Source organism: Papaver somniferum, chromosome 7 (genome assembly GCF_003573695.1).
Source record: "Papaver somniferum cultivar HN1 chromosome 7, ASM357369v1, whole genome shotgun sequence".
NCBI classification, from domain to species: domain Eukaryota; kingdom Viridiplantae; phylum Streptophyta; class Magnoliopsida; order Ranunculales; family Papaveraceae; genus Papaver; species Papaver somniferum.
Genome location: NC_039364.1, coordinates 111,225,951 through 111,298,039, shown reverse-complemented (window position 1 = coordinate 111,298,039; position 72,089 = coordinate 111,225,951). Strand labels below are relative to the sequence as shown.

General features: G+C 37.4%; 1 protein-coding gene and 2 pseudogenes across 2 annotated transcripts; 2 read left to right on the top strand and 1 right to left on the bottom strand.

The window, feature by feature from the left end:
* The first annotated feature begins 29,410 nt into the window (after window positions 1–29,410).
* LOC113298134 (probable aspartyl aminopeptidase) lies at window positions 29,411–32,576 on the top strand. Of its 2 annotated transcripts, XM_026546806.1 has the most exons (11): window positions 29,412–29,571; window positions 29,676–29,811; window positions 29,895–29,973; window positions 30,097–30,299; window positions 30,449–30,515; window positions 30,609–30,719; window positions 30,810–30,965; window positions 31,368–31,544; window positions 31,698–31,772; window positions 31,854–31,994; window positions 32,166–32,576. In XM_026546806.1, exons 1-11 carry the CDS (start codon window positions 29,484–29,486, stop codon window positions 32,385–32,387), a joined length of 1,455 nt encoding a protein of 484 aa, XP_026402591.1. In that variant the 5' UTR covers window positions 29,412–29,483; the 3' UTR covers window positions 32,388–32,576. The 2 variants fall into 2 exon arrangements, with proteins under 2 accessions (XP_026402590.1, XP_026402591.1); XM_026546805.1 differs by having other exon boundaries at window positions 29,411–29,571; window positions 31,698–31,994.
* Window positions 32,577–36,358: 3,782 nt separating this feature from the next.
* On the top strand, window positions 36,359–46,295 carry LOC113298133 (annotated as a pseudogene).
* A 2,795-nt stretch (window positions 46,296–49,090) lies between these two features.
* Window positions 49,091–50,859, bottom strand: LOC113298132 (annotated as a pseudogene).
* Between the last annotated feature and the right edge of the window lie 21,230 nt (window positions 50,860–72,089).

Here is a 72,089-nt window from a genome sequence, read left to right as displayed (position 1 = left end):
ACTAGGAAATGAGATGGATCTTAATTTATAAGTGATCAGTTAATTTGATTGACACATTTAACATACAAATCATCACCAAATGATATAAACAAATCTATACTTTTCACCATTTTTCACTTCTGGGTCTTTATTAACCACCACATTTATTCTTTCTTTCAAGGACAAAGAAACGCTAGGGTTGTTCATTTGTGTAGATTTTCATCTCTGGTTTTACTCGCTATATGGTTTTCAAGGTTTTGATCATCTCTGTAACTCTGTAACTGTAAGAAGAGATGGGTTTTCATACTTTTTTTTCATCAGCTGCGATGATATATATATGTTGTTGTAAATGTAAGCTCAATCGCGTTTCGCAACTGGATGCGCGATATGTTATGTTTTATTAGCAAATGAAACTTTATTTATGAATCTTTTTCTTTCTCTTCTTTTTTGTTTTGGATTCGTTATTTGATTCATATATATGATCTGTTTATGAATGTCTTCACTACCGTCATCTACCTAATTAAAACGCAAACATGCACCGGTATTGATCCTAGTTTACGCGCTCAAGCTAGCTAGGAGGCAGTTAAAGACTTGAATGCCAAATGATGCATCAAAGTTCAAAGTCGAAAAGTCAAATAAAGTACCTAAAAAAATATGAATTTACGAAAGAACACTGAAAAAGATGTCGAAAATGAAAACGATGAAAAGGTGAAAACGTCGAACAGTTTTCGGGTCCCATGCAGAAAAGTACTCCACCATGCAGAGATATAGTCGAATGCTGACTGTGGAGTGAGATATGCAGTGACTACTTCATTCATGGTGGTGGTGTGATTCTAAGAGCATGTGGTTTGATTTTTGAAGACATCCTCTAGTTATATGGAATCAATTTTTCCTGCCTTTAAAGAGTTTCAGGAAAACCAATGGGAAAAACAAAAAAAATCACGAGACGAGTTGTCGTTGAATAAATTTGATTGTTAGGCCAGGAAAGGAGCCACTACTGTCCACGACCACGCCAAGGGTGCGCAAGATCTGGCTCCCAAGCCTAATTTTAGCCTACATAAGCCCATTTCGTCTTCCCTGCTCAACTGCGGTATGGGGTAGGCAACACACTAATTCCTATAAACTTGGCTCCGCCCGCACTAGTGTTTTTATTTTAATCAATCAAATTTTTGAGATTTCCACTTTTGTTAAAATACATTAGATATATTTTCGTTTGATTAGTCTAAATTTTAGATTAGAGAAAGTAAAATGAGCCATCCGTTCAAAATTTTAGGAGATATCGTCAACTTTTCTATTATTACGACTTGAGAATCGTAAATGTTCTAAGATATGTAGAATATCGTTCATGGAGTATTTCAATTGCTCTGATAAAAATAAACACAATAATAAAGATAAAATTAGGAAAACTACATCATGATGATAGTTTAAGATTTTTTGTCGTGTACATATATAATTTATTAAATTTGACTATTATTCTTCACATCCTCAAAGGATATATTTGAAACTAGAATACCCTTGGAGGATGTGAGTATAACCATCTGCCACTTAATCTGAACATTCACTATTCATATTTTCATTATGGAATGTTTTCTAGTAAAACCCAGATAATTTACATGGCCAATAAAATAAGACTTACGAACTGAATCCATTAAAGCATCTCTAATAGAGCTTGAAAGATGTTTTTTCTTTCATGACACATAGGATTTTAGACTTCATTTAACATAATCCATAATTAATAAAAAAAAAAATCTACTGAAAAAGAGGCAAGCCTCATATCCATTCATAACAATCTTTCAATCCAAAATCGAGAACGATTACAGTGGTTTCAAGACTCACCATTACAGAAGTTCCAAGACCATCCAAGGGACTTTCAACAAACATATAATATACACATTCAAGCCATTCAACGTCATAGTTATACCACAAATGAAGAAAAAACCTAACCTTTCCTTGTTGATTCCTAAATAACGTAAAATGACCTTATTTGGATCCAAGTAGAGATGCTAGGATCCAAAGATCCAACCATTTCTCAAGGGTTTTCATAAAATCAAAGTAGAAAATATGACATAGGTGTAAAAGGATCCATATATCCAACCTAATATCACTGATTTTATCAAAGATAAAGTAACATGGGTAACAAACATAACCTAAATCGGTTTTCATATAACGTAATCGGTTGGAATCGGTCTTGATTTTCGTCTTCTGAAACTTTTTTTTGTTGGTGTCTTTGGTGTTAGTGTTCGTGCTGGTGTCTGTGGAGATCTTGTTGATAATGATCTTGATTTTGGTGTTGTTCTTTGTGACTTTGTTGTTGTAACTAATGTTTTTCTTCTTGTAGTTGCAGGTTTGGTTCTTGTAACAAGAAAAAAATAATAATCTCAATCGCCATCATAGAAGCAAATTTACTGATTGAAATTGAAACCAAATTTAAGTGAATCGACACTTTAATCAAAACAAGCATAAAAGGAAAAATGAAAACCTAACAAATGTTGAGAAAGAAAAATTGAAATAACTTAAAACCTAAAAGGACTTGAATAAGGTAAAGATATTGTGGAGAATAAACTACAGAAGGTAAAGAGATGTTTGGATATGCTCAGATCGGCCCCATGAAACTTTTAGTGTGTTATTTTTTCAATCGCAGAGGAGTGGAGGAGAGAGGAATTTTTAGTGAATGGATGATGGATTTTTATTAAGTTTTCCATCTTCTATAGTTAGGTCCCACAAATTTGGATGAATGAGATATTAAATACAAAGGTGTTACGGAAGTCTTAACTAGACCTTTGATTTCACCTCAATGTCAAATTCTTCATTATTTTTTTTTCTTTTTAATAATTATTTAAAATAAAATTAAACGGTTAAGATTTCATCACATAAGATATTCTGAGGGTCAATTCCTATAATATTGGAGATAGTTTATTAGTTATGAGGTCATATATTTTTTTACACCCCTAGTAGGAGATGCTATGTTATAAGGTGGTAAGAGTATGTCAGATCCATTTAGTTGACTTTCCCCAAAAGATTGCACCCCTTCACGCGAATGTGAACAATACTAGTACTGATGATCATGAGTTTTGTGCATGTGAATTCAATATTCCCTAGAATTATATAATTTAATTTAAGTCGATTACAAGTCGATTTTGAATTCAATATTTTTCCTTCTCTTTGTACAAAAACTCTTTGTTGAAACAACACCCTAGCCACTGAACCACAAGTGCTTACCTGATCTAGTGTGCATATATATATACACATATAGGTCCTCACACACAAAAATGGTCTTAACATGTGTGTTTAGATATGAAAAAAAACGTTTTTTTTAATACGAATCTTAAGGCATTCAACATGTTCACAAAGGTCCAAAATTCTTAAAAAAAAAATTTTTAGCAAGTCAATGCAAATATGTATTGGATCACTGATTTTATTTTCTAAATATACAAATATTACCCTTTTTCTTATCATATATAATGAACTTATCAGATAAAATATTTTATTTCATTTATATGTAGAGGAATAACATATGTATCTGGAGAAATCCTTATGCTTTAATAGATTAGGTTTAACTTTTTCATTTCTGTAAATTCACCGCCAATTAAGAAACACGATTCAAGTCTGTCAAAAGCTTTCAACATATCCATCTTGAGTACTAGATGACATGATCTTCCCCTTTTCCTTTTCATATCCTGGAAAATTTCTTGAAATAGAGAGACATTTTCCGATATCAATCTTCCTGGTACGTATGCTGACTGTATAGGAGATATTATGTTGATCATATGTTTTTTTTAGCCTGAGGGCAATGAATTTTGAAATGACTTTATATGATGTATTACAGAGTGCAATTAGTCTGTAGTCCTCAGGTTTATGAGGGGTTTGGGTTTTAGGGATAAGAGTAACTCTAGTTTGGTTTAAGTATTTGAACAAAAAACCTGAGTGAAAAAATGATTTTACCGTCTTATAGATGTCATCCTTAACTATTGACCACTGAGATTGATAAAATCCCAGTGGAAATACGCCAGAGCATGGGGAAGTCCACGGATCCATCAAGAACAAAGTATTTTTTATCGTTTCATTTGTTGGAATTGCCACTAGTTCAACATTGTCTTCTTCTGTGATACATGTTGGTATGTACTGCAAGAACTGAGAGCTATCACCAAGATTAGTGGTTCCACTGATTTTCCTGAAGTGTGATGAGAGAAGTAATTCGATAAAATTTCTATCTTGACACCATGATCCATCAGGGGTTGTAAAGAGTTCATCTGGTTCCTTGACTTTCTCCTATTTGCTCTTATGTGAAAGTACTTTGAATTCTTATCCATATCATTATAGAAGTTGTCTTTTGCTTTTTGTCTATTAGAACTTGCATGAATCTCATTTAACTCCTCAATTTCTTTCTCGATTCTTTGTACCTCATTGGTATCATTGCCACCCATGTCAGAAGCTTGCAGTTTTCATAATTCTTCTTGAAGGGCCGAGATTCTGTGCAGAATATTTTCATACTTTTGTTTACTCCACTTAGATAGAGAAAGTCTAGCATTAGACTGCTTGTTAGTAAGAATAAAAGATGCAGAACCAGAGACATTAAAATTCCAAGCAAAAGCAATTTCACTATAACATGATTCATTTTTCAACCTATGTTCAAAGAACTTCCAGTTCTTACCAAATGGTCTATTAAAATTATAGAGACTTAAGAGGATTGAAGAGTGGTCTGAACCATTTTGGGTCAAATGAGTTAAAGTAGAATCTGGAAAACTAATTGTCTAATCACCATTAATTAGGGCCCTATCTAGCCTAGACTTAAATCTACCAGTACCTTGCTTGTTCCTAGTCCAAGTAAATGGATTCCCTCGGAAACCCATATCTGATAGATCATAATCTCTAATAAGGTCAAGAACAACATCAGAAGTATGTGTAAATGACAAAGAATTTCTTGCAGAAGCGCTCATGGTGATGTTAAGATCTCCTAGCGCTACCCAATGAGCTGAAACAAACTTACTAAGGCTATTAATGTAAGACCATTTACTAGTATGATATGTTTTATAGGGGGTACCTTACATGCATGAAAGAAATCATTCACCTTTTGAAAGGTCATGGATGACTGTTAGAGCATTGCTCGGTCGAACTCGCATGTGTTGCTATCTCAAGCATGTTTGTCAATGTTAGTGATCAAAACTATAAGTCTTGATTTATGGTCTACTATAGCTAAGTCTCGGACTAGGATATAAAGTGTAGTTGAGCTCAAGAACTCCATGGAAATCATCATACAAGATGAAGAACTACTCAAGGAACTGGTGGAACTTCATCGACTAAAAGGTATGTGGAGACTTGAACTTATCTATCACTCAAAAGTCTATCTACTCTATCTCCTATCTTGAGACAAAAGTCGTTTTGCTATATAGACTTTGATTATACACATTTTTTATTTCGAGCCGAGTTCATCTCGCCTATCTATTTCTCGAAATATGTGTTGGTAAGCTTTTGCTTTGGCCAAGTTCATCTTTACCTGTGACGAAAGTCATGTTATGTTTCAATCACTTTGAAAATTGCTTACTTTGACGAAAAATAGTTTGTAAATGACAACCATATAATAATGTCCTTTAAGAATGTTTCAATGATTGAAATGAGAGTTTAGATTATATAACCAATGATGGATATAAGCATTGCGTGGTAACACATATATGTATAAGTCCTTTTTCCTTGAACCGAAGTTTTCGAACTTTGTTGATCAAGAGAACCGGAACAAGATATGTGAACTCAGTCCGCGAACTGGCGGAAGTTCTCGACCCGAGAAAATCTGCTGGAGTTTGAGAACTCCTTCCGGGAACTTAAGTCCACGAACTAAGTCTGCGAACTTAAGTAGGTTATATCTAAAGACGATTTTTTGTGAACTTATATTTATATTAACTAAGGAATGCAAAATACAAACTGTGGCTATAAAGTTTATGAACCCATTCGAGTGAATCAAATCGTTTTTGTTTCGATTGTGTCTTGTGTAGTTACATAAGATTTCCTTGCAATTGAACAACTCTCTAACTAGTTCATTTGAACTAGTTATGGTGGAGAAGAATATGGTTGATATGAAAGTGCTTATATGGCTAACCATTTGGTTAACTATTGTTGAACCAACAAATGTACATATTTGGGTACGGTTACACAAACCTAAAATCTAGCATTTCATTTGTGGGTGAGATCAACTAAGGGAATCAAGTGTGTAGTATCTTGCTGGGATCAGAGACGTAGGAGCATAACTGTACCTTGGATCAGTGTGAGATTGATTGGGGTTCAGCTACAGTCCAGAGCGAAGTTAGTCTGTAGTAGGCTAGTGTCTGTAACGGCTTAATACAGTGTGTGTTCAATCTGGACTAGGTCCCGGGGTTTTTTTGCATTTGCGGTTTCCTCGTTAACAAAATTCTGGTGTTTGTGTTATTTCTTGTTAGACCACTGCTCGGTCGACCTCGCATGCGTTGCTATCTCAAGCATGTTTGTCAATGTTAGTGATCAAAACTATAAGTCTTGATTTCTATTCTACTATATCTAAGTCTCGGACTAGGATATAAAGTGTAGTTGAGCTCAAGGAATTCATGGCGATTCATCATACAAGTAGAAGAACTACTCAAGGAACCGGTGGAACTTCTCGACAAAAAGGTATGAGAAGACTTGAACTCATCTGTCACTCAAAAGACTATCTATTCTATCTCCTACTTCTTGAGACAAAAAGTCGTATGCTATATATAAACTTAGATTATATATATTTGGTATTTCGAGCTGAGTTTACCTCGCCTATCTATATCTCGAAATATGTGTTGGTAAGCTTTTTGCTTTGACCAAGTTTATCTTTACATGGTATGTTTCAATCATTTTGAAAAAATTGTTTTGACGAGAAATGGTGTAACAACTATATAACGTTCTCTAAGAATGTTTCAGTGATTGGAATGAGAGTTTATATTACATAACCAATGATGGACATAAGTATTGTTGTGGAAACACATATGTGCATAAGTCCTATTCCTTGAACCAAAGATTGCGAACTTTGTTGATCAAAAGAAACCGCTAGAATGGCGTGAGCCAAGTCCGCGAACCCAGTCCGCGAACTGCCGAACTTCTCATCCCGAGAAATTCTGTTGGAGTTGACAAACTAGCTGCGTCCGCGAACCGCCGGAAGGTCTTTGCCGAGATTTTCTGCTGGAGTTTGTAAACTCTGCCCGGTTTCTTAAGTCCGCGAACCTAGTGTGCGAACTTAAGAAGGTTATATATCTGAAGATGATTTCTGAACTTAAACTTATAAAGACTAAGGAATGCAGTATGCAAACCGTGGCTATAAAGTTCATGAAACGGTTCAAGTGAATCAAATCATCTTTTCTTCAATTGTGTCTTGTGTAATTACATAAGATTTCCTTGCAATTGAACAACTCTCCAACTAGTTCATTTGAGTCATTTGAACTAGTTATGGTGAAGAAGAACATGGTTGATATGAAATGCTCATATGGATAACCTTTGGTTAACTATTGTTGAACCAACAAGTGCATACGTTTGGGTACGGTTAACAAACCTAGAAACGTGCATTTCAATTGTGTATAACAAGCTAAGTTTTCGATCTAACGGTTGAGAAATATTAGCTTGAATCTAAATCAGGTTTTCATATAACGGTGGATATTGATTGCTTTGTTACCAAGGTAACCTAGTAGCAAACCCTGATTTGAAAGACTACATAAAGGAGGCATCTATTATTGTGCAAAACTAATCCCCACACCTTACTTGTGATACTAGTTTGCGTGATAGAGTCGTTTCTCCTTTAACCTTTAGTTTTCTTCTTTTAAAACCAGGTTAACGACATAAAGACTTCATTGGGGTTGTGAAGCCAGACCGATACTACTTTTATCGTAGTTGTGTGATATGATCTTGCATCTTCTATCGTACGAGTAAAATCAGATTGATTGGCTTGAGATTGATATCTCCGATAGGCAAGATATAAAAAGTAATCACAAACATCTTCGTCTCATTGTTTGTGATTCTGCAACATCTTGTTTCGCTACCATACGATTAAGATTGTTGTGGGGTGATTGATTAATATAGTATGTTCTTCGGAAATATAAGACCAGGTTATCAATTGGTTCCAGTTCGCCTTGATTATATATCAAAAGACGGAACAAAAACTTTAGGGTTTTTCTGTGGGAGACAGATTGATCCTTTGATATACTTGTCTGTGTGAGATAGATTTGTTTATTGTCAAAGCCTGCGATTTTGGGTCGCAGCAACTCTTAGTTGTAGGTGAGATCATCTAAGGGAATCAAGTGCGCAGTATCCTGCTGGGATCATAGGCGTAGGGAGTGCAACTGTACCTTGGATCAGTGGGAGACTGATTGGGGTTCAACTACAGTCCAGTCCGAAGTTAGCTTGGAGTAGGCTAGTGTCTGTAGCAACTTAATACAGTGTGTATTCAATCTAGACTAGGTCCCGGGGATTTTCTGCATTTGCGGTTTCCTCGTTAACAAAATTTTTGGTGTCTGTGTTATTTCAATTTCCGCATTATATTGTTTTATCTTTATAATTGAAATAATACAGTTTGTGCGTTTAGATCATCAATTAGAATAATCCAACCTTTGGTTATTGATTGTCATTGATTGATCCTTGGATATTGGTCTTTGGTACCATCCAAGTTATTCCTTGTATTTGATTAGAACTCGCAGTTCCTGCTTGAGTAAATTAAATCAAGAGAGAGATATAAACTCGTTGATATACTTTTAATTGATTGAGTCTTGTTTATTCTCTTAAAGTATATTCGAGTTTGTCCATACAGATTGCTAAGCGAAATATTGGGTGGTGTTGTTAGACCCCCGCTTTTTCAATTGGTATCAAAGCAGGCAAACACGGTTAAGACCTTACAAATTTGTGTTTGTAGCGATCTGACTCTATGGACAGTAGTGCTATCTCAATAAATGCACCACCAGATCCAGGGATTTCAGAATTCTCTTCCATGACTGATTTAATAAAATCTGTAGAAGAAATTCTATCTAAACCTCCACCAGGTTTAAAATCCCTTGAAGTGTTTTCAGAGCTTGAAAAGAAGCCTGAGAGCTTATCTCTTGATATTGAGTTATACCTCCAGAAAGAGCAAGAATCTCTTGAAAAGCTAAATAAAGTTATGATGAATAATATTCATGTTGAGGTTGATATTGATTTACTAATCAGTGAGAGCAATGCTGCTCCTCTGCGTAATCCAACTAGTTGCGATAAACTAAAAGAATTACAAGAGGAGTTTAAATCTCAGTTATCTGAGTGTATCACCTCAAAGCATGAATTGATTCGTTGCTGAATTTCTGATATTTCATATCAAGATAGTAGTATTGTCTTATTTTATGAAGAATCTAGGACGTCTCTTGTTATCAAAAGAGTTTCCCTTCACAGTACTAAAAACTATCTCCAGAAACTGTTTTTTATAAGTTGGAAAACAAGAAATCAGAAACACAAATCTTTTTGGGTTCTCTTGAAGTTCTTTGATAGACTTATAAAAACAGTTCCTTGGGTGTTTCTCAACACTATAAGATTTAAGAGTTGTTGGAAAGAAACTCTTTCTTGGTTCCATGGTGAGCAAGACATTGTTCACTTCAAAACAACTTATTTGTGTTGAAAGTGCATCCTCACCAAGAAATGCCATGTTATGTATACGGTGAGGGAAGCACAACAACTGAGGCGCACAGATTATATTCGGTAAGGCTGTAGAATTCAATTGGACTTTTATAAAAAGGTATGTCTATAAACTTGAGAAAGTTTTATGTTTTTATTACTTGTTTGAGTACTTATAATGATCTATGTACCTTGCTTATCGTTCATTTCTACCTAACTTGATATGTGTTTAAGGTTCTTAAATGTTTAGGTTTGAAAACATTAGTTCGGGATGTTTGGACTTCATGGTACACATACCGAGTATACATAACATCATTTAAAACCAAAATCCAGGGGTTTAAGTTCGCAAAACCCGTCTGCATACTGCTTCAGGATACGAAAATTCGTTTGCAAACTCGTATGCATACTTGATGTCAATATTCGGTAAACTTATTTTGGCTGTAACTTCTTCGTCCGAACTCGGATTGACCTCATTATTTTTGCACTCTCTTCCTCTTTGAATTCTCTTCAAAATAGAGATGAGAAACCTTGAATTTGAATGAGTTAAGATTGGTGTTTGTCATGTCTCTTTTTTTTGAGTATTTTGCTCCGTTTCGTTGCATTTGTTCCACTTCTCTTGAACTTGGGCACTTGGATTCTTGGAGTACTACTCTTCTAAGCTAATTTGTAGCTTTTACAATAATGTTGTCGGTGAATCACAAAGAAGGAAGTTCAAGAATGGAAAGTAGTACGCAGTGCTATGGAATTCTTGAATGTTCACAATCATCCTTTGTGAACTATGGTGCATAGTCGTTATTGACTTTGTATGTTATTCTTTGTTAAGGAAATCTTTTTATACGCCTTTGGTAGCTATTATTGGTGTAAATCCATGCGAAAAAAATTGATTCTACCCTATAAGGAAAAACCATCTTGTATGTGCATTACGAGTTTGTCTTGTTGCCTAGGAAACTTCTTATGAGAATTTATTCTTATTTTTGAGAAGGATTACTAGAGTTTGGAATATCCATTATTGTGATTGCACATAGCTATGTCCAACGTTTTCATCTTCTTGTTTTTAGATTTATTGGTTTAAATTCTAAATTTATTTGGAGGATGATGTTTGCAGTATTTAATCTTTATGATTTGTCATATTGCAACTTGTTATGGGATATTGGTGTTTATGTCCGTGAACTATGGTGTCTCATATTTTGTCAAAATTAAAGTCGTTTGTGATCGATATTCATGTATTGGTTAAAGAATGAATTGACTTTTGACAACTACAAAAGTTAAGCCTATATTGTCAATTATTGATGGAAGATAGGTTAAAATCTTTTGTTTGCAAGGATTATGTCTATTAAATGTCGTTATGCGAATAGTGATCGAAGATAAAATGAATCCTTGCGTATTCCACAGTATTGATCTTCATCGATCCATATTTTATGTATTACTTCGAGGCTCCGTAATGTATCTTATGTTGAGCACTTAACAACTAAGTTGATTATTTTGTGATTAACTTTGTTGGTGTTCCGTAAGGTACTATATGTAGAGCACTTTGAACTAAATTAACATCTTGTTTGGTTATTTAGTTATGACTCCGTAAGATTCCTCTTATGTCGAGTATATGAACGGCTATGCTAATCATCTTCTTATGGTTAAATTAGTCGTATGTTCCGTAAGTTCACTTATGTCGAGCATAATCAATTAAATTGATCACTTTTTGTGTTTAATTTGGTTGTGTATTCTGATTAAATTAATCATGGGTTTACTTGTGATTAATTTGATTGAGTTTTGGATATAGAAAATCATTCCTATGGTTTTTGGTGTCCAATAAAAATCCTTATTTTCTTTCGAAATTAAGGTCGCTCTTGTTGTTCTTTCGGGAATGACATCAAATGGGGGAGAGTTCTTTTGAACTTGTGCTTAATGGTAATATCTTGCGGGGTGTGCGGCTGTGGAATTTTAGAGGGGTTATCTTGTATCTTTAAACTCCTTGAGGAATGCATTTAGCTTCGGCTTTATGAATGCATCTAAATTAGTTGGTATGTATTTTTTCTTTTAGTCATGAGATGTCTCTTTAGGAAATTTCATTATGATCCCGTTCTTGTACCTTTGCCAATCTTATTGACAAAAAGGGGGAGAATTAATATGTAGTTCACACTACAAATACATATGGTTTTCGGATCATTATGTAAGGGGGAGTGGTTTCCATGTGAGATGGAGTACTGACTAAGGGGGGGTGATACATATCACCATAGTATTATTGTTGAAGTTGTGATACAATTGGACTTTGACACTGTGTAATAATACTACGACATTGTATAAAAATGACCGAGACCGATGCTTTCTCATTGTTATAGTTATGGATCTTCAACAACGGTGATGCTAAACTTACAACCTTTGGGATCATTGGAGTACTTGGAAGTGACGAAGATTTCGAGGAATGTTGAAGAATTAGACATGTGGAATAGGAGCTACTAAAGTTTCTTTATCTTTTTTGTATTCCATATGTATTGGTAGTTTTGTCACTAAAATCGACAAAGGGGGAGATTGTTAGAGCACTGCTCGGTCTACCTCGCATGCGTTGCTATCTCAAGCATGTTTGTAAATGTTAGTGATCAAAACAATAAGTCTGGTTTCTAGTCTACTATAGCCAAGTCTCAGACTAGGATAGAAAGTGTAATTGAGATCAAAGACTTCATGGCGATTCATCATACAAGTAGAAGAACCGCTCAAGGAACCGGTGGAACTTCTCGAAAAAAAGGTATGTGAAGACTTGAACTCATATGTCATTCAAAAGACTATCTATTCTATCTCATACTTCTTGAGACAAAAAGTCGTATGTTATATATAGACTTAGATTATACACATTTGGTATTTCGAGCTGAGTTTACCTCGCCTATCTATATCTCGAAATATGTGTTGGTAAGCTTTTCGCTTCAACCAAGTTTATCTTTACCTAGTATGTTTCAATCATTTTGAAAACTGTTTTGACGAGAAATGGTGTAACAACTATATAACGTTCTCTAAGAATGTTTCAATGATTGGAATGAGAGTTTAGATTACATAACCAATGATGGACATACGTATTGTTGTGGAAACACATATGTGCATAAGTCCTATTCCTTGAACCAAAGTTTGCGAACTTTTTTGATCAAGATAAACCGCTAGAATGGCGTGAGCCAAGTCCGCGAATTGCCGAACTTCTCATCCCGAGAAATTATGCTGGAGTTGACAAACTAGCCGCGTCCGCGAACCCAGTCCGCGAACCGGCGGAAGGTCTTTACCGAGATTTTCTGCTGGAGTTTGTGAACTCTGCCCGGTTGCTTAAGTCCGCGAACCTAGTGTGCGAACTTAAGAAGGTTATATATCTGAAGTTGATTTCTGAACTTAAACTTATAAAGACTAAGGAATGCAGTATCCAAACCGTGGCTATAAAGTTCATGAGCCGATTCAAGTGAATCAAATCATCTTTGCTTCAATTGTTTCTTGTGTAATTACCTAAGATTTCCTTGCAATTGAACAAATCTCTAACTAGTTCATTTGAGTCATTTGAACTAGTTATGGTGAAGAAGAACATGGTTGATATGAAATGCTCATATGGCTAACCTTTGGTTAACTATTGTTGAACCAACAAGTGCATACGTTTGGGTACGGTTAACAAACCTAGAAACGTGCATTTCAATTGTGCATAACAAGCTAAGTTTTCGATCTAACGGCTGAAAAATATTAGCTTGGATCTAAATCAGGTTTTCATCTAACAATGGATATTGGTTGCTTTGTTACCGAGGTAACTTAATAGCAAACCCTGATTTGAAAGACTATATAAAGGAGACATCTAGTATTGTGCAAAACTAATCCCCACACCTTACTTGTGATACTAGTTTGCGTGCTAGAGTCGTTTCTCCTTTAACCTTTGGTTTTCTTCTTCTAAAACCAGGTTGACTACTTAAAGACTTCATTGGGATTGTGAAGCCAGACCGATACTACTTTTATCATAGTTTTTGTGATCTGATCTTGCATCTTCTATCGTACGAGTACAATCAGATTGATTAGCTTGATGTTGATATCTCCGATAGGAAAGATATAAAAAGTAATCACAAACATCTTCGTCTCATTGTTTGTGATTCCAAAACATCTTTTTTCGCTAACATGCGATTAAGATTGTTGTGAGGTGATTGATTAGTCTAGGATGTTCTTCGGGAATATAGGACCGGATTATCAATTGTTTCTTGTTCGCCTTGATTATATATCAAAAGACGGAACAAAAAATTTAGGGTTTTCTGTGGGAGACAGATTGATCCTTTGATACACTTGTCTGTGTGAGACAGATTTGTTTATTGTCAAAGCCTGCGATTTTGGGTCGTAGAAACTCTTAGTTGTGGGTGAGATCAACTAAGAGAATCAAGTGCGCAGTATCCTACTGGGATCAGAGGCGTAGGGATTGCAACTGTACCTTGGATCAGTGGGAGACTGATTGGGGTTTAACTACAGTCCAGTCCGAAGTTAGCTTGGAGTAGGCTAGTGTCTTTAGCGGCTTAATACAGTGTGTATTCAATCTGGACTAGGTCCCGGGGGTTTTATGCATTTGTGGTTTCCTCGTTAAAAAAATTTCTGGTGTCTGTGTTATTTCAATTTCCGCATTATATTGTTTTATCTTTACAATTGGAATAATACAGGTTGTGCGTTTAGATCATCAATTAGAATAATACAACCTTTGGTTGTTGATTGTCATTGATTGATCCTTGGATATTGGTCTTTGGTACCATCCAAGTTATTCCTTGTATTTGATTAGAACTCGCAGTTCCTGCTTGAGTAAATCAAATCAAGAGAGAGATATAAACTCGTTGATATACTTTTAATTGATTGAGTCTTGTTGATTCTCTTAAAAGTATATTCGAGTTTGTCCATAAAGATTGCTAAGCGAAATATTGGGTGGTGTTGTTAGACCGCCGCTTTTTCATTTCTATTCTGCATTATATTTTGTTATATTATTGAAATATCACAGGTTGTGCGTTAGAATCAATCAATTGGAAATCCGACCTTTGGTTGTTGATTGATACTTGAACATTGGTCTTTGGTACCGTTCAAGTGATTTCTCTTATATTCAATTAGACTCGCAGATTACTATTTGCTTGAGTAAGAACTGGATCGAGTATGAGAGATGTAACTATTTGATATACTTTATTAAGATTGAGTCTAGTTGATTCTCTTGAAAGTATATTAGAGTTAGTCCATACAGATTGCTAATCGAGATATTGGGTGTGCTTGTTGTACCCCCGCTTTTTCAGCGACTACAATATGAATCATTTTTTCAGACGAGTGGACAATATCCGTAGCAAAACCATCCTTCCATAAGAGGATGAGACCACTAGCCTGACCAATGGAAGGCACAAAACAATAATTTGGGAGATTAAGGAATTTAGTGAGGTTCAAAATTCTTTTGTAATTTATTTTAGTTTCAGACAGAAAAATGATGTCCGGACTGTGTAACTGGTTAAGATAATAAATGTGATCTCTAGTATTTTTTCCTAAGAAACCCTGACAGTTCCCGTTGATGATATTTGTTGTATCTTCACAGACATCAGAAGAGTAAGTAGAGGTAACTTTATACCTCAACACAAAACGACAATGAAAAAGGTAGAAGGTGCGAAGATCACTAAAGCTTGTAAACTTCGAGTTAGACAGAAAAGATAAAAAATGTGAGATGATGTAAATGGAAAAAGTTTTGAGTTTAAAGATTACCAAAGCAGTAGGTGGGACTTGATTCATATGGGAAGGTTCTCTAGGATTTGTAGCATTACTCTCAGGTTCATCAGTTTCCATTCCTTCAATGAAATCTTCTTGAGTAAATTTAAGAGTATGATCATTGTTCGGATTACCAGCATGAGTTCCCAGAGTACTAGTCTTTAGGGAGGGGGCATTTTCATCTATACTAGGAGGTAGATTACTGTCTTTCTTGGTATTTCTATTATCAGCTTCAGCTTTTCCAGTATCATTCACCATGTCTTCTTCCTCAGCTATTGCAACCCATTCTTCCTTTTGTTGTACTTCATTCTCTTTGTTTATGTGGTCTTCTTCATATTCTTCTTCGGTCATGGATTTGAGTTTCAAGATTTCAGCCACCTCTTCACATATCGCATCATTATGATCAACTATAAAGCATTTTCACAAAGCTTATGGGGTTGCTTTAACCAGTGGTATCTTATCCAAGTAGGTTCACCAGAGTTTGTATTCCACCATTTACCTCTTTTGAATAGAGTTGAAAGATCGACTTCAACTCTGACATTAATCATGTTACCAGATCTGAGTCTGCAGTTTTTTGGGTTTATGGATATTTTCCTTCGTAAATCTTCAATGGCCTCATCAGCAATTGCGACATGGTGATGATCCAACAGAAGATGCTTAAATTGCACGTTCCATTCATCTTTGGTAAAAGACCATTTATCATAGGGGTTTGCAATTGCGTAGACTTGCAGAGGCATAAAGTAACCCAGAATATTCCATGGTGATTTCTTGATGATATCTTTCATGTCCTTCTTAGCATTAAATTGAAGACAAAGAAAGCATAACCTAGAATTCTGGTTTCCGAACGAGTATAACGACTATCTCTCTCTTCGTGAGCTCTGCAACGTCACCCTGACGTCTGCCTCCTTGTTCTTCCCATTCTCATGTTCTTTTTTCATCAATCTTTCACTATTTGCATTGTTACTCTTATTAACTGCATATCTTACATTACTCAATTCATCGCCCTAAAAGTCTCTAGTACATTTTTAATCGATCATAACATCACCATTCTAACCAAGAAATTCAATCTGACCACTTTATTATCAAGATTCAGAAATAATCATACCACCAACATTGGCTCTGAACCTTCTCAGAGTTCTATTAATCACTACAAGAGTTCAAACATTTTAAACACCAATTACAAAAAAACTCGACATTGCAGTTCAAGTTACAAATACCAACCAACATCAAAAAATATCCCTCACCACTGAAACACCTATTGTTCACAAAAAAACTCACAGTTCTATCACCAGTTCCATCCTTAATAGAAAAAACTATCTATCCAAACATGCAAGCTAAAACATCTGTAGACAAAGCCGATAGAGCATCACAAAGAAGCAAAAATAAATTTACTATCATCAATAGTAAAAGGTTCAAGAAGACTGGTAAACCACCAGAAGAGCCACTTCATCAAAAACTTGCTAAACATTTTCAGGATTTATGCACAACCTGAAAATCTGGCCTCTTCTAGTAACTCAGCTGAGTTCACCACATTCCATCCCATCCATCTCCTTCACATCTTTCACTGTCTTCACTATCTGATGGAGCAGGTGAAGTGCCACTGGTATCTGAATCATCATCCCTTCCCTCCTCATCTTCATCCTCAGAATCAGGCACCCTCAAGCTTATGCTCAATCTCTCTGATTCACCCTCATTCATGGTCCTCGAGAAGATCTTTGGATTGGAAATCTCATACTCAAAACGACTCCTCAAATGCTGCTCATCATACATTATTCTTCCATGATTGCTCTCCTCAGCACTCTCATCAGCATCCGAGTCCAAATCACTGGTCTTCATCTTTCCCTCAGCCTCAAACCCATCTTTTATATCAGAGTCACTTTCATTTACACTCCCAAACTTGGGTGATTTGGCTTGTTTCTCTACTTGCTCCTCCTCCCACTCTTCATCCTTTCTCTCTCGCCGCTCAAAGTACTTCGGCAACCACATATAATACAACTTCTCCAGCCTCCTCTTTTCTCGCTCTCGTTCTCGAGCAGCTTTCTCTTCCTCCCTTTTCTGGATTTGAAGTCGTATCTGACGATCAATCTCTGATCGCACATCATCCTGTAGCTTCTGTAACTCTGAAATTCTTAGCAATGGAAGAAGTGATTTGGCTTGTGTATACTCAGACGAATCAGGAGAAGCAGCAGAAGATGGTTGTGAAGATTCTACAGGAATTCCTTCACTCTGTGAAGAACTTCCAACCATTCTTTAAACTCTCTAAATTCTCCCTAAAGCTTTCCTCTTCTGGTGAAAGAAAGTTAATTTTTGGTTATGTAAATGCTAATTACCTCCGAAACCCACCTTTAAAAGCCCTCAACACACCTATTCATTGCCATTTAAGGCGCTTGGTTAAGCGTCATGTCGCTTTGTTTACCACGCCCCTTCAAAGCCATGCGTATGATTTCACCCTTTCAAACCATAATTATACTACCAAGACCTATTTTCAACACCTAATCCTCATTAAGTCTATTACCCCTCACAGAACTGCCATTAAGGGAATATCTGGTGGGTCACCTAACTTTGATTTTTACCTTTGGGATCTAATTTATATTTTTTGTTGTATGCAGACTAGGAAATGGCAGCACCAGTTGGGAGGCATCATTGCAGCATGGGGCATATTAACCAGGAACAGTTCTAGTTTATCCATAAAACACAACCATCGGGCAAACAAAAAAACCCTCCCCCCAACCACCCTTGCAGGAATTTTTTTTCCCTCCCTTTTCTACCATTATTACGTTTGACAGTTTACATCATCACCCCGACGTCATCATGAAAAATGACAAACAAAATAAATACTCAACAACCTATATCCCTGTTACCTATCCCCAATCCAATTTGTCTCAAAATTTCCAGCACAATATCATTTGTCATACCCTCTTGTGGCTCTTCCCCCATAACACTCACGTGAATACTTTGGCGAGCAAACAAACCCAAAAGTCTGGGTTTGATAGTGACTTACCATATGTCAAACCTCTCACCCAAAGTACAAATTGCAACCTCTTTATAATAACCTTACATCAAAACTCCACTGAAGTTTCCTCTGACTACAGTCAACAAAATTCCCATTCCTTTTTTAAGGTTCAAATTCAAAAGAAAACAAATCCCTCCAGCATCTCCCTCTTCCACATTGCATGTTACATATACCAACACAATATCAATCAGAGATTCATCTCTCGAGCCCTCTATTTTATAATAATTACTTGGAATTCCGATCTTAATCAAATAACAGTCATATATACCCTTTACTATTATACTATGGAAATCCCATCTTCTTCTGAGAACTCCCATAACCTTAACCTTGAAATCCAAGCTCTCTCCATCCAGATGTCTGATAAACTAAATATACCATCTTCCCTTACCAAACCAGTGTTCATTGATAAGAGATTAATCTTAGTAGAAGCTGATTCTAACTAGAAATAGTGCATGGTAGGTTATGTTTGTTGTGAAACTCTGATCCCAACCTCCTCAATCAGATATCACATCTGCAACAATTGGCCATTGGCTCAATACCCTACTGTCACTACCTTTAATGGTCAAAGAAACAAATTTCTCATTCGTTTCCTTTCCGAGGTGGACTTTAATAGAATCAATTCTCAGAAACCTTGGTTTATATGTGGTCATTTATCAGTTCTGAAAGTTGTTCCAATTATCAACTCCTGTTTGATGAAGAAATCATGTGGTTCATCTTGTGTAACACCCCCAATGAATGCACATAATTTGCAGATCTCAAGCTTCTTACTTTAGATATGGGAGAGATCATAGAATCTCATAATCCATTTGGCAAGCATCCCCATAAGAAGAATGTCAAAGTCTGTATTAGAATTCCAGTCCAGAAAACTCTTCCCACTGGTATTCCGCTTTTCACAAATAGAAGGAATGAACCTTTTCTCATTGAATGTAGACACATCAGAGTCCCAAGATATTTCTGCACCTCTTGTCTCATACTTGATCATAAAGATCAAAAATTCCCTGCTCGGAAGCTTAAGCAAAATAAAATCAAAGATCTGGATACTCGATGCAACAGTTACACTCTCCCGGGTATCTCCAAGCTAATGATGCCTTCAGCTGTCAAGGAAATCACTTCTCCAACTTCTAACACTATTGATACTAATATGCAAAACCCTGAGGATGTACCAGATACTCAATTGGGTTCGACTGCCATTGAAGTAAGCTCCAAAGGAAAGTCTGTAGTTGTTGACCAAAGAATGGAAACTAGTTCCCAGAAAAGTTTGTCTAATACTTTCCAAATGGGTCCTTTTGTCAAAAGATCTACTACCCTGAAGATTTTTGATGTTGGTCCGGTTCAAAAACATCTTGTCAATAATCTTAAAGCAAGTTACTACTCAAAATGTTAATGTTGCTGCCTCAATCACTGGTTCTGAATCTTCCCCAAATGAACCGATTCGTACCACTAACTCTTCAAGAAGATTCAAAACTGCTGCTCTCCCAAATACCAGTCCTATTACCACTAGAAGAGATGGAAGTTCTGCTGAAAAGGAAGTTATAGCCAATCTCAAAATAAAGATCAACCCAAGGTCAGACTTAAGAAAACACTCCATAGCAAATTCTAACGCAACTAGTCTTGCTGCTATCCCTGAAGAACAAACCTCTACTGAGCCCGACTATGCTCAGCTGTCTACCCCAATTACCAATCTGGGTGAATTACTAGATATAGACCTTTCCAAGTGCTCCCTCAATACCCAAGCCATCTTCAACTCCTTTGGTAGCTTCAACGTTCCTGCTGATAATACTCTAGGAAGCAATGACGTCTGTAATAATTCCCCTCTCAATGCTGCCAATTCTAGTCTCAATTCCTCCCAAAGTTCTACTCAAAATGGTGACAGTTCCAATATCTCTCTTGGTGGTGGATCCGGCTCTTCCTCTCAGGTAAATTCTATCCCAAACAATCCTATTCTTGATAACACAAACCCTGTTTTGAACCATTTCCCTGTCAACAACATAAATCTTATAGCATGGAACCTTAGAGGCTTTGGTAAAAAATCTGCCAATAAGAACTGAGTATGCTCTGTAGGAATGTTAACCCTGATATCATTTTCCTTTCTGAGACCAAAATGGGGAAAGATATGGTTGCTAGGAAACTAAAAAACATGGGTTTTCCTTGCACTTTCAATGTTCCTAGTGTTGGTAGAAGTGGTGGCATGGTGTTGGCTTGGAAAAAAGAAATCCATTTGAACATTATATCCTCCAGCTTAAGGGGCATTTATGTGACTTCAACTGACATCATTCATTCTAAGACCTGTCATATTCATTTTGTGTATGGTGAACCTAATAGTACCCTCAGACCCTCCTTTTGGTAACAACAATGTCAACAGACTATTGCTCCCATAGATGAACCTGTTTTTGTCATTGGTGACTTCAATACCCTTTTAGGAACAGAAGATAAGAATGGTGGCCTTGAAGTAAATGAATCTGATTTTGAATATCTGAGAAACTTTTGTTCTACCTTCAGCTTGCACGATCCTGGTTTTTCTGGTTCAAGATTCACTTGGTCCAATATGCAACAAGGTCCTGATCTAATCTTAGAAAGATTAGACAGATGTTTTTTAAACCAAATTGCTGACGACCTTTGTCCCAAATTCTGTATTAACAATCTCCCTAGAGATTCTTCTGATCATTGTCCCATGCATATAGGTTTTAACTATGAGGAAAATTGTATGCCTAGACCGTTTCATTTTATGGCTATGTGGATTGAGGATCCTACTTGCAGAGACATTATAGCTAACTCTTGGTCTGTCAATGTTATAGGCTCCCCAGATTATAAACTAAAATCTAAGTTGCTTGGTACTAAGAAAGGTCTTAGAGACTGGAACAAATCCTCTTTTGGTAATATTCAAACTGATATATCTACCATTAGGAAAGATTTGTTAAATTTACAGATTTCTGACCTTACTGATACTGCTACTACTGGTAGATTTAAAGCTACACTAGAGTACCTTTATACTTTGGAGGAACTTTACTGGAAAGATAAGTCTAGAGAAGTTTGGCTCATTGAAGGTGATATAAATACACCTTATTTTCATAGAGTCACCCTCTTCAGAAGAAAGAGGAATGCCATCAGTTGGATCAAGGATTCTACTAAAGCTATCCTAACTGATAGAGATAATATTGGGAATTATTTCTTAGATTACTTTAAAAATCTTTACTCTTCTAAACCTCAACAATTTCAGGATGAAATTCTAAATGAGCTCCCTGTGAAATTTTCTGCTGGGGATAACGATACTCTAAACCTTCCCCTCACTGCTGAGGAAATAAAAAATGTTGTTATTCAAATGGGAGGTAAAAAAGCCTCAGGACCAGATGGCTTTATGATGTAGTGCACGAGATGGCCTTGTGTTGGCATGAAGAAAGGGAGCGCCGAGCACGCGCTCGCAATTGATATTAGTTGTTTAATCCAAGTTTGGTAGTTTTGAGTTATTTTTAGTTTGAAAATAAAGAATATATTCGTGATTTATAGCATGAACGAATATTCTATTTAAGTGTCTAGATTTTTGAGATCTTTGGCTTTAGTTTTTGGGATATTCATTGATTTTTAAAAGCCTATATATAAAGGTTGCGTCTCTTGTGATGAAGTTAGTGAATTAGAGATTGAGAAAAGAACACTTCCAGTTAAGAAGTTTGTTGAATGTGTGTGTTTCAATCGATCCGGTACTAACATCCTACACCATTTGGTATTCAGAATCTGGGTATCGATCCTTCCAACATGGTTCGTGGTAGAGGTCAGGGTGGTCCTCGCGAAGCTTTGGTTGATGAGATGATGGAGATAACTAGGTACGATGAACTCTCACGCGCGGTTGAGCTGCTCGCCGGTCAAGTAGCTACGTTGCTGCAACTACATGAGCGCCGTCGGCTTCCTACTGATGAATCAGACATCGAGCGAATCGATGATGATGATATTGAAAACCCATTTGTTGATCGTGAATGAGGTAACTTGCATCATGAGCGTGACTCTAGAAGGTGGGAATCTGCATTCCGTGTGGAGATTCCTGAGTTTCATGGTAGTGGATTGACACCGGAAGATTGTATCGACTGGTTTTCTACCGTGGAAGAAGTGCTTGAGTTTAAGAGGGTACCGGCTGCTCGTGTGGTTCCTCTTGTTACTACCGGCTTTCAAGGAAGGGCTGTTGTTTGGTGGCGGCAATTGAAAGCAACATGTATACAACAAGACAAACCAGCGATTCCATCTTGCGCTAGGCTTGAAAAGTGTATGCGTGCAGCATTTTTACCTTTTAATTACACTCGAGAGCTATATATTCGTCTTCAAAATCTTCGTCAAGGTTCTCGTTCCGTTGACGAATATACGAAGGAATTTTATGATTTGGTTACTAGATCAGGTATTATGGAGCCTGAAGAACAACTTGTCTATCGCTATATAGGAGGTTTGCGTCAAATCTTTCAAGATACTCTAAACTTGTTTGATTATTTTTCTGTTTCTGAAGTCCATCAGCGTGCGTTGCGCTTGGAAAAACAATGGACCCGTCAGAATGTTACGTCTGTTGTTAGTCACCCTCTTATGGTCCCGTTACTGAATGCTTCCGCAGTACAGGATGTTAGTTCTTCGTTAAAATCTGCTGCTAACTCATGTTATCGTTGTGGAGAGTCGGGTCATTTTGCGAAGGATTGTCGCAAAGCTGGAAGGCCTATCAAGTCCTTGTTAGTGGACGGTGATATAAAGGGTGGATCTATCGCGGACACTAAAGAGAAAACCGAAGTGCCACAAGAAGTATTTTTGCCTGGAGATCAAGGTGAGTGTTTAATGGTTCTCCATCGTTCATTTTTGACTCCAAAAAATGATGAGCCATGACTGTGAAAGAATATTTTTCAGACAACTTGTACTATTGGTGGAAAGGTTTGTCGTATGATTATCGATTTTGACAGTTGTAAAAATGTCATTTCGGAGGAAGTCGTTCGTAAGTTGAAGCTACCTACTGAAAAACACCCCCATCCGTACTCTCTTCATTGGCTTAGTAAAGGTTCGGAGGTAACGATATCTAAACGTTGTCTTGTGAAATTTTCCATTGACTCTTTATACCAAGATAGTGTGTGGTGTGATGTTGTGGTTATGGATGCCTGTCATCTACTATTGGGAAGACCATGGAAATACGATAGAGAAGTGGAGCATGATGGTAATAAAAACTCTTATTCATTTATATTTGATTCCACTTGCATTACACTGGTCCCAACAAAAGAGCCATTCTCGACAACTTCCTCTATTGTTGCTTCTAATATGCTGTTGGGACGTAATTATGAGACAAAATTGATGGATATGGGTTCATGTACTAAACAATGGGTTCAACAAGTGTTTCCACCTATGCCCGACTTGCAGCCTATGCATGTTACAGCCCAAACGTCAATTCAGAAATCCCAAGGTGTTCCCACTGCGACTGTGCATGACTTGCTTGCCTTTCCCACTACTGAGAATATCTTATTTTCCTCTCATACAAATTAAAAATCTACTGAAGATCGTCACCTTTCCCACATTAAGTTTTCTGTTGGTGATTTCGTATGGGCGGAGCTTAGTGGAGATGCTTTTTCAGGTGCGACAAACAATGACTTGGGTCTTTGCAAGGTTGGTCCTTTCGAAATCATTGATGAGACTAACATCAATGCTTACCGTCTGAAGCTTCCTAGTCATATTCGTGATGTTGATGTGTTCCATGCGTGCCACCTTACTCCTTACAGTGGTGACTTGTTTGAAGACGACCCGCCTAATTCGAGGGCGAATTTCCTCCTTCCAGGGGAGAATGATGTAGTGCACGATATGGCCTTGTGTTGGCATGAAGAAAGGGAGCGCCGAGCACGCGCTCGCAACTGATATTGGTTGTTTAATCCAAGTTTGGTAGTTTTGAGTTATTTTTAGTTTGAAAATAAAGAATATATTCGTGCTTTATAGCATGAACGGATATTCTCTTTAAGTGTCTAGATTTTTGAGATCTTTGGCTTTAGTTTTTGGGATATTCATTGATTTTTAAAAGCATATATATAAAGGTTGCGTCTCTTGTGATGAAGTTAGTGAATTAGAGATTGAGAAAAGAACACTTCCAGTTGAGAAGTTTGTTGAATGTGTGTGTTTCAATCGATCCGGTACTAACATCCTACACTACTTTACATGGCTTTTTTACCAAAAACATTGGGACATTGTGGGTGAAGTTGTTGTGGATATGACCCAAACCTGTTTTAGAACTGGGCATATAGCTAAAGTTTTCAACCATACCAATATTGCTCTTATCCCTAAAGTCCCTTTAGTTGAATTAGTTAACCAATACAGACCCATAGGTTTATACAATTCCATTTACAAAATTCTTTCCAAAACTCTTGCCAACAGGCTCAAACCTATCATGAATAGTATCATATCCCAAAACCAAAGTGCCTTCATACCTAAGAGGAGTATTTCTGATAATATTCTCCTTGCAAATGAAGCCATATATTCTGTTAATCATAATGACAAAGTTGAGGGTACTGTTGCCATCAAACTTGATATGTCAAAGGCCTATGATAAATTGGAATGGTCCTTCTTAGAAAAAGTTTTGAGTAAAATGGGGTTAGCTGAAAACTGGATCAAACTCATAAATCAGTGTGTGTCCACTGTTTCTTATTCTGTCCTTCTTAATGGTAGCCCTACTGGTTTTTTTCAACCTGAGAGAGGTCTAAGGCAAGGGGATCCCTTATCCCCTTACCTTTACATTATCTGTGCTGAGGTCTTATCTTCTTACATAGATAGTCTCCAAGGAAATGGAACTCTTAAGGGTATCAAAATTTGTAAAAATGCTCCAGAAATGACCCATCTTCTGTTTGCTGATGATTCTCTTCTTTTCTCCTCTGCTACTACTGAAAATTTTGCTGTCATAAAAGGCTATCTTCAAAAGTATTGTCTTGCTTCTGGTCAGGAAATAAATTTTGACAAGTTTGGTATTCTTTTTAGTAGGAAAATCCCTGAACATAGGAAAGCCATTTTAGCCAATATTTTGGATATCCACAGCAGGGATTTGAGTGAGAAATACCCGGGAACCCCAACTATTTTCAAAGCTTCCAAAATCCAAACTCATATGAGTATCCTGCAGGCTGTGGATGCCAGAATAACTGTTTGGCTTCATAAACTCCTCTCTCAGGCTGCTAGAACTACTCTAGTGAAACACGTTGGCCAAGCCATTCCCTTGTATCAAATGGGGGCTTTCTTAATCCCTAAGCACCTTTGTAGACAGATTGATGCCCACCTTTGTAAATTCTGGTGGGGAGAATCTCTGGACCCAAAATATAGAAAGCTACATCTTTTGGGTTGGGATACTTTGTGCTCCCCTAAATCTGAAGGTGGTCTGGGATTCAGAAAAGCTGAGCTAAACAACCTGGCTATGTTAGCCAGAAATGCCTGGAAAATAATTGAAAACCCTGATTGCATGTTAGCTCAGATTTTAAAAGTTAGATATTTCCCCAGGACTGACTTCCTGGATGTTAAGTGTCCTGCTAAATGCTCTTGGACATGGAAATGTCTCCATGCTATAAAGGAGTTGATTAAACCCTTTGTTTCTTGGATTATTGGGAATGGCAAATTTATCAACCCTTGGTGTGATAAATGGATCCCAAGTTTGGGTTATGCTACTCCTAACCCCCTCACCCCTCATGACGCTAGCTTAAGAGTTGATTATTTCATTGATAACTCTACTAGAACCTGGAATGTTTCTAGACTCACTACTCATTTTGATGATGCTCCTGTAAGAAGATCGTCACTATTCCCTTAAGCCATCATTGCACTCCTGACAGGAGGGCTTGGGACCTCTCGAAGAATGGGAAATTTTCTTCAAAATCTGCTTACTTGGGACTCAGAGGATTCCACCCCTCTCCCTGTAAAAATCTTTGGTTACATATTTGGAAGATTAGAGTTCCTTACAGAATTCAACTCTTCCTTTGGAAAGCTGCTATAAATGCCCTTCCTGCTAGAACTTTTCTCCATACCAGAATGCCCATGCATTCTGTTGAATGTGCCAGATGCAAGGATCCCCATGAAAACATTATGCATACTTTGGTTCTGTGTCCTTTTGCTTCGAAGGTTTGGTTTTTGTCTAGTTTTTGCATAAGCACTTCTTTTTTTATTCAAAAAACTTTTCAGCAGTGGCTTGCTTTCTGGTTACTGGATCATAACTCTAGACTTTCTGATGATGACCAACAACTCTTTGTTGCTATATTATGGTCCCTTTGGACCAGTAGAAATAACCTGGTTTTTCAAAACTTGTCTGAAAATCATAAGTCTGTTTTAAAAAGAGCTAGAGCTATGCTCTTAACTAGGAAAAATACTTCTGTAGCTACCCTCCCTAGTCCCATAATTCTAAATCACAAATAGATGCCCCCCTGGTTGGATGGATCAAATGTAACACTGATGGAGCTTTTGATGACATCTCTGGAGATAATGGTGCAGGATATGTGATGAGAGACTACACTAGTAAAGCTTCTTTCTGTACTGCTATGGTTTTTGAAGTCTCATCAGCTGAAGAAGCCGAAGCTAGAGCTATCTAGGGAGTTCTCAAGAAAGATGTGGAGCAGAAGATGACTCATGTCATCATTGAAAGTGACGCTAAGAAGCTAGTGGAACAATTCTCTTTGCGTTACTTTGATGGTGATTCTAGGACAGATGCCATCTTCAAATACATTCAATTATTTGCTTCTTCTTTAATTGCTTGTATTTTTAGTTTCTAACCTAGAACCTGTAATGTTGTTGCTCATGAGCTAGCTCAATGGGATAAACGGAAAAAAATGTCTATGTACTGGTCTATGCCTCCTGCTTGGCTAGCTCCAGCAGTTGAGGGTGACCATTAGCCTTGTTGAAGGCCTTTGCTTAAAAATAAAAAAAAATAATTCTGGTTTCCTTTCTTTTATATTTTTCCATAGAAGATTTAACTCCTCTTTATTTCACATCCTCAGTTTCAACTTCATCCGAGTTAACCATAAGCTTACCAATTAAACTTTTGGACCATGCATCTGTTGCTTCACTTATGTAATTGGAAGAACTAATAACACTTATAACTGGATTCATAATGAACTTGCCTATATTCGCAGATCTCATTTACGCAGTGATATTGTTAATCTGATTACTTGAAGTTGTCTCCATATTTCCTTGAGGAACAGATTGGAGATTAGGGTTAAAGAATATGTGAGGAAGAAGGAATATAACTTGATCTTTAATACAATGCGAGAATGAGATAGAATCTAAAGCAGTTATGACCAAATAATTTTATTTCCTAAGATACTGGAACGGATAAACAAAAAAAGGGAAATGATAATTTCTGGTAACAAGTTGTTGCATGTTTTTAGCGTAAAAGGGAGGATAACTAAAGTCATGGGAGAGAAACAAGGGAAGACTTTAGTTTTGAATTTTTTGAATTTTGAATTTATGGATCGGTTTGCACATCATGTAACTCAGAAGAGAATTCATGCTGTCAAAAATTTGAACGAGTATCTGATTTTGATGATCATACTGGTATATACCGGATGAGATCAAAACCGTAATGATGATTTGCAACACTGCTGATTTTGGTAATATAACCAAGTTCAATACTATTAGACTAGACAATATAGTCAGAAGAGAGATGCCAATACACATATTAAGAGTCTAAAAGTGGATGCTTCCCATATTTGAATCAAGTTCCTGAAAGGAGAAATTAGAAATCCATTAGAACAAAACGAAGGAAGGTAAGAGTAGCTTATCATAAGAATCACAAACTAATCACTAAATCAGAAAAACTCAGATAGGAAAAGAAAGAAAATAAACGAAGACTATGGATTTAAAGGCGATATATCAAATCATCCGAAACTAAAAGATTGAAAAGAATATAGATAATCATAGAAAAACAAAGAAGAATCGAGATAGCATCATTGAAATCAAGACAGTTAAAAGATTAAACAAATTTGAAAGAAAAATTATTTTGGTGAGTCAACTCATCAGTCGCCCGATCCTCAGAGCCTTATATCCTCTTTAGCGATCTCAAACCTCCAGGAATGAGTTTGATTGTTTTGTTTTTAGTGAATACTTTTATTAACTTATTTTTTTAGGAGTAAAATTTGCTTAATGATTTGGTAGATTTTTTTTTTTTAAATGTTGTGATTTGATTGAGTTCTTTAATTAACACATTCGTGTAAGTTTGATTGTTTTGGAACATCGAACATTTTTTGTTATTGTGGGCACATCGTTTTTCAGTTTCCAGTCTCACTTAAATAGCTACTCATATATCTATTTCAGGTTTCGGTCATGGGAACGGTGAACTTAGCCCCGTGCAAAACACGGGCAAAACACTAGTAGAGATTCTTCTAAACTCCCCCCCCATCACTAACAGGTGATTATGAAACTCTCTTGAAATACATTAATGGTGTGTTTATTTGCAAAATTCACAATTTCGAGTACTTATAATCCCATGGGATTATAAATTCTGGAATTCATGTAAATCCCTCGTTTGTTTGGTAACCCAATTAAAATTCATAGGATTCATAGAATTATTTCGTCTTAAAGTCCATATATTGTTTGGTATTACCCTTAGAATGCATATATGAGATTTAAATTGCATATATATATATATATATATGGGTCTATGAGATCTGGTGAGATTATGTTTCCTTAAGAATGTTTGGTTGCCCATCTTTTTATGAGTCCATATGGAATCCGACCCCTCCTTCTAAGATGTGTTGTTATATATAAGATTTAAAGTTAAAAAGGTGGGTTTATAAATCTCTTGATAAGTTCCCAGCACATTTTAGAAGGAGGGGTCGGACTCCATATGGACTCATAAAAAAATGGGCAACCAAACATTCTGAAGAAAACAAAATCTCACCAGATCTCATAGACCCATATATCCCACCTTTAAAATTCTACATCCAAAGTCCAAACCCCTCATAAAATACTAACAAATCTCCCACGACTTTAAATAGTCTAGTCCGGAACTGAGTTGTACCGGAGAGTCCAAATCGATCTTGAGTTGCACCGCCTAGACTGGTCACGTGATTTCAGACGTGAGACTATTAAGGGCTCCATTGATTCTAAGAACTCGGTCCTTCTGAAGTAGAAATACACTATAACAGTGAGAGAGAAGAAGGATTCGATCGTCGAACCAGAAGAATCAGCCATGGCAGGAGTAGTAGACTCAAACGACGGAGTTGTTTCTGAAATCATCAACTTTCTCAATGCTTCTCCAACTGCTTTTCATGCTGTTGGCACGTATCTTCATCCATCTCACTGATTCAATCTATTTATTCTTTTTATGAATATTGTAAATCTTCGAAGTTAACTTAGGTTTGATCTTATAAGCATGTTTCAGATGAGGCAAAAAGGCTCTTAAAGAAAGCAGGATTTGAACAAATCTCTGAAAGACAAGATTGGAAGCTTCAAGTTGGAAAGAAGTATTTCTTCACTAGGAATTATTCTAGTATTGTTGCGTTTGCAATCGGGAAAAAGTACGTTCAGTTTCCTCAAATTTGATCCTATTTTGATTGATTTATGTGTACGATTATCTGAATTATGTTGCTGTATTGTTTAGGTTTGTTGCTGGTAATGGATTTCATATTGTTGGTGCTCATACTGATAGTCCTTGTCTCAAGCTCAAACCTGTTTCAAAGGTGAATTTCTCTTAGGTTTTTGAAGTAGAATGCTGTGTAATTGTGGATTTGGGGTTATGGATATTCTAGTAGTTTTGCCTAACGTAAACGCTGAAATTCTTGACATACTTTGTTTTGTTTTAGGTAACTAAAGCAGGTTTTTTGGAGGTTGGTGTTCAAACATATGGAGGTGGTTTATGGCACACTTGGTTCGATCGAGATTTGACTGTTGCAGGACGATTGATTATAAGAGAATCTAAAAATGGTGCCGTTTCATACTCACATCGGCTCGTGAGAATTCAAGAGCCGATTATGCGTATTCCTAACCTAGCAGTTCATTTGGACAGGTTAATGTTATATTAATGAGTTGGGATTACAATGCCTAAGCCTATTTTCTCTTGGGTCATGAATTCTTGTTTGGATGTAGTTTCTTTTTCTCTCAGTTATTGTTTGAACGAAGCATTCATGGTAGGTAACTTTCTACTCTGCTATGTAGGAGTACGGACGGGTTTAAACCGAACTCACAAACTCATCTTGTCCCCATTTTGGCGACATCTGTTAAGGTATTAGAATTTTGCTGGTTTAGTTAAGTGTGTTTAAAGTGTTCAGTATCAATTGTCATTAGACTTTTGGTTCTAAGTAGAAAGTGTTTACAGGCAGAGTTAAATAAGGCAGCAGCTGGCAATGTTTCAGCTGAAAGTGATGGCAAGACATCTAATGACAAAAAGGACACTGATGATAAGAAGCATCATTCACTTCTATTGCAGGTTAAATGCGTCTCAAACATCTGTGTTTTTGTTTGGTGTCAAAAAAATATAACTTGTAACTGAATGATGGCTCTTTTTGCATTCTTACAGCTGCTTGCATCTGAGGTTGGTTGTAAACTAGAAGATATCTGCGATTTTGAGTTACAACTTTGTGACACCCAGCCAAGTATTGTAGCTGGTGCTTTGAAGGAATTTATTTTCTCAGGAAGGCTCGATAATCTTTGCATGTCATTCTGCTCTTTAAAGGTTAAAATCATCAGTTCTGTTAAGTTCTTACTGTTGTTCATTACTATACAATTGGGTTTGCTGGTGGATGGGAATTAGGTACTTTCTGTTGCAAGAAAGAGAACAAGAGGGAATTGGCTAACTTGATTACAGTTACATGGTTTGATTATTGAACGTTGTGGTGTGAATTGGTTTGATTATTGAACATTGTGGTGTGCAAGCATTTGTCCTTCCCAGTGTCTAGTTAAAGTCCCAATTCAACCTCCCAAGTGTGATGTTTTTAATGTATTCTCAGATCTAAGAGTATTTTGGTTTTTGTGGGAGAGAGAGAGGTCTTGAGTTTGAAATGCTGATGGTCTGTAGAATTTTAGCCCATAGTAAGTATGCTTATTTTAATATTTTTGTTTGATACTTATGATTCAGGCCTTGATAGATTCCACGTCTTCTGAAAGCAGTCTTGAAGATGAGCCTGGTGTAAGAATGGTGGCATTATTTGATCACGAGGAGGTAGGATCTAACTCAGCACAAGGAGCTGGCTCTCCTGTCATGTTTGATGCCCTTTCAAGAGTCACAGATTCCCTCAACTCATCAACGTCCAAGGTAGTCATACTCACTGCTCCTACAGTTTGTTGCCATGTCTATCAAATGTAAAAAAGTCAATGCAGCACAACTTTTTCTATGGATTTGTGTTCTCCGCTTTTTGTTTCTGTCCTGTTACTAAACCTTACTTGCTTACTTTGTCTACGGTTGTAGCTGCTTGAGAAAGCAATACAGAAGAGTTTTGTCGTGTCTGCTGATATGGCGCATGCTTTGCACCCAAATTACATGGTATGGCATGTCTTGAGTTGCTTCAAACAATTTTGCATTTTCTGTATTAGCTCTTTCTTATATGTCATTCTCTTTCTTCAGGACAAACATGAAGAAAATCATCAGCCAAAGATGCATGGAGGACTTGTAATCAAACATAATGCTAATCAACGCTATGCAACCAATGCTGTCACCTCTTTCATTTTTCGAGAGATTGCAGAGAAACACAACCTTCCTATTCAGGTACTAGTAATTAATTAAGATTCAACGAAATGTGGCTTAATCACTTCGAATTTCACACACGTTTGTCTGCTGGAAGATGATTTGAAATCTGTATTAGACATCTATTTAGTTGTACAGCAATTTTTTCGATTACCTGATGACAGTTTTCATTCTTATGGTATTGTGATTTAGGATTTTGTTGTTCGCAATGATATGCCATGTGGTTCAACCATCGGTCCCATTCTTGCAAGTGGAATCGGTATCCGCACAGTCGATATTGGTGCCCCACAACTTTCAATGCACAGCATTAGAGAGATGTGCGCTGTTGATGATGTGAAGCATTCCTATCAGCATTTAAAGGCTTTTTATGAGGAGTTTTCTCAACTTGATGGGAAGATTACTGTAGACATTTGAATGGTCTTCCTTTGATTTAGACTCCAATGTTTTTATGAGTATTTAACTCTGTTCGTACGTAGTGGAAAGATTCTATTGAAGGTGAAATGATTGCTTTAATGTCAAACCATATCTCTTGGATTTGGGACCTTGGGATTACTTGCGCTGAATTGATTTCAAGAAAATTTGCAAAAATTTAATTTAATATAATTTCTTTTTTTGAAACTTAAGGAATGATATTAAGAATAAGTGATTACAGCCTGAGCATCTTCCTGTAACTGTTCAGCAATACAGTTAAAATTAGGTTTTAAACCACAAATTTAATTCGCCAATGCCACCCATCTGCGTTTCATAAACAAAGATGTCGTGGCAAGAGATTGACTCAATAAAATATTCACACCTAAACAAAGTATCTTCATCAACTTTGCTTCAAATATCCACTTCACCTAACACGTGTCCACCACACAAATGATACAGCATCAATGGAAAAAGAATGATTCCTTCCAAGGAAAATCATTTCTGTGTTGTACAGCGTCCCCCGTCATCACCTCTAGGCCAATGTAGATCCACTGCAATGAGATACGAGAAAAAAATCTAGTGCGACTATAGTGATGATGGTAATATATAAATTAAGGTGTCGATCATTATATCATCATGTATATGGACAGAGCATGTAACAATAGTGATGATCAATGGCGGAGCTGGACATTTGGTATGGCCCTGACTTAAACATTTTGTTAGCCCTGACTTAAGCCTAATATCTAAACACAAAGTTGGACTTCATTGGGGGGGTGGCTTCAGCCAGGAGAAGCTTGGCTGTAGTTCCACCCCCGGTGATGATGGTGATATATAAATTAAGGTGTCGATGGTGCTGTCGTCAGTTAACAAAAGTTTACTAAAGGATTAGATGCGAGAGATCAAGAGGGGGGAAGGGGGAGACAAAAGAAGATTGTGGGGATGAAGATGAAGGTTACCGTAAATATAAAATGACGAGTTTCGTTCACCCTACCTCGAAGGAGTTAAACGAAGAATGACCTATATGGATCGGATGAGATTTAGGAAAAGGTGGGATAGGAAATAGGTAAAACCTTGCTTATTCCCAAAATAAAATAATGGAACACACTTTAGAGCCGAATGGGGACTTTCCATTTTAATCTAAAATTAAACTTGATAGTCTAATGTTGTTCTTCTAAACCTCGCAGCAACAATCTTATCTAGGTAATGTCTTTATACCTGCCTATCTCCCTTGCTAAGAACAAAAATATCGACTACCAAGAACATGAACTTATAAATACAAACTCGTTAATAGTAATATAGTGGCATGAAACTACACACTACATCAGATGGAGTATAGGGTGATTCCACACAACATGAAGAAACATAAACAAATATAGACACAAGGATTTACGTGGTTCGGTATGATTACCTACGTCCACGGGGTGAAAGGATGTGTATTATTCTTCTTCTTCTTTGGTTACAAGTTGTACTCTCTCTCTCTAGTGGTGATGTTCTCTCAACTCAAGTAGGATGCCTTGTTTTCTTCCTTTCCGACCTCTCTTTCTCTCTCGACTAGCCCTTATAGTTATATGCCAAAGTCGACATACAACAGAATTACAATGTTGGTCACATTACATCACTTTAGCTGTTCTCTATCGGATCTTCACTGATCTCCCGACTTCCTGGTTTGACCGATAGTTCTTCACCCGAGGCCGAGTCTGTATCGCCTGGTTAGCACGATGTCGCCCTTCTTTCTTCTCGTTCCTTTGTTTGACCATCTTCCTTCGTCTGACCGAGTGCTTTCTGATTGTTCGCCCGACCTGTCAAAGGATAAGGGTCACATCACATCCGACACCTATTGGACCATCACGTCCGACCCACGTGATACCTCGCTCTTTGCGCCGTTTAGTTCTATCATGTGCTTCGCCGCTCTTTTTTCTTTGGTATATCATAGCTTAGGATCTTGTCACCTAACCCTGTGGATTATCTACACCTACAAGAAACATCCTCCGTCACCGAGACTTGAGTCCCAAGTAAAAAAAGTTGTTTATAGAAATTTCTCGGTCAAACACAAACTTGACTACCAAGTTACAAAAATTCTATTCCGGATATCTAGTCAAACTCGGCTACCAAGTTACACCGAGACGGCGAGACCAACATGTTTTCAATCATTCACTGACACAGAGATTTGACTAAATAAACCTCACAAAGGGATGGCACAAGCTGTGTACAACCGACTATTATACTAATAAGAATATGGAATTTTAGCTGTTGAGTAAGGTGACGAGGGTCGTTAAACTACTGCTAACCAAAATCAAAACCCAACCTGAACTTGCTCTGCGAATTGACCGAGACTTACTATTGAAGTCTCTAAAATACATTAAGATTTGCTCAGAAACTAACTTGAGAACTGCGACACACACAAAGAAAAACTCACTGCTAGCATGACAACTTCTTTGGTTGCTAAACTTGCTTGACCATTCCTGTGGAACTGCGACGCATGCAAAGAAAAAACTCACTGCTAGCACGACAACTTCTTTGTTTGCTAAACTTGCTTGACCCTGTGGGAGTTTGCCTGCATGTGAGGACACTTATCACACGATAATCATACGATAGCCATAGCCCAATGGCATCATCAATCACACCCCACCCGATTCGTTAGTTGTTGAGCTAAAGTGGAGAGCAATTTGACAAAAAAAAACACGAGGAATTCAGATACCAGGTTAAAACATCGGCGATAGAAGTTGAAGAAAAAAACGTTGTGTAATCAGAGACAAAAGAGAAGCCTGGCTTAATTGGGCCCCCCAAAAAAAATTAGGGGCCCTTACCAATTTATACCCACACCAAAAATCATGTGGGGATTCCAAAAATAGATGAAAATATTCTTTTACCCTTTCCCTAATAATGAAAACTTAAAACCTACATCTAAAAATCTAACGACTCAAAAAATCAAAATCCTCCCTTCCCCTCCCACACCCGACTCCCATCTCTCTATCTCTCGCCATTAACGACACCTGAAGAAAAATAATTTCTTCAATCGATTTCATCGTTGTAATCGTCGATTCGAAATTAAAAACCCCAAATTTAATTCATATTTGCATTTAATTTGGTGGGTTACTTCCGAAATTAGGTTTTCCAACCGAAAAATTGCAGATACAGTTCTAGGGTCGTCATATCGATAGGTTTATACCCTAACAACCCTAATTCTGGGTTTTCATTTTTTTTTATAAAAAATCGTCAACCTGTAAGATGTAGGAGATAACGACCCTAATTCTGGGTTTTAAGATTTAATGGCCTAGGTTAGAGCCGTTTGGGTTTATACATGACCAAATGACGACTCTAAAAGGTATATTTTCACAGAGTCTTTGGGTTGTAGAGCCGTCTATGTATATAGACAACCCTATAACGACTCTTCCTTAGGGTCGTTATGCTATAAAATAAACATTGACGACTTTTCATAACCTGGAAAAAATTGCAGGTTTGGGTCGTCAATGGTAGGGCCAATATAATAACGACTTTTAAGAGTCGTTTGGGTTTAGACCCCCGATATTAACGACCCTTTCACTGGGTGGTTACCAGGTAGTTGTGATTCGACCACTTTGAACAACATATAGACCATTAGAAGAGTATATGAAGTTTACCTGGTTAATTTAAGCTTCGGGTTGTTCATTTTCCCCACTTGAATCACTCATTTCAACAAACCCTAGTTTTCCCTCTAAAACCTACTCTTCTTCTTCTCAACTTACAAAAACCCAATTTTTGTTTTTCAATTCTAACTCTAAAACCTGATTTTAATCTAATCTAATCAATTAACTATCAATACTAATCATCCAGGAACGTTTTAGTCATTTAAAGAAAAATATGGTTAAGAGATGCCTTTGATTTAAGTTTTGGTAACTTTTTTTTTGTCTTAGTGCGGGGCCCCCAATTGTTTTTTGGGGCACCAATTAAACTAGGAAGAGAAGAGAGAGGAGATTAAATGAGGTTTTGGAGATTACGGCATTCAGTTATTTCTAGCGTTAGGGTTTTCTCAAATACAAACTTCCCATTCCACCTTTCTACTTCTACATCTTGTTTAATCAAAACATCTTCAATTTCATTCTCTACAATTACTTCTACTACGACAACAACAAAGAAGATGCCAGGAATCGAGCCGACGATTACAGATTGGCCTGCTAACAGAGTGAGAGAGACTTTTATTAGTTTCTTCCAATAAAAAGATCACACGAATTGGCCGTCTAGTCCTGTTGTTCCTGTCAATGATCCTACTCTTCTCTTTGCTAATGCTGGTTCGTCTCTCTATCTCATCGCCTTCCTATTTTGAAATATCAAATCCGTGATAAGTTTGTATGAATTTATATAGCTAATCCCTTTTCGGGATTTGAATTTTATTATGGCTATTTAGTATGTTATTACTTGATTATATATATTAAGGTCTCATAACATGGTATGGTTTTTACAGGCATGAACCAGTTCAAGCCAATTTTCCTAGGAACTGCTGATCCTAGAACTGACTTGGGTAAGCTCAAGCGTGCTTGTGATACTCAAAAGTGTATTCGTGCTGGTGGCAAGCATAATGATCTGGATGATGTTGGGAAAGATACCTACCATCATACATTTTTTGAGATGCTTGGTAACTGGTCCTTTGGAGATTACTTCAAAACTCAAGCTATTTCATGGGCATGGGAGCTTCTCACGCAGGTTTGTTAAGTGGAACTGGTTGAGTTTTTCAACTTCAAGTTTTCTTTTATCTCATTATACTTGTTAGAAAAGGTATTTTTGATAGAATGATGGAATAGAATTTCATACAGTATATGTCTTTCTTGTTTCTTGTTTCATACAGTATATGTCTTTCTTGTTTCTTGTATTATGTATTGACACATGCTATGCTGGTTGTTTGTTTCTCTTGTAATCTTTATGGAACACTGAGAGTTTGGTATTTAGCTAGTGATATTTGATCCCCAGGTGTATAAGCTACCCGCTGACCGTATATATGCCACGTATTTTGGTGGTGACGAGAAATTGGGCCTTGAAGCTGATAATGAAGCAAGAGATATATGGCTGAAATTTTTGCCACCTGCTCGCGTTTTGCCCTTTGGGTGCAAGGTATGTTTCTGGTAGATATAATTTGTCTCGAGTATAGATAAGAGTCTCATGGTTTCACATGATTTCTGCCAAAAAAACAAAAAAAAAAGGAATGTGAAAGACCAGAATCCTAATGCTAGTGCAAGTTTGGAAATCCAGAGTCGATTGTAACACATTTTTAAAGTTTTGATGTGGTAAATTAGCCGTTCAAACTAACGAACCAACAGAATCCTAATTGCTTTTGCAATCATTCAAAACGTATAAATTAATGTTGATTACAGCCTTGATGAATGTAATGGTTGTAGATACTAGATATTTCATTTTCAGAATACATTGATATATTTATTTAAATAGAAAATGCTGTGATATAAATAGTTCATATGTTATTCTTGTTGCTGGTATATTTATTATTGAACCAACTTTGTGGTGGTGGCCTGGTGGCTTATTCATAGGATTATTATGAATGTAAAATTGGTTATGCTATCACTCGTTACATCTGAACAACGTTGAATTAATAATTACACTTTCAGTTATGGTGGAACCGTGGAAGAAAAAAATGAGACTCATTTAGAACCATACATCTATTTTCTTTAAGTAATATTCTCGCATAATATTCTTTATACCTATGCTAGACAGTGAAGTTGTCTTTATTACCATGGGTGAAATTCTATCTTGAGCTCAAGTATACTTTTGCCTTTATTATACCATCATTAGGATAACTTCTGGGAGATGGGCGATACTGGTCCTTGCGGACCTTGCACAGAAATCCATTTTGATAGAATTGGCAACCGAGATGCTGCTTCATTGGTCAACAATGACGATCCAACATGCATTGATATATGGAATCTTGTATTTATTCAGGTAAAAACTTTGCCGATGGGTAATGGTTCACTAAGTAATTCATTTGTAACCACTTCTTTAGGCTATGTTATGTTCCCTCACTTTGTTTAACTAACCTTACTTCTGTTTCTTTCTCTTTCGCAGTTCAACAGGGAAGCAGGTGCCTCTCTGAAACCTCTCCCTTCGAAGCATGTAGACACTGGGATGGGTTTTGAGCGGTTGACTTCGATTCTTCAAAACAAAATGAGCAACTATGACACGGATGTGTTCATGCCCATTTTTTATGCAATCCAACAAGTATGGTGATAATGCAGTAATCTCGTCTTTTGCCTTTATTCTTTATCTTACAAAGTCTCTGAGACTGATGATCATATGTGGTTTATGCATGTCTTATTCTATGTTTATTCTCAATCCATTAAGGGAGTAAGCTAGGCCAAACGTGACTAAATTTGTGAGGGATATAAGATATGGTGTAAGATGGTGCCGCTGTTCTTGGGAGTTTGAAAGTGACATTTGGATCTTGTTAATCTTTTTCACTTAGTCATAGATATGAGGTTTCACCGTGGCCACTTTTTTTGTTTCCTTGCTTAACTATGGATTAACTTCTCTGTCCTTTGTGGCTTAGCCTATTGACCTGTTTCTTACTATCCGTGGAGTTTCAACCCATTTTTCTTTGAACCCAAGTGTTGACTCGAACCAAATTCCATTTATTTCATACCTCTGCTTAAGTAGAGAAGTATTTTTTCTTCTAATTTTTCCTTACTTTCATGATATCATCTGTATACTCATGTGAGCACTTGATGGTTGCTTAGTTTAGTTGTAAAATCTAACTTCATAAGAGTCAGGATATTGATTGAAAAGTATTTTTTAACGATTACGGATTTAAAAAACTTAGGCCACCGGAGCTCGACCATACTCTGGAAAAGTTGGAGCAGATGATGTGGACAAAATTGACATGGCTTACAGGGTTGTGGCTGACCATATTAGAACTCTTTCTTTTGCGATTGCAGATGGATCTCGTCCAGGTGAAATGTCCAAAGCTGAAAATGAGTGTTTAATTGTTCAGTTCCTTTCCTGTTGTGTTGTTGCTCTCTTAATTTCATTCATATGCCCAATTAATAAGTATATCACCTCCTTTATCGAAGCTGAGGCTCAACTGGTGTCTCATATAAGAACTATCAAACTCCCCAGGCAAAGCTTAATTAAGCTAAAAAGAGTTTCTTTCTGTGTGGTTTCTTGGGTTATTTGTGTTTTGGTTGTGCATTAGAGCCGTCTTAATTCAGTATCAGTTTTTATATTTGATTTTTCATATTTGTGAATAATAAATTATTTGGACTCACTTTGATATACCACATGTAGGCAATGAGGGTCGTGAATATGTCCTGCGTCGAGCAGTGCGCTATGGAAGTGAAGTACTTAAAGGTCAAGAAGGTTTCTTCAGTGGGTATGAATTCTATTCAATAAAACTTCCATGGATTGAACTGCTTTAGGCTGATGCACAATAAAGCTGTTGAGGCTCAAGGATGCACGATAAAAACTTTTGAAACTCATACCTTCTTAACATGGAAAGTATACTAGATAAAATCTTCTCATTTCAGTGCTAGGATGAAGGATATACATCATTATTTTATGCCAGAATCTGCACACGAGTATTTTAGCTGTCTCACTAAATCATTTAGCCGAAAGCTTAATTGAATCTGATGCGTGCAGTAACTGTGTATTTGTATTTGTTTTGGCCCTCTCTCTAATTGTTTGTGCTTGTGCCTGTGTCCAGACTTGTAAGAGTTGTGGTGGAACTGATGGGGGATGTCTTTCCAGAATTGAGGCATCATGAAGTGAATATTAGAAACACTATCGCAGAGGAGGAAACAAGTTTTGGAAGGACATTACTTAAGGTATCATGAGTTCATCTCTCTCTCTCTCACATACACACACACGCACATTACCAATTCTTAAGAATGTTACTTAGGTATCATGTTACCGATGTACTTCGCAAATAACTTCAGAAGCTTAGCCTACCTTTGACCTGCCTCCAGGGTATTGAGAAGTTTAAGAAGGCTGCTCAAGATCTCGAGGGGAAAGTATTAAGTGGACAGGTGAGTGTCACCGGTTTAGTTTGTTGCTATTGTTTTTTCTTTTTGAATCATGTAGGTTGTTTGGGGATTAGGTAGTACAGTACTTGTTTTTAATCTGTTAGCTTGCCTTAAGAAGCCTTTCAAACTTGTATTTCTGAAATTTATATTTATCATCATGGGCCTCTTCGAGGCGATAAGTTAAAGCATGTTGACTAATGTTCTCGGCATCCTTTTTGTTCGTATACAAAATGTACTTAGATCACAATGCTCTAATTTTTCACTGTTATTATGTTAGTCTCCACACCTGAGAGAATGAGTTGTGGAGAGCTTATTCTGGGAAGTCATCATGCTTAATCGTTTGGCACACCTGTTTTTTTCCCCCATAGCTGAAGAGTTCAAAAGTCAATCTCATGAGATACTGGGAAGTGTGATTTTTCTTATGGATATAGAATCCGACTCTTGATAGTTTGCAGGATGCGTTTCTCTTATGGGATACATATGGGTTTCCTTTGGATCTAACTCAGGTTTGTGATCTAGAAATTGTAGTTAAGCTTTCATATTTTTAACACTTAAAGGATGTAGATTTTGCTAAAGCACCTAAGCTACCTTATGTCTATCAGCTGATGGCAGAAGAAAGAGGCCTGCTAGTTGATGCAAAGGGTTTCGAGGATGCAATGGAGGAAGCAAGAAATAGATCCAGGAGTGCCCAGACTAAGGTGTTATTTCATCTGCCTAGTGCATTTTTTTTCATCTGGCTGTTTTTATGAGATATCTAAATTATGCCCTGAGGACCAAAATTTCCCAACTTATTTTAGATTACCATTTGTTTTTTCTTATTTATATCATTTTCTTACTTGATGATTTTCTTTCTCTTTATAAAGTTTGCTGTCTATTTTTACTTTGCGGGATCTTGTGTCTTGGGACATTATGAACTAATTGAAGATGGCAAGTGTGCCAGCTTAATAAACTTTGTTTTCTCAGGTGTAATTTTTTTTTAATGCTGGAGACATAGCTCCTCTTTCTGGTGGCGAAACAACCAAACTAATGTTTTTTACATTTTTAATACGATTTTGATAAGATTTTGTTGTAAACTTGTAATTACTATTGCTGGAGTGTTATTTAAAAACTAGTGGGAGGTAGTTTATTTAAGAACACAAAAGTCAAACTTAATCGAAATTTTCCTTTCAGTGTTTAAAGTCTGTGCTTTTGATACACTGCATGTGTGCCTAGGCAGCTTATCGAGGTCCTACAATTGCATTTAGCTTCGTAAATCCCATGTAATATTATGGGCTGATCTGGATTATGCTTCTATCGGATAAAGTGTGCTGTATATACCAGTTAAAGAGAAAATTTTCCATTGGAAGTGTAACTTATAACTTCCCTGACTTGTTCATACTCTATTGTACTTACAAATATATCTGGCAGCAAGTTGGTGGTGCTATTGTCATGGATGCTGATGCCACTTCGGAATTGCACAAGAGGGGAGTCTCCCCAACAGATGATAACTACAAGTTTATCTGGAATAAGGTTGGTAGAATGAAGCATCTTTACGTTTGTTTTTTTGGCAAATTGCATGATGTCCTTAGTATTACTAAATTGCTTGTGAAAAAATATAAATGTTCGAGGTAGTGGGTTGTTGTATTATGTATCTATGGATTCTCCATTTCCAGCAGGTAAAAAGTTTTTCTCTGTAGCCAGGTATAACTACTTATTGCATGTTACGTGTAGTCATCATATACAAAATGTTTATTGTTTTCCAATTTCTTCTTTATCATTCATCTTGCTTACACTTGCAGATTCCTGTATTCCATTGGTAACCACTTCTCTATTTTTCATTTAACTATGTTGGTTCTCCTTCAATTTTTGCTTCTCACATTCTTCCTTCTGTTTCTTGGATTATAAGTAGGAAATTGGAATTCGTTGAATTTTCGAATTCTCAATTGTTATCAATCAGCTTTAGTTAATTTGTCTGTATTGCTTGTAGAACCACGAGAGTGTTGTAAAAGCTATATACAATGGCGCAGAATATATGACCAGTGCTAGTGTTGGTGATGAAGTTGGTATTATTATGGAAACAACAAGCTTCTATGCTGAACAAGGTGGTCAGGTACTTACAACTTGCTATATGTTTTTTTTTTTTGATGCATTTCATAACTCATCAATCATCCCAATGTGAAGCTCAGTTACCTTTAGACTCGCATGTTTTGAAAAAGTAGCTATAACCAAAAGTGATCCATAAACGGTCTATGGTGTTATGTGTTGAAACCGCAGTCCTGGCCCTGGTACAATGTGTGGTTGCACACCTAGCATGGTTGGCCAGATTTGATACTGACTGTTATTGATTTATTTGCATATAGTATGTACACACTTACAAATACTAAATTCTTGTTTCTTCTAGTCTTGATGTAAAATATCTAGAACATTTACTGAACCAACCAACAATACAGATCCAGGATGGAAAATATCTCTCCATGTTTGTGTCCAAAGGCCTGCACTAGTTGTGCGTCCTATAGGGATATTGCCAGCGAAGCTATTTGAAGGTATGGTAGTTAAAGACTGCGTATAAACTAAACGACTGCTGCCTCCAGAATCCTAACTGAATCATGTCTTGCTTTTTGTATGTTCACATGATAATAATGTATCTTCTTTGCGTCCTGCAAATACTCCTTCTCTTGCCTAACTTATTCATCTGGTCTCAGATATTTGACACCGGGTCCATTGTGTGCTCCTCTGGGTCATTTCAAGTTTGTAATGTTTTGGTGGTTTTGTTATTCATATTGGTTCTTTCACTGGAGAGACTGGCAAAATTTCTGTGGGTGATAAAGTGACCTGTAAAGTAAATTACACAAACTCTTTTGCTTTCTCTTGTTGTCATTTTACTGTAGTTGTTCATCTTTTCTTATTTGTTTATTTGTCTGGTGATGATTCGAACAGGTTAACTATGACAGGCGTGCTCTTAATGCCCCAAACCACACTTGTACCCACATGCTTAATTATGCTCTAAAGGTATTCCACATTCATTTTTGACGATCTTTTAGGATCAAGCGAATAATCTATCTCTCAATTGTTGTGTAAGTAACTCTATTGCACAAATGCAGGAAGTTCTTGGTCCTCATGTTGATCAGAAGGGGTCTATTGTTCTTCCAGAAAAGTTGCGTTTTGATTTCTCCCATGGTATAATATGCTTTGTTAAATTTTTTCATCAGGCTTATGAAAACAAATGAATAAAGTGGAGAAAAAAAAATCTTGCTATTTGGCCTGAATTTAACCTACATTTACTTTTTGGCAGGCAAGCCCATTCCTCCTAATGATTTGAGGAAAATTGAGTCAATTGTGAACAAACAAATCGATGATGAAATGGATGTATACGCCACGGAGGCAACTCTTGCTGATGCCAAGCGTATCAATGGTTTACAAGCTGTTTTTGGAGAAGTAAGCTGCTTTGTTCTCTTGGAAATCAGATTAAATTTAAAAGAATTTGCTCAACCATAGTCTGACCTTTCTAAGTATGAAAACTAGATCATCATTAAATTTTCCTTTAACGTGTCGATTCAGGTGTACCCTGACCCAGTTAGAGTTGTGGCAATTGGTAGGAAGGTAGAGGATCTCCTTGCTGATCCTGATAGTAAAGAATGGTTAACAATCTCAACAGAATTTTGTGGAGGTATGTGTTATTGCTCATGCTGCTAAAGGTTTCCTGAAAGTATAATTTATCTTTTCAAAGTAAATGTGGGATTATGAAAATGCATGAGAAATTCAAAAAGCACAAGGAGATTGTGGAGGCTTCAGTTTGGACTTCTGAATACAGTGCATTACAAAAATGAGCACTCCTGTGTGTCAGAAAATATTACTGGCTTTTTCACTTTAGAAATCAGTAAACTATATTCAAATTTGGTGGTCTTCTCGATTAGTTGTTATCATGCTCTAAAATCTATTTAACTAGGAACTCATATCTCAAATACGCGAGACGCAAAAGCCTTCGCTCTTTTATTTGAGGAGGGAATTGCTAAGGGTATCCGCAGAATAACTGCTGTCACAACTGGTGGTGCATTTGAGGCAATAAATTTGGCGAAAGAAATAGATCTACAAATTAGTGACGCATTCAAGTTAGAGGGTAGCACTCTCGAAAAGGTACTAAAAAAAAATCCTGCCTTTTTAGATTCATGATAACTTCACCCCACTGATTTGCAGTAGATGCCATACTGCATGTTTTAATGTATATTTTTCTGGAACTAACCTCTAAGATATCGACCTTGTATTTTCTTACCTTCCCTTTTGCAAACAGCATTAATGCTCTGTTTATATTTTTTTCATCATCAGAAAGTAGCTGCTCTCAAAAATCTGTTGGATGCCGCAACTATTCCAGCACCTATGAAAGCAGATTTGAAAGACAGGGTCTCCAAACTTCAGGTATTGTAGTTAAACATCCCTATTTGTATTCACATGTACGAGTATGTTTCGATTTCTTAATGATACAGTGAATCAAGTTAAAAAAAACTCTTTCGTATCAGGATCAAATTAGAAAGGCCCAAAAGAAAATAGCGGAAGAAAATATGCAGAAAGCTGTTAAGGTTGCTACAGAGATGGCAGACACTGCTATTGCAGATGGAAAAGCTTTCTGCATATCTCCTATTGATGTGGGTCTTGACCCAGCTGCAGCCCGTGAAGCAGTTGTGAAAGTTATGGAAAAGAAGGTCGTTATTTCTTTTAACTTGCTCTCGGTTTTCAATTACAAATACTGTTCTCCAAGGGGACTGCATTTAAATCTGTCTATGGTGCTTTTATAACACAAGGATGAGGTATCTATTTCTTGTAATGAGATACATATTCACATTAGGGGTTACTTTTTCTTAGATGGATATGAAATTGGATGCACCCTTGACCCATGATTCAAACGTGGGTTTAGAACACCTGGATATGCTCAGTTTTGAAATGGGTTGGAAACAATAAACAGCCCTATAGGGGTCAAAACTTTTATTTTTAAACATAACGTCAGAGTGGAATAGAAGGAGGAAGCAGAGGATTTCAGTCTGTAGCAAATGGGTTACAGAAAGACCCTCCGCAGTAAATAATAGTGGTCAAGTGTTTATGATGACCTCCATTTTCTACTGACAGGGATTACCAATTATGGTATTTAGCAAAGATGCAGTCACAAACAAGGCTGTAGTGTATGCCGGGGTACCTGTGAATGGAGATACTAGCAAAGGGTTAGAGGTGTCTGAGTGGTTGACAGCTGCTCTTGGTCCAATAAAAGGGAGACGCGGTAAAGGAAAGGGTGGTCTCGCTCAAGGCCAGGTTGGAAATTAAATTACTGTCATTATATTGTTTCACTTGTCTGACACAGTCGGGAACATCGGCTGTGATTAGTTCACGATCTAGTTCATTTATTATTCAGATACTCTGTCCCTGAATAGTACATTGGTTAGGTTGTTTCTTGAACATGCTTTGTGCTGCAATCCTAAGAACCTTGGGTGCTTTCGCAGAAAGCGTATCCATTTTCGGTTCATCCTAGGTTTTGGAAAATATATATTTCAGTTGGGAACCAAGTTGGTCTTTTTAACTTCAGTGTATTGTTTTTAATGTGGAAATTGATTGAATTCCAGGGTACTCATGCGACACGCATGAAGGAAGCCATGGACATAGCGACGGAATTCGCTTCAATGAAGTTGAGATAATGATACTGCTGTAAGCACCTGTCAGACTTAATAGTCCCCTATCCGTGGTGCAAAAGTGTGTTTTTATTGATTCAGAAAATTGAAACTGGGAAAATGGTGAAAATAGTTCTTTTTTGTTATAGCAAAAAAACTAGTAAACTGCATGAATCTGTTATACCGAGAAGAAAAGTTTGACTATCCATGTCATATTAATTGTGAGTGTAAAACACAGGTTAGATGTTTTGTATTATGTTCTCAGTTTTCCTGCTTCTTGATCTTGATATTATCTTTATCTCCACTTTTTTTTTTTTCTCACGTTATAAACCCCCGTCTATCAAATAGAATTTCAGACAGTTTAGGAGGGCATGATAAACAATCTTGACGTGAATCAGTTCTCGTGAGTTACCAATTTAGCATTTGAGTTGCAACTGTTGGTCCAAAATCTGAAATACTCGCACTAGAGCTTTTCCAATGGTGGTTGTGTGTGTTTTCTAGGTGGCAGATAAGACATCCTCGTTCTAATTTTTCCTTAAAATGGTGTTGTTTGTGATTTTTTATAGATTAAATGTTTTTTTTTTTTAGTAAATTTTAGATATTATATGAGAATCTCCAATGCTAGGCGTGAAAAATAATCCTAGGTGGAGATCCTATTAATACCTTTTTGTTGTGGGTTATTCCTAAGGGGCTAATTTTTTTTTTTAAAATTAATATTTTTTACCTAAAATTTCATCTTCAATGCCAAGATATTACACCCTAAAATTTGGAGCATTAATTTTGGAATAAAGAATTGATTATGTGTCGACTTAATTTTGTTGTGGGTATTGCCCTATGCTGAGACTATACTTCTATGTCAAATTCCGTGTTGACGGCCAGACTCAAGATAGTGATCAACCTCACCGGTAGAGTTACCCAGTTTTGCTGCGAAATTGTATTTGATGATTATTTTCAATATGAGAGACGAGTGCCTTCTGTATTCACACCGACCTTGCGCCATTTTAATGCTTTAGTGGAACCCAGGCAGTTTTCCTTAGGATACTTTTGTGCTCTCGGCTTGGGAGATGCTCAGTTTGTACTCAGTGAAATATCAAGCACAAGATTAAGACAGACAAATGGCTTAACCACAACCACTGAACAGTATAACAAAGTCGTGCATATAGTAGCGTTACTATAAAGTAATAAAGCAAAAGACTCCAATCACGATGTGATTTGTATCTTCGAACAATATGGCACACATGATAGTGAGGTGTAAAAGTTATTTCAAACTATTTTTACAAATATGCTGATCATTACTATAAATAAAATTAAAAATATTGAAAGGCAAAAAGATGCGCAAACCGATTAAAGACAGGATGGGGAAGGAGTGAAAGTGTGGATTCCGTCAGTATTTGATTCACAACAACAGACCATGAAGAGCATGACTTTTTGATGTTGCAAGACTTCGATCCCCGACTGTTTTGGCTACATCTATTCTGATGCTTTTCTTTTGTTTGCATGAGGCACAATTTCCCCTTTTAGTTTGCTAAAGAAGTTCAAATTTTCTTTTTGTCTGGTCGATAATAAGGCATGTGCTAAATCCTTGCAGAAAAAATTTTCAGATCATGCTGCAATAAAAATAGCCTACTTCATCAATATGGGTCGGGTCTGAGACTGGTCCGACGACCAAATAAACAAATTTACAGTCTTTTTAAAACAGATTAATGTCACATTCACAATTCAAGTCAGTAAAAATCTCAAAACTACCCAACATTCTTGTATCATCAATTTCACCAACCAAAAAGATGTATAAACATCCTGAAAGGCAAAAAAATAAATAAAATCTTGTAGGAATTTAATCTCAAACCTAATATTCAACCCCAGACATTTCTGACCCAACAACACAAATTTCTTTCACAACCTATAGAACTAAACTAACCTACAAATCCAACACGGTGCTAATTTCTAAGTTAAGATTCAATTTCATCATTTCATCTGTTGGAGTACTCTGATTTTTTTATGTCAATTCGTGAAACTAAACTGAGAACAGTTTCTGGACCAAATCGAAACAAAAAGACATGCGTTTGGCTTTAGAAATCGAACCCTGCACTCATCTTGTATTGCTTGCTCCAAAAATTGGAGATCCTAATTCAACACTAACTATACGCTCCAAACTCCAAAACACGATGGATGCAGCAATTTACAAGTGTGAGCAAAATTGACGCGTAGAGATATGTTGGGTCATGAAGAGAGGTTGTTATAAGTTTGAGAAATGATAGAAAACACACCCCAGTTGGGCGCTGCACATGGCGTGCAGTCGTGCACCCCTAGCAGAACTTTAATAGTCTCATGTCTCAAAGAATCACATACAATTGTAGTCACAAAGCAGACACCCTTATACTATTGAGAAAGTTCTCACTTTTCGGTTTCCACTAATTTTGCTTCCATATACTTATTCGACCCCAACACACAAAACGAAACAAGATCCTTAAAAGCATGCATCACATCTAAAATTGCAATTAGATCACGTGGGCAACAACTGCATACTATAAAAGCAATACAACTTAACTAAAAAAAAGAGGCCATAACGAGATTGATGACATAAAAATAGATTAATAGCAAACTTTACGTGTTACATGTTAACATAATGTCAAAAGGTTTATGCGTTCTAATGGTTGAAACCCATAAGACTAGCTCGGAAGCACACCAAAGATTACCAGTTAATATCATATCCAGGGATCTCATTTTGCTAGTTGCTTTGCCGCCAAATGCAAAATTGCAAGTCAGATATGGGAACAACTGCTGAGAGGAATTTGCTTCCTTGGGCCTTCTAATGGATACACCATGGTGAGTTTCTGTGTTATTCTAGTACACTATTTCTTCTCCCAGGACATGGTTTTTCAATCTGTAAGAGAAACCAATTTGTTTTCATTTCAGCTTAAAATCTTAAAGCGCAATTAATGCTCTTTAACTGCGCTTCTAATGGTTTTTCAATCTGATGTGTGAAAGCAGGCCAGAGATATCAAGCAGAAGCATAAACACATCAATAATTGAAAATTTCACAAACTAAAACTGAAATATTTCCATTAGTAATCTAAATACTTCAACCAACATGCCATCATGTTGTACCACAACATTGATTGTCAGAAAAATAAAAACTTGAGAACTAAACTAAACCGAACTGAACAAAATGAATCCCCACCAATTTCAGAACCCCAAGCAGTCACTCATATCCCTCCCCACTTAATCAACTTCCTCAATCTTAGGTCCTGCACCAGTGCTACCAGCACCACCCATTGAAGGACCATCCTCATCCATTCCACCAAAGCCACCCATGTCAGGTCCAGCAGCACCACCTTGATACATGTTTGCAATAATTGGGTTGCAGAGACTCTCCAACTCCTTCATCTTATCATCAAATTCATCAGTTTATGCAAGCTGGTTGGAGTCAAGCCACTGGATAGCAGCTTCAATGGCGTCCTTTATCTTCTTCTTGTCAGCTGGATCCAATTTCCCAGCAATCTTGTCATCCTTGATTGTATTTCTCATGTTGTAAGCATAATTCTCCAGACCATTCTTCGACTCAATTTTATTCTTGTGTTCTTCATCAACTGACTCCATTATTTGTATATCTACTGCTCCTAAATCTTGCAGGGAAATTAAAGAGTTCGTATGAGGGAATATTGGAGCAAATCCAGTAAAATCCACAAGCTTCTCCGAGGTTCTAGCAACTGCATCATAAATGCCAATAAAGCTACGACCAATATCTAAAAATCTGCCCCTCTTAGTGTAGGCTAATGGTTTTCTTTTAAGATCCCTAAACTCTTGACTCCAACCCAATGGTTGGGCTCCTCCGTGCCCTTCCATGCCAGGAATAGTGTTCTTTAGCAGCCACATGTCATGATGTACGGAGTTATCGACGCCTAGGCAGTATCTGGTTGCACGATACAAAAATCCACCGAAAACCCTTATACTGTAATCACGCCACAAAACTCATTTTTCCAAAGGATGTCGCGAAACAAGTACACGAAATGTTTCCCTAGTCAAATCAAATATGAAAACGTCTCCTTCATGTGAATCCATCCAATAGAGAGCTCCATTCACGAAGACTCCATATCCAACATATTCAACACTGGCAAACATAGTATCCAACTTATGAACTTGTCTCCACCCCTCGCTACTGCCAACAGTGTATACTGAAGCTATAACACTACGATCTCCCCGTGACTTAACCAACTCCACAACTTTGTACTTTTCAGTTACAGAATCACAACCAAATCCGCTTGACCAATATTTATATGGACCATCGTCCCTACCTCTAGAGATATAATCAGCAATACACACATACTCTTTCTTCAGTGGATTACAAATACAATAAGAATGAGGAGCATCATTCAACATCCCATCAGAATAAACAACATCATTCGGAATCCCATAAAAACAAGCCAAGACGTTATGCGAACCAAGAAGTTTACATGCACAAGGAGATTATGTCCTAAATGGAAGGATCAAGTTGACCTTTCTCATCATACAACACTTATCATACTCAATAAGGTGAAGTTGTTGAACAAGGATGAAGGCAAGAAAACTTAACTTGCCAGAATCTAGACCAAGAAGACGAGATAAGTGCAATTGTGGGACGGATCGATGAGAAATCAACTCTAGACATCGTTTGTTTAGTACCTTGCACTGTACAAGCTTATCAGCTGGTAAACGAGTAAGGATATCCAGTAAAATGTCCGAGGGGAGATTGTTGAGATTCGCCATTAACAGAAAGGGTTACAGAGAGGAGAAACGTGATATTTTAGGGTTCGAGGAATTGGGAATTTTTGATGGGGAGAGAGATTTGAGTAAGTTTTATGGGTCTTGTTTACGAGTTTAGGCGTTGCGGTCCCCCCTCCCCCTCCCCCCCCCTTTTTTTGTTTTTTGAACATTAGTCGTCGAACAGAAACAAGTAAATGGTTAACCCTAAAACTATCCTCAATCACATCCATTTATCCGATACCTTCCCCAAACATGAACTAGATTAAAATCAACACCGATGGATCCACCATGGGCCATCCAGGTGCAGGTTTCATTTGCAGGGACTCGGAGGCCCGGACTGTGATGGCTTTGGCGCAATCTCTACGAATTACGACAACCTTAACATATAAAATATGCGTTCTGATCTTGGTGCTCAAAACCGCCATGGAAGGTAATGCCAAAGTTTCTTTTCGAGACAGATTCAGAAAACCTCCTTCAATTCATCACCTCGCCCACTATTCCATCATTGTTATATCTATGGGATGATTAATGAAATAAAGAGTAGAATTCGACAAATGCCACAAGTTACTATACAACACAATTACAATGAAGGAAATCAGGCAGCAGATGGCATGGCCAATCAGGCAGCAGATGGAAGCCAAATGGGAAACCTATCTACCAAAATTTGTAACCAGTCAATCCCATTTTGTAGTAGTCAAATTATTTTACATGACTCTGTGGGTACCACATATCCACGTGAAATTGATAATTAATCCTTAATTAATAAATACATGCATCAAAAGAAGTTACCTTAGAAAGGGATCCGCCTCTTTTTCGTTTTTCTATTATTTTATTTTTCGTTGGTGAAATATTTTTCTTTAATTTGAAGAAATTTATTTTCAAAAAAAATGTATAATTGTTGTTGGAACCTTACAACAATGAAAATCACGTCAGATGTATCAAGTAATATGTAATAAATACTAAATGCAATTGATTCTACCACAATCAACTTGACGAGGGCAGAATCACAGGTTCGAGAAATTTTCCTTAACATTAGTCCGGAGGTATACTCAAGAACGAGCAATCCTAAACCCCATATCGAAGATGTGTCCGAATAAGGCGGCTTGATATAGTTTGTGTCAGCATAATAAAAGATACCCACTCTCGGAACTTAGGAACAAGGGACGAAGGAAAATAAACACGCTGCACAAAACAAAGAGAGAATAGGTGAAAATAATTCACGATACTAGACACTTTTGACCGGATTTTGGAATGGAGAATTCGATTTCATTTGGAAATGAAGGGGGTGAAATGAATGCAGAATTAACGGGGAAATTATGTTGCAAAGAAATAATTTTATCTTCATGCACATTAACACGTTAAAATAAATATTTTTTCGTAAAAAAATAATATCACACCGTGTCACACGCTCCCAGATTAAGGAAAAAAAATCAATTTGATTTAGATTCATTTAGGAAATAAAATATTGTTTAAACTTTTCAAAAAAAAACGGATAGATCTTGGTTTATTCACGCATGTGCAATCGTCTGGATCTGACTGAAATAGCTTGACTCTTCTGGATCTAACTCAATATGTTTGTTTTGAGTCAGATCTGACTCAACAGACTCAAAAATATGTGAGTGAGTGGTTTGATTCCATGAGTCACGATTATGTTCAATTGAGTCGGGCAAGGTCGGTTCGAGATAGGTCTGAGTTAGAGGTCGAGTCAGATCTAGTTCAAAATAGAAAACAAATGATCTGATATCTGACCCGCGTTGAGTCATAGATTAACTCATATTCAGATCGGGAGTCAAATGAAAATAAACATGGTGTAATACTATGCCGACTCTCTTACAAAAGGCACACAATTTCTAATTGAATGTTTTCTAGAAAAGTTACTAATCCCTGGTAATTATGATCTTCCATTTTTTTTTTGTATGAATAGTTAATCCAAACAAGAGGAAGCAAATGATTTTATCAGAAAAAAAGAAAAGAGGCAACCTCACAGCTCAACCCATTGAAGACCAACTAGACGGTTGTGTCGGCATGTTCCTCATCTCTTTCGTTTTTCTATTATTTTATTTTTGTGTTGGTGACATATTTTTTTAATCTGAAAAAAATTATTTTCAATAAAAAATATATAATCGTTGTTAGAATCTTACAACAAGGAACATCTTGTCAGATGTATCTAGTAATATAGACAAAATACTAAATGAAATTGACTCTACCACAAGCATCTTGACGAGGGCAGAATCACAGGTTGAAGAAGTTTTACTTAACATTAGTCTATGGGTATAGATGTGCTCAGGATAATAATACTCGACATAGTTTGTTCCCAGCACAATATTAGCTATCCACTCTCAGAACTTAGGAACAAGGTACGAAGGAAAATAAGCACACTTAGCAAAAAAAAAAAAAAAAAAGGTTAAAAGTGAAAAGGAGAGGGTACCCAAATATACCTCAAGCTAAAACTTTTCCTACCTATAAGTCATTTCTCCGAAAGTGATTGTCTATGGACTGAGTCGAAATAATGCAACTAATCGGTTCACACTTCGTGTGATCGTCTATGGATACGAGATCGAGACAATATAACAACGAAGTATGTTTACTTGATAAAAGGTTCGGACTTAACCAAACACAATAGGATTGCTTATCAAGTAAATATGAATTAACTATAGTGTACTGATGTACAACTACAAGGATTAGATCAATGGATAATTAGCAGCAAGATGCTTTCTCTCTATAAGCAGATCCCAACCTTCAAAGATTGAAAGCAAATTTGGTTTTTTATTAACTGAATTTCACCTGAGTACAATCATTGGTCTTTAAAGGGCCAATCCAGATAACTGCATCCAACAATTATCATTACATCAAGTTCAATTACTGTTTCTAAGAAATAATCTAAATAACTTAATGCTAATTCCACCCCTGACTGAACTAAGTTACCCCCAAGTAAATGTAATTCAAAATACAATGAAAGAAACTTGCAGGATCATGACATTGCCCCTCCCATTTAGAGATCCTTGTCCTCAAGGATGAAATATGAAAACTGAGCTTGTAGGTGGGCAACGTCCTCTGTGGCAGAATTGCACCATTGTACTAAGATCTGTTTAATTTTGGAAGTGCCCCTGAGAGTAGTTCTAGTGTCTAGGACAACAATAGGCTCTACTACAAACTGACCTGCATGATCCACCAATGGTAACTGAGGAGATAGAGCTGCATGTAATCCCATCTTCTTCTTTAATTGGGAAACATGAAAAACTGGATGTTGTCATATGTCTGGCATCTGCATTCTTCACTTAGCTTGCCAAAGCGATCGATATAACGCACAACCTGTGATATTTCAATTATATAACAAAATATAATACGGAATGGAAATAACACAGACACCAGAAGTTTTGTTAACGAGGAAACCACAAATGAAGAAAAACCTCGGAACCTAGTCCAGATTGAACACCACACTGTATTAAGCCGCTACAGACACTAGCTTACTAAAAAAAAAGATCGGTCTGGACTGCAGTTGAACCCTAATCAATCTCACACTGATTATAGGTACAATTGCGCTCCTTACATCTCTGATCCCAGCAGGATACTACCCACTTGATTCCCTTAGCTGATCTCATCCACAACTAAGAGTTGTTACGACCTAAAGTCGAAGACTTTAATAAATAAATCTGTGTCACAAAGAAGAGTCTACAAGGATAGATAAATTCGTCTCCCACAGATAAACCTAAAAGTTTTGTTCTGTATTTTGATAAAAATCAAGGTGAACAAGAACCAATTGATACACCGGACTTAATTATTTTTTCTCCGAAGAACAACCTAGTATTATCAATCACCTCACAATAATCTAAATCGTGTGGTAGCGAAACTAGATATTGCGGAATCACAAACGATGAGACGAAGATGTTAGTGATTTCTTTTTATCTTGTCCTATCGGAGATATAATCTCAAGTCAATTATTCAATTTAACTCGTACGATAGAAAATGGCAAGATCATATCACTCAACTACAAGAGAAGTAGTTTCGTTTGGCTTCACAATCCCAACGAAGTCTTTCAGTCGTTAACCGACAGGATCTCGAGAAGAAACCTACGATTAAAGGAGAATCGACTCTAGCAAACCAACTAGTATCACACAGGAGGTGTGGGGATTAGTTTTGCACAGTTGCTAGACGTCTCCTTATATAGTTTTCAAATCATGGTTTGCAATCTAAGTTACCTTGGTAACAAAGTATTCAATAATCACGGTTAGATGAAAAACCTGATTTATCCAAGTTAATATCTTTCAACCGTTAGATCGAAACTCATCTTGTCACACACTAATGAAATGTATTCATTTAGATTTGAGTAACCGTACCTAAACGTGTACATTGTTTGGTTCACAAATGGTTAACCAATGGTTAGCCATATGAGTGCTTTCATATCAACCGTATTCATATTTCTCATAACTAGTTCAAATGACTCATAAGAACTAGTTCAAGAGTTGTTAAATTGCTTGGGTCTTTATACATAGACACAATTGAAACAAACTCGGTTTGATTCATTTGAATCAACTCATAAACAGTACACCCACGGTTTGCAAAGATTGCATTCCTTATAATTTATTTTTTTAAGTTCATGGAATACCTATTTGAGAAATAACTAGCTTGGGTATGCGTACGGGTATGAGTACCTTAGCTACCGGATTTTGAGTTGGTTTTAGTTTCCAAACTCAACGTACTTTTTCGGGTGAAAAAGTTCTGCCAGTACGCGTACCTAAGGTGACTGGTTTTTGAGTTCGTAAACTTCAAACTTAGCAGAATTTCACGAACGTAAATTTCCGCCAGTACGCGTACCCAACCTGTCTCCTTCACCAATACCGCATGCACACATATGCATGCACTTGGTTTCCGACACATGGATTTATGCACAAATGTGAGAACACACTAAATGCTTACAACCATAGGTGGTTACATATTCTCAAATCTATATTTCAATCATTGAAACATTCTTCTATAATGTTATAACAGTCGTTAGACATAAAGAATCGACTATCGTCATCAAAACAATTTTCAAGATTGAAACGTCATAATGACTTTCGTCATGGGTAAATATGAAGATGGTTAAAGCAAAATCTTACTAACACGTATTTAGATAAAAAGATAGGCGAGTAAACTCGGCTCGAAATAGCAAATGTGTATGTATGAAAACTATCATACTTATACGACTGTTGTCTCAAGTGTAGGAGATAGAGTAGATAGACTTTTGAGTGACAAGATGAATTCAAGTCTCCACATACCTTTTGGTCGGATGAATTTCCACCGGTTCCTTGAGCAGTTCTTCGTCTTTGCAAGATAATCGCCATGGAGTCTGGAGATCAACTATTCCTAACTATCCTAGATCGATACTTAGTCATAAGTATACTAGAAATCAAGACATATAGTTTCGATCACTAATGTTGACAAACATGCTTGAGATAGAAATGCATGCGAGTTCGACCGAGCAATGCTCTAACAATCTCCCCCTTTGTCAATGTTAGTGACAAAACTATCAGTACATATGGATTACAAAATAAATAAAACTTTGTAGCTTCTCTTCCACATGTTTGATCTCCTTGGTGCTTCGGCGTTACTTGAAAACTTCGTCTTTTCCAATTACTCCCATGATTCCATAGATGTTCAATTCAGCATCATAGTTGTTGAAGTTCCGTAGCCATAACAATGAGAAAACAAAAGCTCTCGATCATTGTTATACGGTGTCATAGTATTATTATACAGCATCAAAGTTTTCATATCACAACTTCGACAACAATACTATGGTGATATGTATCACTCCCCCTTAGTCAATACTTTCGTCTCGACATGAAAGCCACTCCCCCTTACATAATGACCCATAAAGCACGTAAATCAAATGTATTTGTAGTGTGAACTACACATTAATTCTCCCCCCTTTTGTCAATAAAATTGGCAAAGGTACGAAAACGGGATCCTAATGAAATTTCCACGAAGACGCTTCAAAACCAAAGAAAAGTACATATCAACTTGTTTAGATGCAATCATAAAGCCGAGGCTAAATGCATTAATCAAGGAGTTTATAAAGATACAAGATAACCCCTAAATAATTCCACAGCCGCACTCCCCACAAAGATATAGAAATTAAGCACAAGTTCAAAAGAATTCTCCCCCATTTGATATTATTCCCAAGAGAACAACAAGAGCGGCCTTACTTTTACAAGAAAAGAAGGATTTTATTGGACACCAAAAACCATAAAGAAATGATTTTCTATATCCAAAGTTCTCAATTAAACGAACCACAAGAGAACCCATGATTAATTTAATCGGAATACACAGCCAAAATAACCGCAAACGAATCTATGATTAATCTAATTGGAAATGCTCGACATAAGAAAGCTTACGGAGCTACGACTAAGTTCACCATAAAATAATGATTAACTCAATTGTCTTATGCTCAACACAAGAAAAAACTTATGGAGCATTGCAGTATACACATAAAATATGGATCAGGGAATGATCAATACTGCGGCATATACAAGGATTCATTCTATTTTCCATCACTATTTGCACAACGACATACAATAGACATAATCCTTGTGAACAAAATATTTTAACCTATCTTCCATCAAAAATTGACATAAAAGGCTTAACTTTTGTTTGTTAAAAGTTCATTCCTTCTTTTATCAACACGTGCACATCGACATATAAAGGAGATAACTTTTGACATCATATGGGACAATAATAGTTCACGGACGCAAACACACATATCCCATAACATATTGCAATATATAAAACCATAAAGATTAATACTGCAAAAATCATCTTCCAAACCATTTTTAGAATTTAAATAAATAAACCTAAAAAAAATAAAGATGAAAAATGATTGACATAGCTATGTGTACTCACAGTAATGGCTATTCCAAACTCTAGTTATTCTTCCTAAAACATAAGAAATAAATTCTCATAAGAAGATTTTCTAGACATTGATACCTTTGAGAAATTCTGCATCGTTCCCGAACTCCTTGTCGTCAACAGCCATTGAAACATAAGGTTCATGGAGGAAGGAGTCAATACCAACAAACCGTCTTGGCTGAAGATGTCGAACCAGGGCTTTCTGAATTTCCAAAGATCTTAACACATAAGCCTTTATTTTTCGAATCTCCTTTCTTGTCTCTTTCAACTCATCAAGAACATCAGAGAACTTCTGAGAGTTAGAAGGAACTTCCCTTGGCTTCCTAACATTCCTTCTTTTCTTTTCAATGATGGAGACACCGAAATTTTTTCTTTTTCCTTGGTGATTGATGGCTTAACAATCATATTGATATCTTTTCCATCTGAAGACATGATGCTTGGAGTATCCATGAAAGCACGGGTGTGTGATAGGAGTTCACAATAATTCAACTTCAACAAGCAGTCTTAAGATATAAAGAATATCAGAGAAGGAAAAAGGAATGTAGGGATTCGAGACCTTTAAACAGGTTCGTACACGTCCAACTCACAACCCTATAAAGAGCGGAATTGTCAATAATAACCCTCTTATTTTGGCAAATCAGTCCCTTCCAATATCAATAGTGATATGAAAAAATTTCAAGGCTAAACAACTCAAAGCTAAAAAAAAAGAAACACATATATTTTTTTATTTTAAAGCCTGAGGTGTGCAAGATCTTGTATCTTTTGAACAGGCACATGAGACAAGATGCACAAAAACAACACAATCAGGTTGTGCTGTGGTGAAGAATGATTTATCCACCATGACCCTTTTGTACGGAATCAATGGAGCTTTGCCTTTCCGCATGTTTAGACCAGATTTTCCTCTCTAATGGTCTATATCTTTCTTTGGAAACCAGTCTTTTCGAAGAGGACAAGATCTTACATACCTTAGTTGTTTTCTCCGCGAGTTTAATCTTATTAGCTAGACGATCTTCTCTTCGTTGAAGCTTATTGACATATATCATCTTGTGTTTGTACTTGAAACACTTTGAAAATTCATGTCCCTTGGGAGAGAAATAGGAGCATGTCAACGCAAAGGATGGTTCAGGGGCCTTTAAAACGCAGGCTGCTAGGCACAAAGTAGATCCTGAAACATTAAGCAATGGGTTTCCAAAAGACGGATCAATTGATTCTTCCATCTTGATTGGGCTCTCTTCTAAAATATTATCAAGATTGATGTATGTATTGTTACAATTATTAAAATCAATATTTTCAGACAAAAGAGCAACACTTGATTTCTTGTCTTCATCAGAATCATAATTGTCAGACATCTCGTCAAGTGTCGCAGCAAGACCTTTGTTCCCAGTGTATTTTCAACGTTTGGGCACTCGTTTGCAAAATGACCAAATCCTTTACACTTAAAGCACTGAGGCATATCCTCGTCATCAGTCTCATCCGTGTCACTGTTTTTGGGAGGAATACGATTATGAGGTTTGGCTGATGCTTTTGGCTTATCTCTGGAGAACCATTTACTTATCTTCAATAGAAGATCTCTAAACTGTCTAGTGATCATCGAGACTGATTTGTCAAGATCTTCATCTGATGAATCTGTCTCAGAGTGATCATCGTCAGAGATACACACATTTTTACTTTTATCAAGTAATTTTGTGTCTTTCAGTGCTTTGAACGCAACATCCTTAGATTTGGACGAGTGTTCGTGATCAAAGATCTTAAGCTTCCTAACCAGTGTATTTCTGGAGTGGTTATCAAGGTTATTTCCCTCAACGATGGCATGATTCTTAGAATCGTATCTAGATGGCAACGATTTGAGAATTTTCATCACAATGTCCTTTTCATGAATAGTCTTACCCAATGCAAAAGATGCATTAACAATTTCAGACACTTTGTGATTAAACTCATCAAATGAATCCTCATTTGCCATATGAAGGTTTTCCTAATCGGAATTAAGGTTTTAAAGCCTAGCTTCCTTTTCATTGGTATTTCCTTCGAATACGGTTTCTAAGATATCCCACGCATCTTTATACCTAGTGCAATTTGACACATGGTGCTGAAGATTTGGGGTAATGGCATGTATGATGGAATTCAAACCGTCGGAGTTTTGCTTTGCAGCAAGTATCTCAGCAGCATCGTATTCGCCAATATTTTTTGGAACATTAACGTTACCTACTGCAACAACGGGAGCATCATAGCCATTAACAACATATACCCATGATTGAAAATCACCTGCTTGAAGAAACACTCGCATAACAATTTTCCACCATAAGTAATTAGAGCCATCGAAGACTGGTGATACGTCAATAGAGATATCACCTCTGTCCATAGAGTCAGATCGCTACAAACACAGACTTTTGAGGTCTTGAACGTGTTTGCCTGCTCTGATACCAATTGAAAATGCGGGGGTCTAACAACCTCACCCAATATTTCGATTAGAAATCTGTATGGACTAACTCTAATATACTTTTAAGAGAATCAACTAGAAAGTCAGATGCAATCTTAATTAAAAGTATATCAAGGAGTTAATATCTCTATCTTTTGATTTAAATCTTAGTCAAGCAATCTGCGAGTCTCGATTAAAATACAAAAGAGATAAACTTGGATGGTACCAAAGACCAATATCCAAGGATCAATCAATTTCCAATCAACAACCAAAGGTTGGATTTCACTATTGATCGATACAACGCACAACCTGTGATATTTCAATTATATAACAAAATATAATGCGAAATAGAAATAACACAAACAACAGAAGTTTTGTTAACGAGGAAACTGCAAATGCAGAAAACCCCCGGTACCTAGTCCAGATTGAACACCACAATGTATTAAGACGCCACAAACACTAGCCTACTACAAATTAACTTCGGTCTGGATTGTAGTTGAACCCTAATCAATCTCATACTGATTCAAGGTACAGTTTCTCTTCTTACGTCTCTGATCCCAGCAGGACACTACGCACTTGATTTCCTTAGCTGATCTCACCCACAACTAAGAGTTGCTACGGCCCAAAGTCGAAGAATTTAATAAACAAATCTGTATCGCACAGAAAAGTCTACAAGGATAGATAAATCTGTCTCCCACAGATAAACCTAAAAGTTTTGTTGTGTCTTTTGATAAAAATCAAGGTGAACAAGAACCAATTGATAAACCAGACTTATATTCCCGAAGAACGGCCTAGTATTATCAATCACCACATAATAATCTAAATCGTATGGTAGGGAAACTAGATATTGCGGAATCACAAACGATGACACGAAGATGTTTCTGATTTCTTTTTATCTTGCCATATCGGATATATAATCTCAAGTCAATTATTCAATTGAACTCGTACGATAGAAAATGGAAAAATTAGATCGCTCAACTACAAGAGAAGTGTAGATGGTGGATTTTCAACAAAGGGAAAAACCGTAAAATCATGAGGCATGTTTTTGACACGGCTTTCAGGCATGCAACGATTCATATTTTACGAAGCCATGATGAATATATTTTCGAAAAGCCTCCACTAGCCGAGCGTTCGATCCCTGGAATTTCGTCGTGACCTCTATGCAGAATAACGTATTTGGGCGGTTCTCCGTAGATTGAGAGATTGACGCCTTCAAGATGTCGGTGATACTCACTGTTCCCTGAATGCAGAAGAGAGACCCACCTCCACATAGAAGAATGGTTGGGAGGCGGACGCCTTCAGGACGTCGGTGACACTCAACGTTCCCTGATTATATGGAGAGACTGTGCATAGATTCAGGCGGTTCTCCGTAGATTGAGAACACTAACGCCTTCAGATCGTAAACAACATCGTGACTCCCTGACTATGCACCATTCAGAATAGATGTGACGCTTTAACTGGCTAACATCTTTTCTGCAATAGGTTAATTCTGCCGTGACATTCACTACTGAATTCCCAGAATAATCTATTATTGCTCCCATTCCATGGTCGAATCCACGACCTGATCCCGTGGAATGGCAATAAAAAATTGCTCTGATTCTATGATCGAATCCACGGCTTGATCTCATAGAATAGCAATAAAACACTATATTATCTCATTATTCTGATTTCATGATCGTATTCACGGCTAATCTCATGTAATGGTAATAAATAATCATATTACTTCGATTCTATGGTCTAATCCACGATTCCATAGGGTGGTAATGCTTGTTTTATTATTCTGAATTCGTAGTCGAATCCACAGTTGATCCTATGAATTAATAATGAACAACTATTCATTTTTATTACTCGGTTTCATGAATTATTCTCCATTGAATTTCATAAATTAGTAATAAATACTCAACAACTGGGCATCTGGACCATCACTGAGTAGGCCCCACAAAAATGGCGCAAGTGTACTCGACAATGATGCCAGACCGAGCACCTTGATGCACGAACGAGCATCCAAAAATGTGAAACAACGAGGAATCCTTCACAAAACAAGAGAAAACATTAAATAATAATAAAATAATAAGAGGCGCACAGGGTGGGCCCACCGGCCAGCCAGCCGACCATGCCCTAGCCATGGTCGGTCCATGCCTCTCCCATTATTTTTCTTATTTTTTGTTATTTCACGAACTCATGAAAACTCCTTGGTTTTAGCAACCTTCCTTGTTTTTGCAAAACTCGTGAATTCTCCATAACTTCGTGGATTCACGAAATAATATCATGAAATAAGGAAAGGTGTGCGGGACCGGGCAACCCAGCCGGTCGGCCATTCCCGAGCCGTGGTCGGTCCCACACCTCACAATCCTTAGCTTTTTATAATTATTATTCCTTAATCTCACGAAACTCCTCATTTTCAAGTTTTCAACAAAAACTCATGGATTCTCCATAACTTCAAGGATTCGTGAAAAATAATAAAATAAGGAAAGGTACGTGGGACCAGACAACCTAGCCGGCGGGCCATGCCCTATCCGTGGTCGGTCCAACACCTTGCAATCCCTAATATTTCATAATTATTATTTTCCTCAACTCATGAAACTCCTGGGTTTGAGCAAAATTCATGATTTCTTCATATTTTCTCAAATATTGCTCAAATCACCAAAAACCAAAAGCCAACATAGTCACACGACTATCTAGCCTCTCACGACAATTTTAAATATTAAAACATTTTATTTTAATATTTTCAAAATATTGATGAATTGAGCATACATGCTCATTTCAACAAAAATCGAGAATTCTCAGTTAAGATGAAACTCTTCTGAAAATTCACGATGTTGCTCGAACGCGCATCAGAAAATACTGAAACTCTCAGTATGGAGACACAGACACCATGGCAACACGTGAACGCCTTCATGACCGACCAGAGTCATTCCTAGGGCTTGCACAAAGCCGGTCCCACACGTTTTCATAATTCTGACCTAATTTGCTCAATTGCTCATACTGGGCGCGAACTCTCTCCAACTAACCGGGGGATTCTCCAAATAACCAAAAACTGGTCCCGTGACCACCAAGAGCCGGTCCCATTCCCTCTTGGTCGGTCCTCATCTCTCATACCTAGGTTTTATCACCTAATGTTGAATCCAACAATATTTCAGTAAATGATGAAACCGATATCTAATCATCATTCTTTCACCAACTTTCAAACTGAGAACCCTGGTGCGTGCTCACTCGAGCACTGGGCACCACATGGACGTCCATCATCCCATGTGGTCGGACCCTTTTCACTCATGACGAATTTTCAATAATTCCCCAATTGATGAAAGATTGATCAAAAATTAGGGTTTCAAATAAACGCTCTACGAAACCATCATTCTGAGCAATTTAAAACACTAATAAATTTATGTTGATCCACCAATCAGCATAAAAATTAATTATACAATATTCGGTAACCTACCAATATTTTAATTAATATTTTATTGGGTCACGTCACCAGTAAATAATTCGCCGAATCGAGCAATACTTGCTCAATTGCTCGAATATTGATCAATATTCGGCAACTCATCAGTAATTTGTCGAATTGAGCAATACTTTCTCAGTTGCACGACAGATTATAAAAAATTATTAATTTTTTGAAATGAGCAATACTTGCTCAGTCGCTCATCAAATCCTCAATATTCAGTAATTCGCAGAATTAAGCAATACTTGCTCAGTCGCTCGTCAGTGATTCATCAGTGAATCTACCATATTGACATCATTTCATAGAACTACCCATGAATCGCTGAGCATCCATCGATCATGCTCGATTCAACAAAATCTAGACCCATTGTCTAATCAGTCAACAATTTACTAATTAAAACACGTCTTCCTTGCAGACTCCACGATTTGTGAGACATCAATCACGTCACAAATGGGGGGATATCACTTAGGGTTTTGGTCTGGCGGTCTACGGCACGTGGATTCATCCACAACGAGAAATGTGCCTAAGTCGTGCAAATATTTGAAGGAGTTAACAAAGTAGTGGGTGCACGATCAGTCAAATCTCCACACGACATGGAACTGACTTTACCACGATCTCCCACTTTCCCACTCTTTCACTCAAGAAACCGTCACACTTACAGGGATCAGTGGTTCATCATTCAGGCAATTATAAATAAGTCTAAATTTGAGGAAAACAGGCAATCAATCATCAGCATTGTCATACGTCAACAACTTTATAAAACTTATTCACAGAACTCAACTTCATCAGTTCATCAATATTGCAGAAATCTTCAACACACCCACAATCCTTGATCATCACTGATCCCACAAAATTCTCAACTTCCCTCTTACAAATCAACCCATCTCCCTCTTTGCGACCAAATTGAATCTGGAACGGCCATTGTCTTCGTTTAGGTCGGGGTCCTACAGATTGATCTCCCGAATCTAAGCACTACCTTTGCAGTGCATCTGTGTGAGGTTCAGCAGTTTGCTCGGTCGAGGACTATCGACAGCACGCTCGACTCTTCACTTTCCTGAAAAGCCAGCAAACCGTTTTTTCCCATCCACAGATTAGCGACCATAGTGGGAGATTACTCTCTCGGTTGCAATCTTTCATTTTCACAAAATGGCTGGTCTTAGGTCGGGGTTAGTTACAAACGCAAACGATGCTAGCACTAGCAACACTAACAACGATGGAATTCCCGATACTATTCCTGCTTCTAACAGTGGTGGCGACACTATTCCTCCTCACAACAATGTCGAAAATCATCCTCTCTTTGGTCGACATCCTGAGGAAATCAGAGAAAATCCTCCTACTATTGCTGATCTCATGAAGGTTCAGGAAGTTCTTGCCAAGAATCAAACTGATATGGCTACTACTCAGAAAGAGCCATGTAATTACCTCAAAACTCTCACTGACAAGATGTCAGATAAAACTCAGGACAAGGGAAAAGACAACGAAACATCTCCAATGGATCCCGAAGTTATTCCAGTCCCTGACGATGAAACCCGCAAAGATGCAGAACCTCAACCCTCCGGTTTCATCAGCCGTGAAGATTTGGAACGTTTTATGGAGAATCGAGGAAGGGGTCATACAACGACTGCGCACCGTCATCAGCCTCCGTAACCTGCAGCCACACAAAGGATTCCTCTCCCAAAGGGATACACTTCTCCAACGTTCACACTCTGCAATGGAACGGGGAATGCTCGAGAACACGTTTCTCGGTTCCTGGAAGCATTAGGAGAACATGAACACAACCATGTCGTCCGTTTGAAGGAGTTTTCAAAATCCCTGACGGGTGGAGCATATACTTGGTACAACAACATTGCACTAGGAAGCATAGCTAATTGGGGAGAAATGATTAATGCTTTCTACAGGAAGTACTTCTTTGTTTCTGAGCAAATTAATCTTTCTGACTTGGGAAGGATGGCTCAGAAAACTGCCGAAAATCCGAATGACTATGTGAAGAGGTTCATGGTTCAAGCTTTGGATTGTCATGATCCAAACATTACTGAACAACAACTGGTGGACTTTTGCATCAATGGGATGATCCCAGTTTATATAGCTTTGCTGGAAAATCTTCGCTTTCAGACCTTTTCATAAATTCATGAAGCGGCCAAGCTATCAGCGACTACTGCTCCCGCATTGCTAGAAAGAACGAAAACTGTCAAAGTAGAGGAATCGAAAGACAATCGAAGCAGCACTGCCCGGCGTCTGATCAACAAGAAGTACAACGTTGAAACTTCCATGAATGTTTCTGAAGGGAGCAATAGAAAGGTCGAGGCACAACAACATAAGAATGCTTCTCCGACATCTCACACTCCGAGAGCTCCAAGGAAGGACAACCAGACTAGAAATACACAACCCCAGCAGAATGATCAAGAAGTTCCTGACTTCCCCTTTCCCATTGAAGAAGTGATCGAACTATTAGAAGTATGGATCCAAGATGGTGCAATCAAACTACCTCTTGTCAAAAAGGAACCAACTGCGGAACAAACGGAAAATGCACGCTACTGTCATTTCCATAGGTATGTCAGTCATCCACAAGTGACTGCAGAAGTTTGAAGCGCATTTTCAAAGAGAAGGCCGACTCAGGAGAACTGGGGACTGAAGGAGTGCACAGAAATCCTCTCCCAATCAGAACATTTGCACTCTCCGAGCATCCAGTCAAGGAAGCATTTCAATCCTTAATTGATCACGTCTACGAGTTGATGTACTTTTCAAAGGCTCAAAGAGATGATATGTTTTCTGCACTGAAACATATTGTGTCAGGCAAAAGGCTGACAATTCAGGAGACACTCCCTGAACCGCCAGTGACAAACAAAGAGATGTACGACTGGGGACTTCTCATTATAGCGCATCTCAAGGAAAATGAATTCAAATGAGCATTGGTCGATGTTGGCACTGATGTTAACATTATCCCTTTGAAAACTCTCAGAGCTACTGGTATTACTCGACAAGAAGCAACTCATTCCCCTACCTCAATCCGAGACCATGAGGAAACCTCCAGGGAGGCTTATGGTTACATCATTCTCAACATAAGAAATGATTCAACCTGAACCGAAACTAAATTCTTCATAATTAAAGAGGATCCGAGATATGACATGGTTCTGGGGCGAACATGGATTCATGATGGAAGAGTTGCTGCGGTATCTTCACCTTCAGTTGCACAATTCTCCGTTGAAGAAAGTTCTGACTCGGAAGATAATCAACCTTTCGAGCATTTGGAGAAAGTCCAATAAAAGTCTGAAGAAAGCGCACATGAATTTATCAGGAGATTCCGCACGCAGGCAAGTCTTATTACCTCTCATAATTCCATATTAGCAACTTTCAAATATGCTACCTTTATCCGGGGACTCAATAATACTCATGACCAAGCTATCATCAAATATTATGAGTGGGTAGTCTCGCCTCAGCAATACTACACTAAATGATTGGAATCTCTCCGAACTGATCACCCCATTGGAAGGTTCATCGCTGAAGACCTGGCTCAGTTCCACAAGTATTATCCAGCATACTCTCTTCTACGTGAATGTCCACATGTGCCGCAAAATTGGAAAGCTCCACCAACATGCAATCCACGAGAAATTCCAAACATGCAGAAGATATCCAAAGCACGTACAACCAAGCCTGACAAATTTCATGAAGGAGATTTGGTTCTTAAAGCAACCAGACGCAATTTGCACTCCACAAAGAGTTCTAACTGGGAAGTACCTTTTATGATTGCTAAGTCAGTTGCTGGAGGATACTACAAATTGGCAGACATCAAAGGCAAGACAAGTATCCCAGTGATTCATAAGAATTGGCTCAAGATTTTCGACGCATGAAGCATTCAACATTGGATGTTTTATATCCAAGGCAAACGCTCAAAGCATCTGGCGTTTGCACCTTAGGATTTTATTTACTTGTATTTTTCAATTCCTCCAAAACGTGTGGATACTTGCACTAAGTATTTGAAAATTCAGCAATTTATCAAAGTTCTTTATTTAAGAAAAATCTCTATCAAATCCAAAATCCAAAAGAAAATCCTCAGTCACTCAAAACCTGTCAAAAATCAAAAACCAAATAAAACCTCACATCTCTCGAAAGTTCAATGTTCATGAGATTACGGAAATAAAACTAAAGAAAGCCATCAAAGTATGATTTCTACTTCTCAGCATTCTCCAAGACTTGCAAAGCCGCTTTCTCCAACTCCAGCTTTTCGGTCAGCTCAACAATCTTAGTCATTTTCTCCATCACAGCATTACTAGTAAAAGGGATGTTCTTCACTATTGCATCCTTGATGATGTTGATCTTCTGACGAAGCCACTTCAAGTTAAAGCCAAGTCTCTCACAACTCTCCAAGTTGTACTCCCAATCAAAGAGTATATCTCAAGTCACAGTATTTCTGTCCATGGTATGAATATCATCTATAACACGCAATATGTTCTCTACTTGCCTTGTCAAGAAATAGCTATGTTCTGGATCTTCCTTAACAAAAATATGGCCATACATCTTCCACAATTTCTCGTACATAGCAACATACCCAGTGTGAACGCTAAATCCACCAACTAACGTGTGATTTGGGAGTGTCTCACCGAATGGAAGAGCAAAATCAATCCCTGCATTGGTATATTCATTCACTATAATATGCTTCTCAGTTACTGGAGCAGCGTCAACAATCATAGAAAAAACTTCAGACGAAGCAGCTTCTACCATTCTTGATTCGGTTTCCACCATCTCAGACACAATCGGAGTCTCCGCTTCCTCCACGGCATCAACAACCAGCACTTCATGACCCTGAGGTGCAGGGATGGAGGTCTCATCGCCGACAGCTCCAGGATTGCTCGAACCGTCACTAATGGATCTGTTATTTCCAACTTCGATATTTGGCACCTAATACGAAGATTACATGGGATTAGAATGATTCAAGTGTGGAAACCCAATACAACCATAGAATTAAGAAAGTAAGTGAACTACCATCATCTAAGTTCCTTATTATGCATTTAATACATGCACAAATAGTGTGAAGGTTATGAAACACGTTTTCAAACAAGCTCAGCTGAAGAAAGTTACACTGCCCTGTGTTCAATGACGAACTAGGAGAAATTGGTGGGGAATCTAGAGATATATTATATACCATTCTCTTCGTATGGAAGTCCTCTACAACATGTACAAATTTCATAACGATCGGATGAACTAGCAAGGAGATGTGGCCAAAACATTGGACGACATGCAATCTGGAAAAGTTATGAAAATCTCCTGGAAGTTTACTGTTTCGCCTTTTTCAAGCCCTAAACATGCTCAAAAGTCGAAAATCTTCTATGCTAAATCTTGGAAATTTCCTGGGATTGAGGATACATATGCAGATGTCTAAAGTCCGACTTCAAACGAGGATTCTACGGTGTTTTTACTAAAAGATGAAGTCTGAAATTTCCTGGTGACGTATTTCGGCAAAATCACTCGTATATTCACATGGGTTTTCATTCATTCGTTCACAAATCAAAAATTTCATACTTCTATGAGGAGGTCACAGGAGATATACTTACTAGGGGAGTCTCTAAACCATTTGAGGGCTCGACAATGTTGGAATCTCCGTTGGAAACTCTATTATCTTCATTCAGTTCGGGATTTCGGGAACCCTCCATATTTTCATGACTCAAAGAAGAGTGTGCTTCATCAATATGCTGCTTGTCTGCAATAATTTCCTCCTGAATATATCAACAACAATCAACACTAAGTCATCCAAAGGCATGTGATGTGTGTCGTAACCACAACAAATTAATTAAGATATTTCCCACTAATTAACTGGTAATATAGCGGTAGTAAAAGACTGTTCTCATAGAGAGTTGTGTAATTGATAGGTTATTTAGATAGCGAAACAAAATAAAAACCAAAGGGGGGATCGTTTTAAAGTAAAAGAATAACAAATAAAAGAAAGATGATCAAGGAATCCTTCGCCGTTACCAAGCGATAACTGGATTAATATACTTATCTATCTTCGTTAGAACCATTCATCACCAACCGTAGGAAAGCAGCTGGCGTTGTGCTATCCCCAAAGTCCCTTATGTAACTTGATACCGAAGCGCTCGCATATCAAGTTCTATTCAACCGAACCACCAAGTAGTAGCGCACTCAAGGTGTAACCCAGCGGAAGCTTTAAGTTATGTGAACTTAGGTTGATACCAGCAGTTAGACTCTTAGCGCAAGGTCCACTTACTAGTGTTGTACTCACACACGATTGCTCCACAAAATCCCTCTACGAGGTCTCACGTTTTCTACTTGTGTAAGGATTATTCAACAATTACACGGATATCCTAACCCTTTACTAGCAATAGAGTGATCAATAGATTACTCTAGCGTACACTCCAAACAATCTAATTAATCAATCATGAACCCTAGAAATAGTGAAAACAAACGATAAGATGATATAACTCAGAATAGATTTATATAATTAATAAAGCTTCATGCTAGCACATTGAATTCATCCTTAATCAACAAAGGTTTAGCAACTCATGATTACACAATTACTCGGTTTCACCCAAAGGGGTAAATCCTAGGTTTTTAATGAAGAACGAAAGTATAATATGAGATATGAGATATCTTCTTAAGGATCTGGATGTCTTCTTATATAGAACTTTCAAAATTAGGCTTTAGAATCCTTCCGGGACCATGTTTCCTTGAGTTAGAAGTCAATTTCGCGTCCAAATATGTCCCGGAAGTTGTCAGGTTCGGCTCATACGTGTATGGACTTCTTTGGCCGAACCTGACAAGTTATTTTTACTCCAGATGAGTGTCAGGTTCGGCTCAAAAGTTATGGAGAGTTATCAGTCGAACCTGGGTTCGGCTACCACTTTTCGGACGAGCGTTCTCCAGATACTTCTTGTATTTTCGTCCAAAACTTGCTCCAAAGTTCGGCTCACTTCATGGCTTTGCTTATTAGCCGAACCTTCTCCAGGATACTTTGTTCAAAACTCATTTATAGGTTCGGCCTAGGTCATTGGATCATCTTATAGCCGAACGTTTCTCCTTAAACTCTTCCGAAAACCTGATTTTTATGTTGCAGGTTTGGCTGACTCGAGCTGCATGTTTTTGAGCCAAACCTCTTTCTGTAACTTCAAGTATCAACCTTGTTTTGCCCATAACTTCTTCGTCCGAACTCGGAATAACCTCATTCTTTTTGTGTTCTTTTCGTTTCTAGTTCTCTTCAAAATGGTATTGAGAACTCCTAGATTTGAATGAGTTGAATTTGGAATTTGGCCTTCCTTCATTGATAGACTCCACTTCCTTGCTCATTTAAGCACTTTATAGCTCCTTTTTGGATGATTCACCTGTTATGACACATAAACTAGAAAATAATCATAATAACAAGTAATATGCAAGAATTATAGCTAAAAAAAAGTATGGAATCGACATTCTAAACATGTAAATTAATTACCTATCAGCATGTTACAATGATTAGTGCGAAAAGGGAATACTTATGTCGACTTCCTCAGTGCTGGATCCCTGAATTATTCGACCAGGAGAAAAACGAAGACCATCGATAACCGATGGGGAAAAATTCTGAATAAAATTAAATTTTTCTTTCAAGATCCTAATTATATGAACGATAAAGTCACAATGGCAAAGAAAGGCGCTAACAACTCACCAAAGAAGTTGCAGAGGACTGTATATTGTTCTGTATCATCCTATGAGATGTCTTGCTCCTGCCTTCTCCTCCCTGAAGACTTTCTTGAAGGTTTTGAGAGTTTACGTCAATTCGAGATCTCACAGCACGGCCATCCTATCACAGGGTCAACAATACAATTAAAAGTGTGATTGACATACTTTGGCTAAAATCACAAAAAAGGGACCTACATATGTCAAATTTGGAGACGTCTTCCTCTTGTCGCCACTGGAAAGGTATCTCAGCCTGGATCGATCAGAAATCATGTCAAAGGAAGGGAACTCTCCAACTGGGGACTGAACATCCATTGCAAACTGGTACACATGCTCAAGTTGTTGATGCCAAAAGTCTATGTAACCAGGGGTTACGATAGTATCTCGGTCAGAGCATGGAAACAAATAATCGTTTCCTTCCACATGTGTGCAGTCTAAGTGAGCCTTCAGGTACTCAATCTCTGGCTTATTTGTCCGATGACCCGGAATACACTGATCAACACCCATCTGTCTAGCTTCTCTATCAATGTTGTATTCTTCTACCTGGAATTCTCCATTCATTATCGATATCAAGAAACCAGGAGTACAACTCGAGACAAAAGATCTCTCTCATTCGCTCAGACCAGCACCAGTACTCTACATGATATTCTCTTCAGCAGTATTGAAAGTGATCAATTGTGAGAAGAGAGAAGGAACCGACACCCAGGGGCGAAAGTTGAACTCAGACTCAATGTCCAAAATGTAAGTAATGCATATATTATATTGTGGTTTCTTTCTGGACCAGCGCATGATCCTGGCGTTATTTTTCTCAAGGAAGGAGTGACGAGTGTCGACCTTGGGTCCTTGCAAAATGCTACGGGGAATTGGGGCGTAACTCTCGAGATGCTCCCACATCAAGGCTTGGAGGAACATGGTATTGGCATATGTCTCGAC

What these genes read in the sequence shown, in the direction of transcription:
- LOC113298134 (XM_026546805.1), top strand. Translation starts at nt 29,484, where the DNA reads ATGGCAGGAGTAGTAGACTCAAACGACGGAGTTGTTTCTGAAATCATC. An exon ending in AACTGCTTTTCATGCTGTTG is followed by an intron (nt 29,572 to 29,675) that starts GCACGTATCTTC and finishes AGCATGTTTCAG; the next exon opens with ATGAGGCAAAAAGGCTCTTA. An exon ending in AGCTCAAACCTGTTTCAAAG is followed by an intron (nt 29,974 to 30,096) that starts GTGAATTTCTCT and finishes GTTTTGTTTTAG; the next exon opens with GTAACTAAAGCAGGTTTTTT.